This window comes from Juglans microcarpa x Juglans regia, chromosome 2D (genome assembly GCF_004785595.1).
Source record: "Juglans microcarpa x Juglans regia isolate MS1-56 chromosome 2D, Jm3101_v1.0, whole genome shotgun sequence".
In the NCBI taxonomy this organism is placed as follows: domain Eukaryota; kingdom Viridiplantae; phylum Streptophyta; class Magnoliopsida; order Fagales; family Juglandaceae; genus Juglans; species Juglans microcarpa x Juglans regia.
In genome coordinates this window covers 23771016-23843104 of record NC_054596.1, presented here as the reverse complement: position 1 = coordinate 23843104, position 72089 = coordinate 23771016, and the positions used below count along the sequence as shown (strand labels likewise).

Genomic DNA, 72089 nt, shown 5'->3' with positions numbered 1-72089 from the left:
TCTGATAAGGCAAGTTTTGATTAAGATCAACATAAAAAGAAAAGTCAAAGATGTTTTCTGAAAATTTCAATGTCTCTATTACGAGTCTTTTGAAAATAGTTAAGTGTATAAGTCATGTCTCAGTCAAGTGATATGTCAAGTATATGTCCATGCACGCATTTCATGATATACCTCTTATATGCTTGTGTTAACTATTGTATGGTCTATGTTTACTTTTTGAGATTTCTCGAAATCTCATTGTGGTAGTTTCCACTACCATTCCTCACCCGGAATGGTAGAAGTTGTGACAGGACTAGGCGATCATGGGGAAGCGCAAGAGGCCAGCTCTCTGGATAGTAGAAGAGACCCTGAAGAGCCGGTGATAGTTCAGCGGAACTGTCCTCGTTAGAAAGATTGGAAGCCTTTGGTTGGTTCATTACAGAGGTTATAAAGTTCTTTTTAGGAGCTAAGAAGGATTTTGAACCAGGATAAAGCCAAATAGAGTTGAACTTTCTGGAAAAGAAAAAGGAAAAAATGATCATGGGAATCAGAGTAAAAGAGAAAACAATATGGTTTTTGTGAAAGAATATTTTGAGAAGGTCCCGTGTTTTGGGAGACTAAAAATACTCTATACTTTTGGGATACTATATCTTTATATGATGCATGTTTATGGAAATTGACAATGTTGGGGTATTTTGTTTAGTAACGGTACTATGTGCTTTGCAATTGCTTATCACATTGCTTAGATTATCTGACTTTTATTATTATTCCGCTGCAATTTTATTGCATATTACTAGTGTACTTAGATACATTGCATATTATATGTCATGTACGAGGGGTGTGTAGCCACATGTTACATGTCCCATGTTTCAGTCATGTTCCAATCCCAAGCGAGGGTTGGGGGCCACAATGTTGGTCTGGTTGGTGGTATATGCAAAACTACTGGTCTTTTTGCCGCTATTGGGCAACTTCCTTTGAGATTGGTGCAGGAAGTCTGTCTTTCGCCTTGCAATCTAGTTGACATGTTATATGCTTGCCTGGCATCTTGGGCTTTTCATGGCCTTTCCTCGTGTTGACCCTCTGGCTTTCCTATCGGCCTGCTGCAACTAGATTTTCCTAGGGGCTGTTACGGTCCGTAGGGTGTCTTCTGCATTGGTGAAGTTATCCATGCAGTCTTTCAACTCGGAATGTCGTGGGGGGTCTTTCTTGCCAGTTCCCCCATGGATGGATTTTGTGGCTAGATGTCTCTCGGGGGGTAGCCAGGGGGATTTTCTCATCCTGGTCATTCGTTCCTTGTTAAAACGGGATAGTATGCCTTCAAACTATCGTCAATTTGTTGCTTGACGGTCAAGAGATATACACTGTTGGTCATCTCCTCTTCCTACTTGCCATAAATTGTGTCAAAAGTAGGCAGGCCAGCTCTTCGAACCCTTCAATAGATCCTAGGGTAGCGACCCGAACCACCCCTTGCTGCACCTTTTACTGTCAAGGGAAGGTTCAACATGCAGTATCACCCGAGAACCCTTGAAGGGTAATGTGGGTCTTAAATGTTTTCAAGTGCTCAGGAGGGGCGCCACCATGATCTTCATGCTGTATGGCAAGTCAGTGCTAGTGAGCAACTTGTCCACAGATGACGACACGCCCATCTTCTTGGCCATCTCTGCATACTTGTCCATGAGGTCTCGTAGCTCGTGAGGCATCTCTCTTCCCTCTTCCTTTGCGGCATCTACTTCCACAGCACTCCGCGACTCAGCATGCTCATTCTGGCTTGGTCCAACATCTCACACTAGTTAACCATTTGTTCTCCGCAAGGCTTCGTTTTCCTATCGGAGCCTTCCCACTTCCATCGTCAGCTTCTTTTTCATGTCCTCCATTTCGACAAGCCTCGCTTCTGTGTTTCTCGATGATGCTTCTTGTTCGCATGTAGTTTGTGACACATTGTTGCCAGCATACGAATGACAAGTTATTCCAGAGATCCCACAGATGGCGCCACTGTTAACGTCATGTTTCGTACCCTAGGCAACTCCGCTGCACAGCCCACTGAACCTGCAGGATTCACTAGAATTAGGGCTCAGGGTGGTGGTGGACACCTCTGATGCCTGAGTTAGTATATGAATGTGAATGGCTTGAGAAAGGAGAGTGATAATAGAAAGTGTCCCTCTCCAAAGATCCCTTACTTGAACTCAGAACGAGTTTATATACCTCGGTCAAGGTGGTCCCAAGCCCTATCAGTGCATTGTGCGGGGGCCGTGCTAGGCACACTGATAGTGGAAAGAAACCAAACTTTATCGAATATCAAAATTTAAATTTTTCTAATTTTTGTTGATGTGAACTTTTAAATTATTTTAAACTTAAATGACACAATCCATGATAATTTAATATAAAATTGGATGATGCGACTCTACAAGAGTTTTTCTTTTGCTACGAAAATTATATATGTTAGAGAATTGCAAATATAAATGTTATTTATATAAGCAATCTTCATGCATTGATTAAAATTTTATACACCACACTATCATCTCACTATATAAATTTTAGATGATTATCTAAAATTTATAATTATTAGATGATTATTTATCATCCAATAATAGTAAATATGTCATATCTTACATAATGAAATAAAAGTGATATGAGAATGTAGTATATAACATTACTCATCATTATATATGTTATAGATGATTTAAATCCCCAAACTCTAGGGGCCTAACGTGTGAGGAGAATATACATATGAAGTGGACTCCAAATATTTATAAAAGTGAATTTTTAGAAAAATATTAAATACTCAATAGATATTATGGAAGCTACTTCATATATCTATATGTTTTTCTTATTCTAGACCCTATAGTTTCATGAACAAAAACAAAAAAATCCAGAGAATCTCTATCGAGTTACAGATAAATGTATACATATATTTTAAACAAAACTAATCATTTAGTTCGATGTATTATATTTCATAAATTAATGATATAGATTATGCAATTATAATACAAATGAGAAGTAATGATGCATACATCGATCTCAAAATCGACGTGCGCACTTAGTGGCGCAATGAGCAGCTACCAATCATGTTTTTGGAAGTCTATCCTTAGATAAAATTTCTAGTTGTTTTCTGTATATTGATAATAGAAAGGATCATTCTTAAACTTTGTATCTTTTTATTATCTATAATGTGCTTGCTTAGGAAAAGAGAGAGAAAAAAGGCAAAAAAGAAAGGAGAAGTAATGACGCCGTTTTATAGCATTAACTATCTTTTATTAGTAATATAGTGAAATAGTACTTTAATTGCAGACCCTTGAGATGTGCGGGAATGGTTAAAGGTATTCAATAAAAAATAGTGATAGAAAACTCCAATTTAAGCTATATCATTTCATTCCAAGTGTAAGTAAAAAGGTTGAGAAATTATTTTCATGACTTGAAGAACCCATCTCCATTATGCACTCTGGATAGCAAAGAGGAAAAAATTCTCTCTAACCCGAGTACGCAGATAATAGAATCGAATGGAATAATTCTATTATATTTTAGGTGATAGAAGGGGCTTCCTCATATGTTAATTCTTTTGGCTCATCCTATTATGAGCCCAAGATTAATATAAGATCTATTCTACTCCGCAATAAATACAACAATCTCCTACTAGGACCGTATAAACCACAAAGAGAAAAGTAACAAGCATCTTCAAAACATAACAAAGTCCAAAATGTATTTGTGAGTAATTAGTTATACTAACCATACATCGACAATATGTATGACACTCAACAAGTACTCACAATCACGTGACTTAGATAAGTGAGATGCAAGTATGATGGGAGGAATAATATGAAATATTGGTTAACACTCGTTTTCATAATAAGCCTATCAAGACTAAATATGTATGTCTTGTGTTAAAACTATAGTAATGCCATAAACAAAATGTGCACACGATAATATATGGCAACATAATCAAAATTCAAGATATGCACATACATACAGAACTCCCACTAACTAAATACACTAGAAGATTCAAACAAACCCATATGGGTCACATGCTTTTGAAATATTTTTGGGGCCAAACCTTTTGTCAGTAGATCAGCCAACATGTGTTATGTGGAAATGTGCGAAAACATAAATATGAGACGTAGCTACTTCCTCTCTAATAAACAAATATCTAATGTTGATATGCTTGTAGCTTGAATAACTGCAACAAAATTTCGAGAGAAGGAAACTATTGCAAAATTATCATAAAATATCTTCATTAGTCACATAACGATATTCACAATATCCAACATTGAGATAAAATTCTACAACCATATAGCCTGACATATACTTATTACGATCCTTTTGTAAAAAAGTGAACCCACTATGACAAAGTGTGTAAACAATTATACTTTTTATTAGTAAAACTCACTTTTTTACAAAGGATTTGTGCGAGATTTGTCTATTTGAAACTTGCACCTAGCATTATTCAATGTTAAATCATCACTTATTTTAAAAATCTAAATTGATGTCAAAATCTAAATTTATTGTTTAAATTACATTTCAACACGTATGAACACATAGAATATTTAATAGTATACTCAATAATCATTTTGTTCTAATTTAAATTGCTTAAATTATATTCTAATACAACAATTAAGATTGAAATGCAAAATGAGGATAAGATTGGGGCTCTTAAATTTTTGAGTAATGTTAGATACACTCATGAGTTGTGTAAGTGTCACACACTCACTACAAGAAATAAGGCTATTTCCGGCGATCAAAGTCGCCGAAAAAACTAGCAAAAATCGCTGCTATTACATAATTATGGCTAAAAAAGTTTGCCAAATATTCACCCTTTTTAAAGAGCCAAGTAAAATTTGTTCCGTCGATTCTTAAAAATTGACACAAATACTAACTTTTACTAGCGATTTTCCACGCCGGAAATGCTATAGTTTCATCCCCACCAGTTTTGATTTGTGCAGCTTTATTGATCATAGGAAGTGCATTTGCAGTCACAAAATATAAACGGGTAGCATGTACTTTCAGCTCAATCATTACTACTATATATATGCGATAATTTGAATTTTTTCTATACTGAAAACACACTGATTCATTTAGTTTGATCTCTTGGCTCAGAGTTATCTCATAATTGAAATTAGGTCTGAACTACAGTTTTGTCAGCATTGTTTTCTCTGAAAATGCTATATAAGTGCACCTTAAACAAAGGAATACATGGACTCCATATGAAATGCAGTCATTTGGTTCTATGGACTCAAGGGTAAGTACTTCAAGATAAAATGCAGTCATTCGGTTCTATGAAAACGATATTATACCCAGGAAACTGAGTTAGAGAGAGAGAGAGAGAGAGAGAGAGAGAGAGAGATCGGTGGAGCCTAAAATAGTTAAAGAGAAACTCATCGGCGTCAGCGAGGCGGCAAGAAGGCAATCGGAAACCACTGTGTGAAGCCTCGAGCCAGAGAGAGAGAGAGAGAGACTCGGGGGGGAATAATTGGAAAATTAGATGTGGGCAGGTAAATTTAGGTTAATTTCACAGTGTAGGACTTATTACGAGGAGTTAGATGTTGCTGTAATAACCAAGATAAAGATAAAAATTCATCTTCTGCCACTGGAACAATTGTGGCGATCTAAATTCGCCACAATTAATAATTTGTAGCGGCGACAAATTTTTAATGGCAAGGGCTGAATTGCATCATACTTAGTTTTAGCGACATACTCTTTAGCGGCGACATAAAATCATCGGAAATAATCATCTGTTCTGGCGATTCTTTTGATGGACACAAAGAATTTACCATAACAGTAAAACAGAACATTAGCAGTGATATATATGTCGCTAGAAATAAAAATAGCCGCAAATTCTACATTTTCATGTAGTGTCCTTTTAAAAAAGAGTGAGGTCTACTGTTAAAAAATTAATTTTTTTTATATAGATCTCATATTTACTCACTTCTTTCAAAATGAGTAGGTAGCGTTTGTGGACTCTATAATTACAAATATAATTTCTTTAAATCTTTAGAGGTGTATTGCAAGTAGCGCTACAAGTTCCTCTCCATGCAGCTGGTTGGGTTGGGCTGGGATATGTGAATTTTAATAATTTAAACTTGTAAAGGCCACTCCATATTGTTGTGAAAATGCAACAAATTCAGGTACCCCTTCTTTGCTTTTTATTCCAATTTCCATTTACGTGTCAGGGACAGATTGGACCCTGGTCTGTCCACCCCTCATCAGTCCAAATGGGCCCAGATGCCATTCAAAATTGACTAAATAAAAAAAATGAAAAACAATATTATACATATACAAAATTAGAAAAAGAAACAAAATTTTTCAAAGCATAAAACATAAAATTCCAAGTTTTAACTAGTAAGTTAGTAACTTCTAAGTTGTAACTAGTAATTCTAAGTTATTACAAATTAATTTAAAACTATTACAAATTAATCTAAAAATAATAAAAGCTTCCAAATAATTAAAATGAATCAAAATGTTTAAAAAAAATAGCAAATTGTAGTAAGATGAGATCTTTTGACATTGACTTTGAGAATTAGATTTGGGGGTGGTGGGCAAGCGAGACTGTAATATTATAAAACCTAAAAAAAATAGAGAAAAAATTAGAATTACAAACAATATATAGATATGTAAAAAAGTTAAAAACTTAAAACTACAGGTACAAACCACAATGAGATCATAAGCTCCTGATTGTAGGCATTTCTATCAAAATTAGATCATTGCAAATTTGAGATTAGGATTGGGTAAGTGATACTATAAAACCTGAAAAAGAAATAAGAAAAACAATTAGATGTACAAACATTACATAGATACATAAAAAGGTTAAAATTTTAAAAGTACAACAAACCAATATGAGATCATTGGGATTAAGATTGGGCTGCGAGCATATGACAGTGAGATTATAAAACCTAAGAAAAATAAAAGAAATATGAAATATGAATTTGATTATATTTGATCCAATTCTGAGTGCAAATCAATATCACCATAGTGGTAGGAGACAATGAACTTCGGAATGAATTCAATATGTCCTCCTGGTGCTAAAGACTGACTCTGAGGCTATGGTAGTAATAGGAATAGCCAAAATACTGTGGGACATATCTACAAGGATGCAATACTCGACCGCATTGACCTTCCACAAAGACAAGATATCAAAATGCCACGTAAATTTGGTGCATCTTCTCTGCCAAGTATCTATGCAACTTCGATTGGCCGTCTGCAAGCTTCTGAATATCAGAATTAGTCTCATACCTTTCAGCCCATCTATGCCTTTTGACACCCCTGATTTCAGGAGGAGGCGATGCGGTAGGTGTAGGAGCTAGAATATTACCACCACTAAGCACAACAAACTCATCAAACAATCTACTAAGAGTTTCCTTTACCCTTGCTGCAATATGATCCAGTCATGCCTTTCCGTTAACCATAGCAACATGTAGAAAAATGTTTATCCTACTCAAATATGTCAAATACTTGTCATACTTAGTCCTCATGCTCATTACCATATCCTGCAGCCTATTTTGGTCACTCACATACATTTCATCTAATTGTTCTTTCACCTAACATACTTGTTGGTAATATTCATTTGATGTAACATACAAAGACCTGGAAATTGTGGTTGTGACCTCGTAGAAAAGACTAAGAAATTCTACAAAAACCTCCACTACATCCCAATCATCATCCATAGCCCTCCTCAATCTCCTATCATCCCCAAAGTATTTGACATATTGTATGTCCTTGTCACCCAATAATTTAAGGTGAAAATATTGTTGGGCCGTCTTCAACATCAAGAAGGTTGAGTTCCATCTTGTAGGAACATCAAGACATAACCCCTTATTGTATTCAATACCCGCATCCCTCACATCAACCTTGAATTTATCAAGCCTAATTGGTGAAGATCTCGAAACGTCACAACACTTCTAAATTAATATTTAATTTAACATATAATATAAAATTATTTTATATATAATATAAAAAATTAATGTATATATATGAACCGGTTCGGTGTTAGAAAAAGGAAAACTGAAACCGGACAGGTTTCGATCGGTTTTGAGAAAAATGAAACCGGTATCGGATTGACTTATTATCCTCTTTAAGCTTATTCTTAAGATACTCCAAAGTAGTATCATTAGAAGATGCATTGTCAATTTTTATTTTCACAATCTGTTCCAACCCCAACTCCTTTATTATGGCCTCTAAGGCATTCTCAGTGGTCTCACCCTTAAGATTTGCAATTAATCAAAACTTGAGAATCCTTTTGTTTAATAATCTACAAAGTGTGCTGTCAAAGACATATAATTCAAATTTTAGATCGATGTCCATGTATTAGTAGTGATGCAAACTCTTTGACCTCTCAATTTGTTTCTTAACAATTCTCTCTGTATATTGTATAGTTCAACAATATTCTTGCCCGCCGTATGGCAAGAATAAAGGTTAAATGTAGGTTCCAAGTACATAGAATATGTTTGGAACCCTTCATCCTCAACGAACCGAAAGGGTAGCTCATCTATTATGACTGTATGAGCTGGGTGTCTCATACACTTATCTGGATCACAGTTTGTAAATCCTTTCAATGTTCCCCCCTTCACTACTCTTATCTGCCATTTTTTAAGTCCAATTTCTAATCTAGATTAACTTTTTTCCTGTAAAGAACGTCTAATTGGACTCTTTTTTTTCATTATTCTTCTAAGGTCTGGTTTGGTTTCATAAATTTTTAAAACATTCTCATCTCATTTCATTTCATCTCATCTTATCTAACATCTAAACATCATTCAAACACAAACATTTTTCATTTCAAATTTTTAATTTTTAAAATTTTCATCTAATCATTACCGAATCATTACAACTTTTCCAAACTTCTAAACAAAACACAAAAAATAATTTAATTTTTTTAAATCCCAAAATAACTTTTCAAACCATTTCACTACTATTTACAAATTATCTCACCAAACTTCTCATCTAAACTTATCTCATATGTGTAACCAAACGAGGCCTAAGAGGACCTTCAATTGAGATGTACTATGTCTTTTGTAGTGACGTCCATATACTTTACCACATTTTTTTTCTTAGCTTAGGGGTTATTGGGGTCACCACCCTTTAACTTGGCGAAATTAGTCCACATAACTTAAGCTTGTTTCTTCTTTGGTGGGCCCATAGGTGTAGGTGTAGGGGTTGGTGGTGGGGTAGTGGTAGTGGTAGGGGTAGGGGTAAGGGAGCTAGCACTAATGCTAGTATTTGGACTTGACTCACTATCCATTCCCATTGACTCACAAATACCTGACATGATGCAAAATTCACAGAATAATTAAAATCATACAATTATGAACATCACAATTGATTGGGGTTTCAGTTTTTAAACTCCAAAATAGTTTTAGGGTTTCAAAACTAAAACCCAAAACACATTGGATTTATTGAAACCCTAGGTTAAGGTTTCAACCAGAAACCCCAACATAAATTAACCTAAATAAAATACAAATCACAATGCAATACAAAAAAAAATCACAATCCAAATCCGACACCTTAAAATCATCTAGGGGTTCAATCTGAACCCCAAAACTAATTTAAGGTTTTAGATTGGAATCCAATTAACATACACAAGATACAAATCACAATCCAATACACACAAATCACAATCCGTTCTCCATAGCACACAAAACACAATGCCATCGGCCAAATCCATTGATAAGTCTCATCCTCTACATTCTAAAAACAACGATAAAGGGGTTTTAACATTCGGGGATATATTTAGGTCGAGAACTTGAGAGAAAATCCAAAAATATCAGGAGTGCTCATAGACAGAGTAAGCTGCGGACGGTGATGGATGTCGATAGTGAGGGTGTGTGTGAGAGAGAAGGGCTAAGAGACAATTAGAGACTAAGAGACGTAGAGTCAAAGAGTTGGTCTCGAGAAGGGGGGAGTTTTGTGTTTAAACATCCATTATTAAAATGACACCATTTTGGGGATAATTTTTTAATATATGTGTGTGTGTGTGCGGGAGGTTGGGGGAAAAGATAGGCAGGCTTGGGCCCAGCCCGCCCCCATGTAAGACCCAGTGATGCGAGGCCCAGTCCCGTGAACAAGGCCCAGCCTTTCTTAGAGAACTAGATACAATGCCGTTTGGTGAGCATCTCTTCCATCAGTTTCTTTTCCGATTTTTCCTCTTGTTGGTTACTTCTTCCCTTGCTTTTCTCTCCCCGTATCCCTTTCTCTTCACACGTTGTTTCAGTTTGGACTTCATGCCTCTCTGCACTCTTAATCCGTTGTAGATAAGTGTGCCTTGTGCCTCTCTCGCTCTTGTGCCCTTCTATTGTTCAGTATTTGTGGATGCTGCAATTTTGGGTAAAACAAAATTCAGACTTGGGTTGTCGAGAGTTCTTCCAGTTGGTAAAACTTCTCTTTTCTCTTTTCCTCTCTAAGATTTCACATCTCTCTTCCTCTCACACGAAATGGCTATTGAATAAATTTTTTTGTTTTTTAAAGTGCAGTCCACGGTTTTAGTGGATTTTGCCGTGCGTATTCGTGCTTGTTGTAATGTCGTGATTTCGTCATTCTACTCGGTTTCTCATAACTGTAGAGCCTCCAACCGTAAATGATTCACATATTTGGGTAATTTTTCTCTCTTGAAGAAACAAAATTCTGACTTTCTCACTAAATCATAGGGAATTATTTCCATCTCTAGACAATGTTGCATCGCTTCTTTCTTTCACCGATCACCATTCGACGCTAGGTATAAGACCTTGTTGTAAACTTTCTTAGTCACTTGTTTACATGTGTGAGAAGAATAAAATTTGAGTTGTTAGATTTGTGCTTTAGAAATAAATAGTAGTGAGTCTTGTTGGGTGCCGATTAACATTTAGAAGTGTTGGATTTGTGGAGTTGTGAACGGAGAAAAACATTTAATGCGTAGTGCTGTTTTGGTTGAGTTGTTGGTAGTTGCTTGGAGTTATGGGCGGCTGAAATGAGATTGATTTATTGATTATTTGAGTGGACGTTGGTTTTGGTGGGTGTATAGGTCAATATTGAAGTTGGTATATGGTATTTTGGATTGAAGTGTGGGTTGTCCAGATTATTATTTGGCTGTTTGAGTTGAGTTATTTTGCTGAAATATGGTTTGAAATCATGAGTTTTAATTATTTAAATCGAAGTTGTCCCAATGGTCATTTAACACTTAGTGTATATTTGCTTTCTATCAATAGGTGACGAGATTAATAGAGGTCAAATTCAATGCATAGATAATACGTTGCAGGAGTCAGGTAAGTAGGCCTATGCTAGGCTTTGTACGAGTTATTAAGACTGAGGTTGACTTTATGAAAACTTTGCATATTTTGTGATGAAATGAGAACTTGGAAAAAACCAACCTTGATTGCTTATTTGTATTACTCATGAAATCTGTATGAAAAAGGAAAAATAATTTCTTATATGCATTGTGTAGATATAAGCTAAATTTTGTTATGTTGTCTCTGAAATATGAAAAAGTGCAGTATTGAGAATCTGAAAAATTGTGCATTGATTTAGAAAGATGCTCCGAATTTTGTTTTCAGTATGTGAGAATGTTCTGATTATGTTTTGGTACTCTCTTTTATTTTGGTATGGCATTTGAAAACCTTTGGCATGGTGTACTGATTTTGTATCTGACTCTGTCTCTGCTCCGCTCTATTATGCTCTGCTCTGCTCTGTTTGGGTTAGTACCAACTTCTTTGTCTCTGAGTGCACCCACTTTGGAAACAAAGTGGTTTTATTGTGGTCTTTCATATGTGCACACTTGGGGCTCCGAGCGTAATAAGGAAAATATTTCACCTCTATCTCTACTTGATTTGGCCATCAAGGTTAGCACAACCCTATTACGGGGGTGAAACATGGTCTCTGCTCTGTAAGATCTGTTTTGATGTGATGATGATGCTCAGGTTATGTTATGCCAAAGTACTTTGAGTTTTACTTGTCTTAAACCATAGCTCTGTTACTTTTGAAAACACGTTTTGTTCTACATGATAACTCTGGAAAATATTTTGTTATGTATACTGTACTCTGTAAATGCTCATATTTGCACGCTAGCATATGTCTTCTGTTTACTGAGTTGTTGATAACTCACCCCCTTATCTTCATAATATTTTTAGATGATGTGGAAAGTCCAACTAAGGACCTAGATTAGGAATTGTGAGGATGATTAAGCTAAAGGAGGATGTCGAGTACCCTAGGGTACTACCGTTAAAAGAAGGATTTTCTGACGTCTTTTAGATTTGATATCTTTTAGATTTAATTATGTTTTTGGTTTAGTAGGACTTATGGATTTATCAGTTTGGTATGTTATGACTACCGGGAGATTGTGGACCCCTTGGGTTATTATTATTGCAGTAATGAATTTGTGGAGTTTATAATGTGTTTATGATTGATTTTTGCTTATGAAGTCTTTGGAGATTTTTAGATGTGATGGGAGACATGTCCTCATCGGGCCTGTCTATTGTAGGTGGCACAACTCAAGTCTCACATTTTTTGTTGGGATTGGCTCTGATACCATTTGTAACGCCCCAATGGAAGGCCCAAACCACATGACCTATACTCTAAAATGACTAGTCAATTATACAATTGGAACCCCATTGGAACCTTATAAAGTATAAAAACTTCTCATTCCCAAGCAATGTGGGATCTCATACACCACCTATCCTTATCCATATCATATGGGGTATCACATCCCGTCCTCACTGGGCCAAAGATGCGGGCGGATACCGCATCGCTTGCATCTGATGGACGAGGCCTGCCCTGCCCAAGTGGCCGTTAGACGGTTGAGGGTGGGCAGACAGGGTGCAAGGCCACACCGCCCACTCCTAATTTCACGTGAAAGGAAAAAGAAACATCGACGATTTTTCCAATTAAGAATAAAAAAATTAAGAGAACAATGTTAGTGATGAAGAAATAACAATGTTCATTTTTTTTTCAATTAATAATGTTACTTCCAACTATTATTAGAGAAAAATAGAATTTCTACTATCTAATCCAGTTAATAGGTACCTATATATAGGTGACGCAAATTTTACATCCCAAACTACTATACTATTACAATTTTCATTACACCCTCCAATGACCAAATATGATATCCATATTAAATGGTATTTTCATTTAAATCTCACGTTTGAAATATGTTAAAAATAAGTGTAAATTGGTGACACAATATAATATGGACCATCGAAGCTTAACGTGGAGTGGACATTATATCTTTTTTAGTGCTCTAAGTTGTGATGTGTCAGCTTTAATAATTTATGGTGCATAGTATAGAAGTCATTTGACTATTTGAGTGTGATCAATACATATATTTCCCTTTCTAAAATGGAAAATGATATTTGCTTTTATAACTTTTACTTATATAACAATCCATGTTGACGTGTCAACTATTGATATGTTTTTTTTTAAATCAAAGCATTCTTCATTCATCAAACCAAAGATTAGTCATTAGAATGCTTTTCATGATGAATACATCTCTTACTCAAATCCAGACCCCCTTTTAACCAAACTGACTCTTCTTCACATGACAAGGCCAGCTTAGCCATTTGATGAGCAACATTATTCCATTCTCTTGGTATATACTGGATTCTCCAAATCACCACATCTGGAAATTGTTTTGGTGTCTTCAATCAACTAGCCATACCATGACCACTTCTCCTTAGACCTTTGTATATCCCTTACCACAAATAGAGCATCTCCTTCAAATATGACCTCGTTTAAACCAATTTCCCTACATAACTCCATAGCCCCCCATATGGCATTAATTTTTGCTATTACTGAGTGAGAGACAAAAAATTGAGGCATGCATAAAGTTGCAGTTAGATCTCCTTCCCAATTCCTAATAACTACTCGATCTCCCATATTCAAATTTTTTTCATCTAAAGCTGCATCCCAATTTGCTTTAAAAAAATTGTTACCTGCTTTTTGCCATCTGATAGCTCTATTTACTAAACTGGTTGTAGTTGTTTGCTGCCTTAGCATAACTTGTGCTAGTTGATACTCTTCTAAGTCATTCTTTGCGCTAGTAAAAATAGCTCTTAGACTTTTAAACTTATCTTCAAACACATATTTGTTTTTTCTGAACCAAATCCTTCTGAAAACACATAAAACTTCTTCCTCTAGTTCATTTTTCTGTAATCTTGTCACATCTCCTCCCATATACTACAAAAGTCATCCTATATATATTTCCATTTCTGAAACATGCTCAGTGAGTCTACCCATACATCAGAAGCTACACTACAACTCCAAAATGCATGACAGGTTGTCTCCTCAAACACTTCACAGGAAGGACAGAGAGATCTTTCAGTGACTTTCCTTTTATACAGCTTCCTCTTGGTTGGAAGAACCTCACTAGCTGCTTTCTAGATAAATACTTTAATTGAGTTTGGTACAGTCATATTCCAAATTTCCTACCAACCTGCTAAATCTCTTTTGTTATTCGATTGTTCTCTTCCCAACACTCTTCTTTTGTTAACCGCCAAGTGATAGGCACTTTAAAATGAGAACATGCCATTCTTGTTAGGAATCCATATCAGTTTATCTTCAGACCCCTTCTTACTCAAGGTAAGCTGCTTATTATTTCTGCCTCTTTTGCATCCACTGCTTCTTTAATAAGTTTGATGAAAAAATCTGTTTGCAGGCGTAGAAGGGGAAAGTGTTAGACCCTCACGGAAAGTTGCCTCTAGCCATGTTGCACATGCCTTAGTCATGACGGGGACATGCCCCTTGACCATCCCACAAGCATGTGTTGGCTTGTGCCGTGACAGGCACAGGACGCCCAGCATGCATGCATGCCTTGGCCCACGCATTGATATGTACGGGGCGCCTAGCATGTTCATGCCTTGGCCTGCGCGTTTAGTGACCCTGGCATGCGCACACCCATGCGCATGCCCAGGCACGCAGCACTACGTCTCTGGCCCAAGAGCGCGGCAATGCGCATGCCCCTGCGCATCCATCTACGTCTTGTGGCCCTGCGTTGCACAGCACCCATGCCCCATCCCACCTGCCGCACAGTAGCAAGGTTAGTGGCATGCCCTTACATGCATGCCATCCAGTGCACGGCTCCAGCTTGTGCCTTGCGGGCAAGGCCAGTGGCATGCCCACCAGGCATGCCATCCAGCGCATGGCTCCAGCCCATGCCTTGCAGCTTCAACGCCCAGGCCACCAGCTTGGGCCATGCAGAGCCAACGCCCAGGCCACCTATTTGGTCCATGCAGCACGCACGCATGGACCATTGCTCAGACCATCAGCAAGCCTTTCATGGCACCATGCCATGCCCACCAGTAGGCCCATGCATGGCACCACGCCATGCCCATTAGCAAGCCATGTCGTGCCACCTAGCCAAGGACCAGACTGAAGACCATCATGCACGATCCTATCCCACCCAGGGGCTCATGCATGCCACGACCAACTTGGCTCATGCCACTATGTTATTGCTTTTAATTATTTATTTAAAGGGACCTATTGTGGGTTTTCAATTTGTATTTCTTATAAATAGGACATCATTCATTTGCTTTAGGATCTTTTGGCAAATTCCCTAGAGGAGGATTATTTGTTTAGGAGATCAATAATCGGTGCCATTGTACTTGGGTTTTTTGGGTGAAATTCATGAATCCCAAAGAGAGGATTACACCTTGCAATTCATTGAATAGGAATGATTCATTTATCTTGTTCTTGCGACTTCGTGCAATTCATGAATCCAAGTTGTGTTATCTTTGTTTTATCAAGTTGTCAATATAAGAGGTTTATTTCAACTATTGTGCAATCGGTGAATCATTAGTTGAATTATTATCTTTGGTTCATTCAAGTTCGTAAGTATTGTTACTTTGTTCTTGAGTGTTCATCATTGTGTTCTTGGTGTCCTTCATTTTGTTGCTCTTCCAATCCATCCAAACCTTAAAAGTCGACCAACACTTGTGTTTGTCAACTTTCCATAAATTGTTTCCTTCGTCCAAGTTGCCCTAGCCGAAGCCCTCCTTCCATAATTGGCTCCATACATATTTGGCTACCATTTGCCTTTATTTGTTTTGCCCTAGCCGCCACTCACACTTACCATATTAGTGTTCCTACATTTTAGGAACCCTAATTCCCTCCATATCAATCCATATAGCCGGCCATATCTCTTTCCAAATTGAGACCTAAGATTTTAGGAAATCTTCCTAAAATCTCTCAATCACCCAATCAACCTTATCCAATTCCCACTGTCCAACCTTGGCCGCCCACCTTCCTAACCATCATCTAAACGCTAAAGTGGCGCCAACCCTAGTGTCCCACTTTTGCCGTGTGCCCCTTACATCCTTTGGAGTCTTTTCACTTTTCCTCCAATTCCATCATTCCATACACTAAACCAACCCTAAACACTTAACCTCATTACACCAAAATTGCCATCATTGTTTGAGAATCAAGCAAGAGAGGAACGAGCATTTGGTCATTACAAGGAGAACCAAGACGTAGAGATCATAGTGTTTAGGGACTTGACCAAGGTCCCTAATAGGAAGGCCCCGTGCACGCTAGCCACGGTGGTAAAAGGCAACGATATCATTTTGTGTTTCTTGAGTGTGTGGGACAGAAATGAAAGGGGAAGAAATGGTGCATTTCATTAATTGGTTCTACCACGAAGGTAATCTCAAAATCTTCTATTGAAAATGTGAAACAAACACATAATTTCCTTTACATGCAAATCGAAATTTCCAAATAAAAAGATGGTTCAAAGAAGAAAACAAAAGATCAAATCCACTGATATGAGATTAGCCATGGCTAAGATCAGAATGTCAAGTTGCTTGACATAGTGAAGATTGGTAGCTACTAAAAACAAGATCTACAGAAAAAGGACTTCACGAGATTACCAAATCAAAACCAGAGATTGGGGAGAGAGAGAGAGAGAGAAAGGTGTATATTCTGAGTGATGCTACTACGTTTTCTTCTTCTTTGAAGCTCGAATGAGGATTCTTCTTCCCGCTATGTGTCTTTTCTTTGTTTTTTAAATAATATAATTGCTGACATCAGCAGGGTTCAAATATGTACCTTTATCAGTACTGAAGGTTAACATTCAAGCAATTTATATGCCTCGTTTGAATAGTTAGATGAGATGAGATGATATAAAAAATTTGTGACTAGTAGTGAGATAGTTTATGAAAAGTAGTGAAATAGTTTGAGTTAAGATTTTTATTGGGTTGGGAAATGAGAGAGAAAGTTAAATAAAAATATTATAAAGTTAAAATATTATTAGAATATAATTTTTATTTTGAGATTTGAATTTTTTTATTTTTTATTTTTTTGTGTTTTATATGGACGTTTGGGAAAGTATAATGATCAATAATGATTAGATGAAAAAGTATGAAAAAGAAATTGAATAGTATTTGTATTTGAGTAGTGTTTTGATGTTGAGATGAGATAAAACCAACTGCTTATGTAAACGGGGCCTTAGTATATCTATTAATTCATTCCCTATTGATTCCTTAGTAAAAATCTTCACAGGAGATTGAACCTTAATAGAACTAGGTGTGGGCAACCATTTATCACCTCATATTTTTATATTAGTATCATTCCCTACTCACCATCTCATACTCTCTTAAATCAAATTTCTCAACCCTCATATACTCCTCCATATATGTGTAGGACCTCCACCTAGTTTGGCAATCAAAATATCACATGTTTGTAGTATTTTCCTTCATGATCTTTGCAACCGAGTTAGGATTAGTAAGCAATCTCCAAAACTGCTTTGCCAACATGGCCTAATTAAAACTTTCAATATTTTTGAAGCCCAACCCTCCTTCACTTTTTGGTATACCTATCTTACTCCATTTCTTCTATTGAATCTTCCTGTCTTGTTTCAAAGGTGCACACCAGAACCATGCCATAAGGGCTGAGATCAGTTTCTTGCATAACTTCTTTGGAATCTTGAAAACACTCATTGCATATGTTGGGATTGCTTGTATCATTGGTTTAATTATGATATCTTTACCTGCCTGAGAGAGAAAATGGTTATTCCAATTATTAATCCTCTCTCAAACTCCTTCTTTAATTGCTCTAAAAGAATTATATTTAGTTCTTCCAACCACTGTAAGCAAACTCAGATATTTCTCAAAAGGGAAATGTTATTTTGACACCTTATTTTGACACTTCCTATATTTTAATTTTTTTACTTAATAGTTAAGGAAATAACTATTAGTGTATTGGTATTTTTTTTATATTTTTTAAAAATATTTAAAAATGATAAAAAAATATGAATGAAAAAATTGAATAAAAATAAGAAGATGAATTTGTGCTAGGCGGCACGCCCAACGGTCAATACTGGGTGGCAGCCTAGAACTACTCTTCTCAAAATCCCCACTTCGCTCTTGTTTCTTTAACTATTTGGTCTCTTACTGCTGGCCCAATATTAGTAGTAAAATAGATAGAAGTCTTCTGCATATTCAACCTATGCCCAAATGCAAGTTCATATTTATCCAACATTTACTATACAGATCTCCACTCCTTCATATTGGATTTACAAAAAGTAAGCAATCATTTGAAAAAAGCAGATGATTGATACTGGTTCAACCTTTTGCTAAAGAAACCCCCTTTTATAGAACCATTTCTTTCAGAGTTGTTGACCATCTCCTTGCCTAAGACCTCTTGTAGGAATTATTTTATCACTAGGATGTCCATTCACTAATATTGAATACTGCACTGAGGACACACACTGCATTATTAGGTCTATCCACTTCTCACCAAAGCCAATCTTCTTCTTCACTATCTTCAAATACTCCTACTCTACTCTTGTTGTGAAAAACGATGACAATAATTGAAAGTAAACACGAAATGAACAATAAAACAATCACACGACACAAGATTTATATGGTTCGGCAACTTGCCTACCTCCACGGGAGCTACATAGGATTTTTATTACTTGAGGAATCATAATACAATAGTTGGGCGACTACTGTGCATAAACTGTACAACCACAATGATAGAAAAGAAACATTTAAATAGGGTAGACGGTGGAAACCCTAAAATCTCAATAAAAGCGATGTTCGCTTGAGCGGTGTGTTGAGCTCGAATCGAGGGAACTTGTTTTCTGTCAATTGCTTGAGCCATGTGTCGAGCAGCTCTCGAGCTAATCTCTGACTTGAACTCCGCTCGAGCGGTATGTCGAGCGGCTCACTGGCGAACTTTCTGTATTGCATCCTCTTGAGCTCAATGTCGATTAGGCCTTGCACAAAGTCTCTTTGAGGCCTTCGCTAGAGTGGCTGAAGACTCTGCTCGAGCGGTGTGGACTAGACTCCACAGTACTCAACAATTCTCCCACTTGGAGACTGGTACACTCACTGTATTGCCCTCTGCCTCAAAACATGATATCATTCACATCTACAACTTATTGCCCCTGTCTTCTTGCTAAAAGACCAACTAAAGTTGCATACAACTTTAGTTTCTCAAGTGTAACACCCTTTGTCAACATATCAGCAGGGTTCTTACTTCCACAAATTTCCCCACGTAACAACTATCCATCATCTAGCAATGATCAAATAAAGGGATACTTGATCTGAATGTACTTGGTCCTAGAATGAAATGTTGGATTCTTGGTAAGGAATATGACACTCTGACTGTCACTGTAGAGAGTGCCCTCTGATTCTTTTTATCCAATTCCTCCAAGAACTCTTGTAACCAAATCATCTCCTTTGAAGCATCTATCACTGCAATATACTCAGCTTTTGTAGTAGACAAAGAAACTATTTTCTGCAAATTAGAACCCCATGACACGGCAGTACCATCTAGAGTGTAAACAAAGCCTGTGGTACTCTTTCTGCTATCAGTATCTCCAACTAAATTAGCATCAACATAGCCCTGCACCTCTAAGCTCTCTCTTGAGAAACATAAGCATGTTTATGAGGAGCCTTTTAGGTACCTCAGAATCTACTTCATAGCTTCCCAATATTGTTTTCCTGGGTTACTCATGTATCTGCTCACAACTCCCACTGCATGGGCAATATTTGATCTTGTGCAAACCATAGCATACATAAGTGAACCAATAGCTGAGGCATAAGGAACCTTACTCATGTAGTCTTGTTCCTCCTCTGACTTTGGTGACTGATCCTTGTTGAGTGTGAAGTGACTACCCAAGGGTGTGCCAACTGGTTTGGCCTGGTCCATATTGAACCTACTGAGTACCTTTTTCACATACTCAGCCTGCGAGAGTCTCAACGTGCCTCTGACTCTGTCTTTGACAACTCTCATGCTAAGGATTTGTTTTGTAGCTCCCAAATCCTTCATTGCAAAGTGCTCTGACATTTGATTCTTCATATTATTGATATCATCAATATTAGCCATTGCAATAAGCATGTCATCCACATATATCAATAAAATAATGTAAGAATTGTAAAAAATGTCCAACATAGCAGCAGTGATTTGCATGACCTTTGATGTACCCTACATTGCACATAAAGCTGTCAAACTTCTTGTACCACTGTCTAGGAGCTTGGTTCAGGCCATACAAGTTTTTCTTCTGTCTGCAGACTGAATCTTCCTTTCCCTGTACTAGAAACCCTTCAGGTTGATACATGTAGATATCTTCTTCTAGGTCTCCATGAAGGAAAGTTATTTTGACATTTAACTGCTCAAGAAATAAATCTTCAGTAGTAACCATTGCTAGCACTAACCTGATGGTTGTGATCTTCACCAAATGGGAAAAGATCTCAGAGTAATCAATACCCTATTTCTGCTGAAAGCCTTTGACAACAAGTCTGGCCTTGTACCTCTTACTGCTATCCTGCTCAGTCTTCACCTGGTACACACACTTGTTGTGCAATGCCTTCTTCCCTGAAGAAAGTTCTATCAACTCTCATGTCTGATTTCCTAACAAGGAATCCATCTCATCCTTCATGGCCAACTCCCACTTACTAGAATTTTCATCTTGAAAAGTTTCCTTTTAGCTCTGCAGTTCTCCACCATCTATCGATAGAGTGTAATTCAGAGTAGGTGAGAAACGCTGTGGGGGACGAATAGTCCTAACTTACCTGTGAACTACAACTGTAGGTGTGGACCGCTCTAGATCTAATTACGGAATAATAGGAATGGGTGCACTGGGCCCACACTCTCTGTCACTCACATCCCTGCGCAGCACTGTAACCTCTGGTCTCACATACTCAGACTCTTGGGGAACTGTTTCAGCAACTGTACTGCACTTATCCTTGTACATAATCTTCTCATTGAATATCACATTCCTGTTTCTTATGATCTTCCGACCTTGATTATCCCAGAAACAATAGCCAAATGCCTCATCTCCATAGCTAATGAAATAACATTTCTTTGACCTAGCATCAAGTTTACTACGAGCATCAGAATCAACAAGAACATAAGAAAGATAACCAAAGGTCTTAAGTTGAGAAAATTTGACCTATTTCCCTCTCCAAATCTCCTCAGGCAGTCCACACTCCAACGAAATTGATGGCCTCTGTTTATCAGGTAGACGGAGTGCTGACTGCATCTGCCCAGAATGTAGGTGGTAATCCAACGTGCAGCCTCAAGCTTCTAGCATGCTCATTAATGGTTCTGTTCATACGTTCAGCAACTCCATTTTGTTGTGGTATCCCAGGAATGATCTTCTCCATTCTGATACCTTGAAATGCATAGTACTCCTTTTACCCTCCATCAATGTACTCACCATCATTGTCAGTAGTGCTGAAAATCGACCCCTTGGGTGCTGTTTTTGGGCAAAACAGAGGCCGACCGACGAAAAGTAAGGGGAACAACCGACCATAACTGGTCAATAGGGAGGTGGAAAACCGACCATATTGACTCCGGTGATTCACTGGCGATTCTCGGTCGGCGTTTGGTTCCCTTAGCTGCTTCTAAGAAAAAATATATATATAGAGAGAGAGAGAGAGAGTTGCAGAGGCTGAGATTTGAATCGGGAAGAAGGTTGGGGAAGAAGAAGACCCATCTCGAAACGACACCATTTCACTTAAGTTTAAGTGGAACGGCGTTGTTTGAGGTTCTTGACGTGACTGGTCTATTACTGTCGGTGGCGGCCGGTCCCGTCGGTATTTGTTCAGCCCTAATTGTTAGACCTTAGAATTTCAGCTTTAAGTTTGTCTCTGTTTCAACCAAGGCCTTCTAATTTTTGAACACATTAAATACATTAGATTTATGCTTAAAAAAATAAACTCATACCTTCCTGCTATGGTCGTCAATGAACGTGATGTACTATCGAGAACCTCCAAATGATGCCACTAGAGAAGGTCCCCACACGTCAGTGTGCACAAGATCTAGCTTTCCTGCTTTTAGTGTTCTGTCATTCTTCAAGAAACTGACATTTTTTCTGCTTCCCCAAAATATAACTCTTACACATACTGAGATCAACTGAGTTCAGTTCTGGTAGCTTGCCTCTAGACAGTAGTTCTTTCATGCCCTTTTCACTCATATGGTCAAACCTACCCTTTTGACTCATATGGTCAAACCTATAATGCTACAAATCTATTGTGCTCTCTGTAACGGTAGTAGCAACAGTATTATTCAAACCAGTAGTCATATAGAGAGTACCAGTTTTCTTACCCCGAGCCAGTACCAATGCCCCTTTAGTGGCCTTTCAGGTGCTATCTGAGAACACTACTGAATGACCACAATCATCGAGCTGCCCAATAGAGATGAGGTTCTTCTTCAACTTAGGAATGTGTCTGACCAGGTCCACTTGTTCTTGTTAGGGAGTACAATATCAATGTCTCTCATTCCACTACATTCAATGCCTCTCCATTAGCCAGGTATATCTTCCCAAATTTACCAGTAACATAATTTTGCATTATCTCCCGATGGGAAGATGTGTGGATGGAAGCCCTTAAATCCAGTATCCAGTCATCAATTGGACTATGAAGTGCAAGTAATAGTGCATCATGTACTTCTTCAGTTACCACATTAGCACTATCATTCTCCGTCTTCTTCGAATTATTACAGTTTTCTTTATGTGACCAGCTTTGCCCCAATTCCAGCAAGTTGCCTGCTGCCCAGGCCCTGACTTGCTCTTGCCCCTATTCTTTAATTTTGATCTGCCTCTATTTGAGTTCCTGTCTTGTGATCTCCCTCTAGAATCAACATTCAGTGTTGAACTCGAACCCGAGGCCTAGCCTGAATCCCTCCTACGCACCTCCTTAGCCAAAATCAAATCACGTATATCATCATATTTCAGTTTAGTTTTCCTAGCAAAATTACTAACAGTCATTCTCATGGCTTCCCAACTGTTTGGCAGTGAAGCCAATAGTATCAGTGCAAGTATTTCAACATCAAACTCAGTTTCAACAGACGATAATTGATTTGTGATAGTATTAAAATCATTCAAATGTTGTGCAATAGACATACCCTTTGCTATCTTCAAATTAAATACCTTTTTCATCAAGTATACCTTGTTACTTTCTGACGGCTTTTCATACATAGTTGAAAAAGCCACCATGAGATCCCCAGTCGTCTTCTCCTTGATTACATTGTGTGCAACGGATCTTGACAGGGTTAGCTAAATAACCTCCAGAACCTGTTGATCCAATTGGTTCTAATCAGCAGCTTCCATGTTGTTCGGCTTCTTCCCAACCAATGGAAGATGAAGTCTTTTCCCATAGAGGTAGTCCTTTATCTGCATCCTCTAATAACCATAATCTGAGCCATCAAACTTCTTGATCCCAGATACCTTCACTTCTTCTCCAGCCATCTTTTTTCCTTGAACCTGAATCTTGGCTCTTGATACCGATTGTTGTGAAAAACGATGATAATAATTGAAAGTAAATGTGAAAAGAGCAATCAAACAATCACACGACACAAGATTATGTGGTTCGGCAACTTGCCTACATCCATAGGAGTTACAGAGGATTTTTATTACTTGAGAAATTACAATACAATAGTTGGGTGACTACTGTGCATACACTATATAGCCACAGTGACAGAAAAGAAACATTTAGATAGGGTACACGGCGGAAACCCAAAAATACAATAAAAGTGATGTTCACTCGAGCGGCGTGTTAAGCGTGCATCAAGGGAACCTGTTTCCCATCAATTGCTCGAGCCATGTGTCAAGTGGCTCATGAGCGAATTCTCTGTATCGTATCTGCTCAAGCTCACTATCGATCAGGCCTTGTGCGAAGTCTCTGTGATGCTACCGCTCGAGCGGCTGAAGACTCCGCTTGAGCAGTGTGAACCAAACTCCATAGTACTCAACAACTCTGTTATAGGCCTTGGACATGTCCAATTTTAGGACCATACTCCCTTCTTGACTTTTTTGTCTAGTTTTCATCGTGTGTAGGACTTCATATGCTAATATGATATTGTCTGTTATGAGTCGTCTTGGGGTGAAAACACTCTACTTTTGGAAAATAACTTCTGGCAATACCTTTTTTAATTTTTAGCAAGAGTCTTGGCAATGATTTTGTACAAAACATTGTATAAATTTATTGGTTGATAATCTCCAATTGACATAAGGCTTTTAACCTTTGGAATTAAGGCAATATAAGCTTAATTAATAGCATTGTCTAATTGCCCCCCATTCAAGAAATTTAGAATTGTTGCAATGATCTCATCACCTACTCGATCCCAATATGACTGATAGAAATAGGCTCCAAACCAATCAGGACCTGGGGTTTTTAATGGGCCATCTGGTTCAATGCTTCCTCCACTTTCATCCTGGTGTAACCCTTTTGTAAGCACTCATTCATGTCATCTGTTACTCCCTCTTACAAATGAAGTAAACACCCTCTTTTGCCTCTGGTGTAGGGTTTGATTGACTGGTACACTCCTTGTAGTGATCCTGGAAAGCATTTTCGATCTCCACCTGATCTATTCTAAGAGTAGATTGAGAGTCCCTCACCTGCTTAATCTGATTTTTCTTATTTCTCTTTGTAGTACATGCATGGAAATATCTAGTGTTTCTATCCCCATATTGATACCAGTTTCTCTTAGTCCTCTACCTCTATTTAATATCTTCTTGTTCCAGTAAACTTCCAATTTCACACTGCAATCTCTTAATCAGCTCAATAATCTGTGACCCCTCATTCTCTTACAATCTTTTGATATCTTCTAACTTCTCTCTAATCCACTTTTCATTAACTTGAAGTCTCCTCTTAGACCAACTAGATAAAGCCTTACTACACTCGTTAAGTGTAGATTGAACTCTTTCCATGGGGTATAAAGATGAGAGACCCGAGCTCTATTCCTTACCAATAATTTTTCCACAATCATCATTTTTTATCCCGCTTACTTCAAATCTAAACATCCTCCTTCTCCTATGTTGCCTTATTTCCTCATTACACATTGAAAATGTTATCAGTTTATGATCGGAGCATCTAATTGCCATATTTACAACCCTGGCATCTGTATACATTTCTTTCCAAAAAAGATTGGCCACTGCTCTATCCAATCTTTTCTCGGTGAAAATTTCATCTGCATGCTTGTTACTCCACGTAAACAAATGTCCTTTACACCCTAGATCATGCAACTGATTTTCTTCTAGAGCAATCCTGAAGGAACCCAGCCATTTGGCTCTCTAGTCTGTCTTTGCCCCCTCTCTTCTTAGAGTGAACTAGAATCTCTTTAAAATCTCCAATTATGCACCATGGAATGTTTTTTGGATTAAGTCTAGACAACAAGTCCCATGACACTTTCCTTTTACTCAATTTTGGGTGACCATAAAATCCAGTCAAAAGCCATCTGAATCTCTGCCTCTCTTCAATGATCCAACCACTAATATGTTTCAAGAATATTGATATGTTGAAAATTATAAAATTTGAAATTACAGATTTAAATTTAAAAATGAAACTGATAAAATGGATTTTGTACGTAAAATTCTAAGTAAAATTATATGTACACGTAGCACTACTTTTCTAAAATTAATTATTCTATCTATTTTTCTTCTTTCTAATATATAATTATAATTGGCCGAAAGTCCAACTGTCTTTATTGATGAATTAAGACCGCTGTATGAACCATTTGAAGGGGTTAAGGGTGTAGTTTGAGTAGAGAGCTGTCTAATGAGAAAAGGAAAATATTTGGAGCATTTTGCACAAAAAGTCTCCTCCTTTGACTTGGCTAACAAAACTGAACATATTTATTTTCAAGTCATTTTAAAGGTTTTCTTAGTAGACGCCCCTAGTTTTACGCTACTAGCTAATTACTCCTTGTAGGTAAATTGTTAGAGACTTTGTTTTTTTTTTTTCTTGGAATTATTAGAGACTTTGAATATATTGTAAATTAAATTATTTTGATGGGTTTATAAGCTAGAAATATGAAATTAAGGAAATATATTTATTATATCCCCTTCCAAGGAGACGAAAACATAATATATTGGTTTTAGAATATTTGATTGAGAAGTGTTAAGCGGCACATCCAAAATAAAAAAAAAAAAATCCAGAAACTGATATGTTCATACGATACATTAGATTTACTTTATAATAAAAGTGTCACATCTTATTTAATGAGATAAAAATATGATCTATAACATTACTCATAATTTATACGTTTTTAGAAGAGGGATACTGATCCTCTTTAGGTTTTTTTTCGGTCTAAATAATTAGATAATCCAATTCAAAAAGAGTTAAACACGATATGTACTGAGTTTTAGAATACTAATTAATATTGTCTTTCCAGATCATATAATCTCACATAAACATAATATATTTTTTTCTCTCATCAAGTCTGTTGACGAAAAGATGGAGAAAATCTCAATTTGGGAAAGGTAATATAAATAAAAGAAAAAAACACCAAAATTTTGTTGAAACGTCATTTCTTTTGAGTTTACTCAGTTAAAACCAATTGCTTATGGAAGAGAACAAAGAGACCAAGAAACAAAGGAAATAGAAGGGGGATGATCAGGTACTGGTAAAATGAAAATCAATAGGATTTGTGTGAAAGCCTTTCTGACAAAGTCATTCAAGATAGCTTGTTGCTTCCTAAGATGAGTCAACGTTTATATGATTCGATCGATATATACGAAAACGTACGTACAAGACATTATTTGATTTAGATTTAATATGGGTTCGTAATAATTGGTTAATATATATGTCACTAATTTTTTTTAGAGTAATGTTGTATACAGTCGTAGAGTGCGCAAGTATCATACGATCGCTTTGAAAATAAATGGAGTTTACTATTAAAAAATTATTATTTTTTCATGTGAATCTCGTATTTATTTACTTTTTTCAAAATGATTAAACGTAGCTTATTTACTCACGACTAAAGTTTTGAATACCGTACCGAACATCATACCGGTGAAGGCACTGGAACGAAATATTTCGATACCGGTATCGTTTCGTGTACCATTTCGAGATAGTCGATATATGAATAAATTATATTCTAAAATAATAGTCTATATATAAATAAATTATATATAAATACATATATATAAATTATAAATAGCCTAATTTGAATTAAGGGTCAAAAAATAAGTTTTTAGTTTGAAAAAATAAAAATAAAATAAAATAAAGGTCGAAATATCGGCCGGTATGGTCGGTACTGGCCAGTATTTAGGTCGATACAAAATATATGTAATACTTATACTGGACCAGTGGCTGGTATGACATATACTAGCCGTACCGGCTGACACGGTTCGATATTTAAAACAATACTTAGGATTATAACTATTATTTATCTTTTTTTTTTTTTTTTAATTTTGTGAAAAGAATTGGACTTACTAATAGATGGGGACCTCCTTATTTTAGAACTTTCTTCAATCTTCATAACCTCTTGATCCTTATCCCATATCTATAATGTCTAAGGATAATTATAGTTACGACTATCTTTATACAAATCTTATTATTTAAATAATAAGTTGTTGGTGTTCTCTGAATTAAAAATAGAATAACTCAATTATGATTTGCGCGCGTTACATCATGAAAAGATACATAATGCATGGATTATGATTTTCTAAATTTGTAAAGTTATTTTGAAATTGTTTGAGATCTTTGCTGTAATTTTCAAATTAAACCGTGCATCTTAATATAATTTTCAACATTCAAGAATTTTCCATATTTATCACATGATTCACTCATCACGAATACTGCATACGTTATAGCATTTACACGTACAATATATTTTTTTAAGAGCAATAAATACTGAGTTGCTGCCATCCAAAATTGAAATCTTTAGATCATTTAAAACTCAGATAGATATCAATCCGTAGAGGTATTATTCTTCAAAATTAAGGAATTTAACGTACGTACGTATTAATTGAATTCTGATCCTAAACTTGGGATATTTTTGTTTTTTTTGGTAATTGAGAGAAGTCCAGTGAATTAATTAAAGAGCAAAATACAGGAAATGGAAAGTCAACATTCAGCAGTCAACCAACCACTTTGAAAAGATGGTGTGTCTCTACTTAATTACTCCATTTTCTTTTGTTATTTTCCTGAGAAACCCAGTCCTCCACGCTGCATTTAGCAAGACGTCTTCACCTGATCTACACACAAATTAAAGCCCACAACCTATGTACACAGCTTCTCTCACAAACAGCATATTAATTTGCTAATTTCATCTCATCTTTCCAAATCCTCCGTTATCGCAAACCCGGCCACCATGTCTTCCCCCTCCTCCTCCTCTAGGCGATTTCTTGACGACGGTGATGACGAGTTTTTCCCATATCATAGAAAAGTGAGTAGCGATTTAAATAGCAAGATCATGCTCGTGGCCATCGTTTCATTATCGGTGGTGATCTTGTTGGTTATTGCCTTGCACATATATGCGAGGTGTGTGCTACGCCGCCAGGCACGTCGCCGAGCAGCCATCCGTCAACTGGGGTTAACCGTGGCTCATGCCCGCTCCAGCCAGCAACCCAAGACCGGACTCGATCCAACTGTCATCGCTTCGTTGCCCGTGTTTGTTTTCAAGCAAAGGGATGACGGAGATGATCATCATCATAGCGAGGATGATGCGTCGTCGACGTCGGCGACGGAGTGCGCGGTGTGTCTAAGCATGTTAGAGAATGAGGAAATGGCTAGGTTGTTACCAAACTGCAAGCACATTTTCCATGCGGAATGCATAGATAAGTGGTTGGGTTCACACTCGACGTGTCCTATTTGTCGAACCGAGGCCAAGCCCCTGGTTCAGCCCGTGAACCGCGAGGGTCCGGCTGGTCTAGCCGGAGGCATTACCATACCCACGGATCCACCTTTGGGAACTAGTCTGCAGATTAATCCTGGAGTTTCATACATGGCAGCAGGAACATCTGATGGTTGTAGCCAATCGACAGAAAAGGCTAGCGGTTCAACCTCACGATTAAACTCATTCAAAAGGATTCTTAGTAGGGAAAGATCGTCCAGAAGAATTCATTCTTGCAGCGGTGAAGACGACGCCATAGAAGATTTAGAGAGACAGTAAGTAATTAATTTTCAGGTAATAATTAAGACGGTGGTTTTACTTCTTTTTTTCCTTGGAAAAATACATGATTTTACATTTCAATTACATATGAGTGAGTATATGCTATACATGATCAGAGAGATACAACTGGCTCTAACCGAATATATAGATCTGGAGCCAATGATACATATATCTTCAACAAAACTACTGTACGTTGTCAGACTTTTTTGAATCTCTATGTACTTCTGCAGAAATTGAGAGAAAAAGAAAAAGATTCAGAGACATGTTATTATATATATACAGGATTTTTTATGAAATATTGTTGCTTTGGTCTAAAAAAGACGTGATGGATGTTTGGTAACCTACGTACAAGGTGAATAATAAAGATAATTATAACTGGCAATATAAAATATGGGCATATAATAATTATTAGGTGCTCCCCATGTGATAAAGAAGTGCTCGTAATTAATTATGCTATAAAAATAAATGAGTCATGTTACTATAATCGTGGAGTGCGCAAGCATGCAGTTATCTTGAAAAAGAGTGAGATCTACTATTAAAAATTAATTTTCTTTTCATGTATATTGTTTATTTTTTCATTTTTTTTCAAAATGATTGCGTGAGACTTAGACATTTACAACTACAAATATTATCATTTCTCAAAATAAAATCGACCAGTTGATGATTTTAATTTTAATTTTTTTTTTTATTTGTTGAGACATAAGTTATATTGTTGACCTTTGGGATATATACATATTGATTTGCTCAACTAATAATGAAAAGAATCAATCGGTAATAGAATTTATATATATATATATATATATAGATGATGATCTGTTCTTTGATTCTGCCTGGTGTAGTATATGACACGTCTTCGATCTTCAGAGATTAATCCTGATTTAACTACAACATATATAATATATATATATATATATATATATATATATATATATATATAAAGAGAGGGTTTTGTTGCTATTAATTCTTCTTATTTTTGAAATTTCTATTTTTTTTTCTTTTGAAAATGAGGGACTCATGTATAAACTATCAAGAACAGATCGAGGAATAAAGGAAACGCGTTTTCACACAATATATCTTATTAGATATAGAGGAAATGGTTTTTGAAACGGCATAATTAATTTCTTAATGAGTACTACGTACTTGCTAATTGGTACGTACGTAGTAATTCATGTTTGCTCAATGTGATCATACACATGATTTGTTGGAATTTGAAACCCAGCAAATTAATTTGACTCAAATTGTCGTAACGTACACACTACACATGCGCAGTAGTTGCAATATTAGATTAATTTTGCGGGCGGAGTTGAAGGCAATTGCGTTTTTATTTGAGGGCCCACTTCATTTCGGAAATCCCATGCACTTTGGTACAAGGAACCTTTTGTGGGCTAATATTCTAATACTTTGACCCTAACTTGTCAGCTGTAAATGCTGAGGGCGACTAAAAGACCGGAAAATCAATGGCACAAGGCCGGAATTCCCGTTTTGAGCAAGAGAAAGTTATAAAATACGTAAATGTCGCATATTTTTTTAAAAAAAGAAAATTTTAATAAATATAATATTTATATAAAAAAAATAAATTTTTAATAATATAACTTATTATTTATTAAAATAAATACGTGACGCTTGCACAATCTGATGATTATATTTTACATTACTCTTTATGCAAATTAGAGAGTCCAACCATGACTATAATATGTTAATTCTAGGGTGCAACTTGCACATGACGTCTTCATTGAACTGCTACAGGTTCTTACATGGCAATAGAGTTTCCATAACAATTAGAGCAGGTTGAGGACCAAATTAAATTACCATCCTTTCGAGAATATTAAATTCAACAGAGACAATGTCAATATGCCCCCCTAAATTATTTGATTATGATAGATAACAATCTCAAAATAGATGGAGAAACAAGTTATGTGGAGGGACCAATAAAGGGTTGAGTTTGTCTTGTGCTTGCTTTATTCGAGTTCATCGCTCGTCCTGAATTTAAATGATCTTTTAGAGTTATTGCTCGAACCAAAGAAATAGAGTTGAAGAGAAATAGACACATAAAATATATCATACAATGTTTATTGAGTATTAATGCTGCCACTTTAAATATTATCACGCCTTATCCTATTTTATCTCAAAATGAACCCAGAAATTAATTGAGAGATAATCACATAATAAGCCTTGAAACCAATTGAGAAGGGGCAATCCCAAATAGGCCTCGACCTCAAAAATATATACTACCTACAAAAAACTTGGCAAGTGATTAATTAGGAAGATTGCGGCCTCATCCTAAAATAGAGATATATAGAGGGGGGGAGGAAAGAAACATATTTGTGAATACAACTTGAATTTAAAATGTTTTCTATAGTTTGATGGCTATGCAATATTTGAGATTAAAAAATTCTATACATTATACTACCATCTTATTTTCATTCTACTATATAAGATATGACATATTTATCGTCATTGAATGATCCTTTATTGGATGATTTTTTTATCATCTAATAGTGATAAATATGCAACATCTTATATAATAAGATGAAAGTAAGATAAGAGTGTGGTATATAGTATTACTAATCATTCGAGATTATTAGTCCAGTATTCAAGTTATTAAATGAGTGAAATGATAACTTAAAAGGCTTCAAGGCCAACATATATACAACAAGTTTATATGCCTATTTTCTTTATCAATGAAATAATTTATTACTTATAAAAAGAAATATATATATATATATATATACAAGAAGTTTATAGGCTACATGGGAAATCTTTCCAAATTACCATCAATCAATCTCCTTCCAAGTTTAGTAATTTGGTCAATTAATGTTAGACTACTCTCAAATTTGTTCTTCAGTTCAGTTTTCAGTCTTTTTAGTTGATGAATAATGCCCCTTTTATTGAATATAAAAGAAGTCTTTATATTTAAGAAAAAAAATTAATTTTATGTCATAAGCAAAAAATTACCGTATCACAGAGAGAGAGAGAGAGAGAGAGAGAGAGAGAGAGAGAGAGAGAGAGAGAGAGAGAGAGAGAGAGGAACAATGAAGCATATAGCCTTCCAATTATAAGATACCACACATTTTACAAACCAACCCCTAAAAGAATAAATCAACATCGTTGCATTAGAGTGTAGATATATAATCCACCTCCCAAATAACTAACCTCAAGCTTGTGGTTTCTTGCCAAGTCAATATTTTCCCACGTAGTTAAGAAAGAGACTTGATGAACAAAAACAAAAACCCAATTCTGACTTCTGAACTTCAACTATGGTGTGAAAATATTGACAAACCATGCATAAGTTTACATCACATTCTTTTTCCATGCACCCTTTCAGCCAAATCTTCAATAATTTTAGAATTATTCTATTCTCAAGCCGGTGCGTAGATCACACTATTCACATTACTTAAATAGTAAGATTTAATTTATAAGACTCAGATTTTAAAATTTATCTTCTCAACCAATGCACTTTATTAGATGGTGGCTGTGACAATATGTGCAGGCAGACGTTAGCAAGAGAGGTGAAAAGAACTAGAGCATGGAAACAACGGTCCTTTCAGTTAGGGAGAGATTCTGATCCCGTTTGGATATAGAAACGGTTTTATCTCATCTCATCTCATCATTACAACTTTATCAAATTCTCACACAAAATATAATAAATAATTCAACTTTTTCAAATCTCAAAACAATAATAATATTAAAAAAAATAATATTCTAACAATATTTTATTCAATTTTTAAATTTTATTTGAAACCATCTCATCCTATTTCATTATCCAAACGGGGCCACATGACTACATCCGATTTAAAGATAATCTCAATGAACTGATACAACATCAAACGGGAACTACGTATAGACTAACCCAAAATAGTCCCACCCTCCCTCCCTAAAGACCACCACGCCTCCGCTGCTTGCTCGTGGGGTTTATAGGTAATTCGAATGTGCATTCAATGTGGTAATGACTTTTATGTTAAAAGAAGAGGCATCTTGTGAGGATTCCAATGATCTCTAGTTTAGTTCTCTCTGTGATCTATCCCTTTCTCCCTCGTGCGTTTTTTTCTTAATAAATTATTTGTCTTGCTAAATTCTTGCCTCTTTCCCTTTAATATTTTTCTTTCTGCTCATTCTTCCCCAAATATGAGAAGGGGGTCTTAGTCACTTATTTTGAAACGAAACAAAAGCAAACCAGCTCTGGATGATGGCTCCACGAAAAGTTGTCATATTTGTTTCAACAGCGCATTCATGGGTTAGCGAAAGAAATTGGTGCCTGAGCTGGAGCTTCTTTATACAACAAGTGGGTCACCAAAAAGAAGGCTCACTGCTCCACCTATTTTTGTTGTGTTTCTTTACCAAAATGGCGAGGTATGACACCACTGAGTTACAAATCTTCCAACACGAATACAAGCAACTAATCAAAGAAGAATGGAGAAGCAAACATTTACAAATTTTGATAAACCCAATAATAGAATGAGCTAGGCCTACAACCCGGTCTGTTACAGTTGGGTTTGCGCCCAACCCGACTAGACCAGCTCCATTTTGACAAGAAAGCGACCCGGCCCAACCCGAACAAAAGCAAATCGGTTTGAACCCATTTGACCCGACCATTAAAATCAACATCGTTTTACTTTTCCTTTTGATGCTTCCAAAAACGTAAAATGATGAGTTGCCCCTGGATCTCTTCAACAACAACACGACCGGTGAGTTGCCCCGGGCCATAATGAGCATTGTAAGATTGATTCCCCCCTTAATTACAAGAGGAGAAAAAAAAAAAAAAACATTCTCACAAGGATTATGTGATGAAAACATTCAAACAATTAATCAATATACCCTTCATCTTCCTACCTTGATTCTCAACATCAATGAATTGAAACATTTTTCTTCTTGAAATGTGTTTCACAACTCATTCCCCAATTTTCCGCACATGAAGATGAATTTCTTAAAAAAGAAATTCCCCCTTTGTTCTTTTCTTTGCTGCAATAAACCTATGTTGCTCGGCTTGGTACGTTGATGTTCTCAAATTCGCCATTGTCACAAAATAACTTCTGATCCTCGCAAACCAGAGCTTGGCAACATGATGAGCCTGAAATCCATGGACTTGTCGAATAACTTGTTTATGAGCGAGATTCCATCGTCATTTGTCGAGCTAAAGAACTTGACATTGTTGGAGGTGTTGAAGACTTGCCAGAGCTAAGTTTAGAAATAAGTTTCACGGCCAAAGGTGGAGGTGTTGCAGTTGTGGGAGAACAACTTTACTGAGCACATTCCTCAGGGGTGGCTACTGGCTAGGATATGAGAACAAAGTATGCTTTTATGCTCAAAAAGTTCGGACGGGTTGACACGCAAAATATGAACTCGCTATTTGTCGGGTTGGAGACCTGCTCAAATAATAGCTCAAAAATAGTCGGTTCGAGTTGGGTGAGTCTCATCGGATCACACAGGTGATTGGGTCACATGCACAGCCCTAGAATGAGCCGATGAGGTAAATCAAAGATTGTTTCAAGACAATGACACTTCAAAGATTTCCAGACACTTCAAAGAGTGGATGGAAAAATATAATTTTTTTTTTAATCGGTGAAGAGTGGATGGAAATATTATTCGAAGGGATATTTGGAGCCTCATCGGAATAAACCCATGTGTTGGAGGGCATACGTCTAAAGCTTCAAGAATCGGGGCTAGTCTGCAAGCCCAGGGATTGAACCTACGAACACGTGTTGGATAGTATCATCACCTTCATACTCTTATAAATAATACCTAAAGGTAACGTATTTGACATTCATTCGTATATTTGTATTGAGATACTTCTCTCTGACTTGGGTATCGGAGCTTCACTAGGCACCCTGTGCCACTTTCACATCCATTGCAGCTCATCTGTGCAGTTAGTGGTGTGAAATACGTCCTTAACAATTATAGAGCTGTATTGCTGAAACAGAAAATGATGAAAAGGTCATTCAAAATTATTCTGCAGACCTCTCCACCTCAAATAAATCTTTTGAACCACTCCATCTTTAAGCAATTGAAAATGTCCCCAACTGGCCGCTACAAACATGGCTACCATATTTATGTTGTAGACATATATTTGTACACTGCCACCAATATATATTCTAGTATATAGCAACAATCATAATTCAAACAAGGCATAGAATAAATTTCCAATGTGCAATGGGATGCATAACTGTAGTCATATCGGTTCTGAGATTGCTAAAAACCTACAAAAGCAAGCACAGGATCATTCTAGGAACGAGTATCTAAGCCATCCATAGGGTTCATTTGGAACCCACAATCACCCCCCCCCCCCCCGGCGGCGGCGAATAACCCATAAAATCCCATTTGGCTGCAGGCACAATAATTTAAATCAACAACTTGATTTAGGTAACATGTTACAAATCTCAAAAAGCTAAAACATAACAGTAAAGGACGAACAATACTCCTTTAGCATTAACGTAATATAATATATATTGCGGATTTAAACTTGAATGCTAAATGTCCTAGCATGTATCTCATCTACAAAAAAGTCCTTTGCCTTGCGATTCACTGACAGCTTAATTTAAGGGAAAAAAGGGCAAAGTAGTTCTCTACCATTGTGAAACAACCCGTGTAAATGATCATATGACAGGTAATAAGAGGCCAAAACCATTGTTGAGCAATCTGAGTGCAGCCGCTCATATCTTCACTTGGCCCCATTCCAACTGCTGTTGTGGGACTGGAAAAGCTTCCATTGTTCACCGACAAGCTGCATAAAAAAAATACGCATATATTCACAATCAAGAAAACCAAAAGACCCTATTATGATATTGCAGTAAATCTTGGAAATACGACCATTATCAATAACATATGAGGAAAGGGTATGTTTCATCGTGCGTTCGATAAATTTACTTGGGCTGTGACCTCAGGGTACAATGTAACTGAAAAACATGGCATGGTTCCCAATTAGAAGCCCAATAGTACTGTGCCATCCAAATCTTTAGGGGCATGTTCTGATATCAATTTCAAAGACACAACATTTACACATTAGCTGGGTTTTGGAATAATTTAGCTTGTAAGAATAAAAGTAGCCTCTGCCTTCAGTACACGGATCCAGCATGGGTAAGCATGCCCTGGACTTCCTAACTTCCTAGTATATTAATCGTAAACTTCATCAAGTTCCACAGAAAAAGTGTGAATACCCAAAACAGAATCTAGAATTTTTCCCTTAGAAAAAAATCCAAAATATGTGCATTTCTAATGCAGTTCCCTGAATTGACAGAAACTTCGCGAATTACGTCTTACCATTCGAAGCATTGATTTTTCCCAAAAAACAATCTTCCGACATACAGAACCAAATAGATGAAACTAAACTCAGAAAAATTACCTGGACGGGAATTTGCATTTATCATGACCTGCAATCAAAACATTGAAAATAAGTTCTGATAAAAAAAACCCTTCAACATTTAAGAATAAAGTTTTCCAATCCCAAAGCCCTACAGTCCCAGAAATTTTTCTAACTTGGTCTGAATGGATTTAAACTAAACAAAGTTGATGAAAATATAAATGGGGCTACTAAATCAGCTCGAGTAGCCCTCTAAACATATCCAATCAAACTAGGACTGAAAAATACCAAGAGCAAACACTAAAAGCTAAGAATAAAAAATATATGGGAAGCAAAAAACTGATTGGCACTCACTAGGGTTCAAAGAAGTGAGGGCGGCATTGTTATCAAAGAAGCAACTGTCGTCGGTCAAGCCGTGCCTCAAGTAGTAGTCATTGAAGGCAAAAGAAGCCGTAGCCTGGATGTCATTCGGGTCGTAGCAGGAACCGCCTTGCTGGATAGGACCGGAGTCGGCGGCGCCGGGCCCGCACGCCCAGTCCAGGGATGCCTGCAAAGCAGCGTCCTCTGCGTTGTTCTTCGCCACGCACCACAGCTCGGTGCCCACAACCCCTTTCTGGGCCCTTGAAACGGTTCTCCTCTGCGGGATCGACGCGCGAGAGAGGGGAACGTCGAGGAGGGTCAGGAAAAGCAGGAGAGAAGAAAAGCGAAGGGTTTTTGCCATTTTTCGAGAGGGAGGGTGAAGGATTTGGGGGTACGTAGAGAAAAAGGGAAGTGCAGCCGATCGGGGATTGGGGGGCTAACGGTGGAGATGGAAATGTGACCGTTACTGTGACTTAGGTGAAGCGGCATTGACGAAGCAGAGACAAAAAGTAAAGAGAAGAGGCATGGCCGACTCCCATGGCATTTCGACTGAAATCCCCGCTTTTAACACCCGCACACGGCACATCTTCCGTGGCTTTTTGCCTGCGACAGAGTGGGGCTACTCTGCCGCCCCATTGGTATGCCCAGCGTTTTTTTTTTTTTTTTTTTTTTCATATTTTATTAATATATTTAAATATTTTAAAACAATAAAAAAATATATTAATATACTTAAAATTACTTCTTTAATTAATAAGTGAAAAAAAAATTCACCAACGGTCAAATAGAGCGAGAAAAGTGAAGAAATAAAATAACTTTTTTTCTATAATTATTACTGCGTTTAATTAGGATTGTCTAGTTATGTTACAATTATTTTTATGTATTTTTTAATGTTAATGTAATTGATTAAAATAATTATTTTATATTTAAAAAGATAATGCAATTAATTACATTAATAAAATATATAAAAAATACACAAAAATAACTACAAATTTTTATATCTTGATACCTTGTTATGTTTTGAAATTTCTGATCTTCAAATTGAATTTATCTTAAAACCGGATGTTGTGTCGTGACACATCATTAATCCATGATAACTACCATGAGTTGACTCACACGTTACACTCTCTAGCCTTCCACAGTCCGTTCCAACTTCATCCCTTGCTCTCTTCGACTTCACTCTGTCTTCCTCAGTCCGTTCCAACTTCATCCCTTCCTCCCTCAAGCCCTAGATTTCCTCACCGTATCTCGCCCTGTTCTAATTATAGAAGGAAAGAAAGGAAATTACAGTAAGAAAATGCCCACCCTCCTTCCATGAAGTCAACTGAATACTTCAATCCAAGCCACCTCAACACAAATATCTTTTCCACCATTATCAGTAATCGCATGAAACACAAAGCCACATTTTCAGCTTTCTAGGAATAAACGTGTACTTGTTATGATTTAGAAGCATTAGGAATCGGATATGTGTCTAAGGGGCAATTGTAATTGATTATACTTGTAATTTCTTATTCTATTTCTTTTTATCTCACAAGACTTGGTCATGGGTCACATTTAGAAAGGTGGGTTTATGTGTTAGTGGGTCAATATGTGTTAGTAGGTTAGTTAAGTCTTTTAAGTCGTCAGTTATTTTCTTAGTCCAGTGAGTATGGGTTAAATGAGTTCAATGTTAGTTATTGTTACCATTTATAAATATTACACTTGATAATTAATGAAAGACATCAGATTTCATTTAAAATATTATTGAGTGTTTGGAAGTCAAGCCCCTCGAAATGCCTAACTATATTTACTTAATTACATATTACAATTACGCACATAACAAGTGGTATTAGAGCCAGGTTCTTGTGCAATGGCAGAAAGTACTCGTGACACTCAACTTGCTAATGCAGTATTTATTCTGAAAGGAGAGACAACTCAATTGAGAGAGGAACAGGAGCGGCAATGATAGTTGCTGGAGACGGTGGTGCTGAAGCATATTAGTAATTTGGCAGCCAACTATGATCAATTGGCTGTTACAACAAGGACTAATAATTCAAGTAAAGGCTCCTTTGGAACGGTGATGAAATTTAGTGACAATTCTCTGTTTGATGGAAATAAAGGGTTTCAAGCGCGGACACTGGGGCTGGATTTTCCAAGGTTTGATGGCTCAGAGGAATGGATTCTCAAGGCCCAACAATTTTACGCTTATTGTAATACTCCGGAAGAGCACAAACTGCAAATTGCTTCATTCCATATGAAAGTTAAGGCTTTCTCATGGTTATTATTGGTTGATGGATTCTAGCACAGTTCATTCCTGGGAGGAATTTTTGGTGGCTCTCAAGGTCCGTTTTGGGCCTTCGGCTTATGAGGATCTAGTTGGGGCTTTCATAAAGCTCCACCAAACAGACTCAGTGGAGGAATACCAAACCCAATTTAAGATACTATCCAATACAATCAGTGGACTTACTGAGAAGTTCTGCATCAGTACTTTTTTAAGTGGGGTACGAGATGACTTGAAGACAGTGGTAACCATGTTTAAGCCTACAATGCTATCGGCTGCTTTTGGACTTGCAAGGTTACAGGAAGAAGAGATGTGGCATAGGTTCAAACACTAAAAGCCACCCAACCTACCCCAACCCAATATCTCTAGACTACCTGCACCTGCACCCATACTAAAGTTACCCCACCACCTCTACCACGTTCTGAAGCAAGAAATTTTCAGCCTACCAACCCACCACCTATCCCCAACATAAGACCCACCATAGCTATTAAGAGAATCTCCCCAACCCAAATGCAAGAAAGGTGAGAAAAAAGGACTATGCTATTGCTATCGAGCACCTAAATTATTTTTGTTGGAATAACTAGAACCAAAAGGAGAATATGAAGTATTTGAGGGTATTCCCAAATAGTTGATGGGAACCATCAAAGAGCCCACTGAAAAGGAGAGTTGCTAGGAATTTCCCTTCATACTTTTTCAGGCACATCATTCCCGCAGACTACACGATTATGGGGTGCAGTAGGAGACCAATTAGTGGTTCTCCTAATTGATACATGAAGCACACATAACTTCATTGATCTGATAGTGGCAAGGAGGGCAAACTTTAGGATGTTGTGAGGTACCAAGTTTGGGATGTTGTGAGGTAGTCCCTTTTCAACTACAAATCCTTTTTTACACATTTATACTCACTGCCCTTGGCAAGATTTGATCTTGTATTATGCATGAATTGGCTCTATTAGTTGGAACCAATTCTATGGAATTTCACTAAACTTATTATGAAATTTATGTGGTACGAAAAATCAGTTCAGTTCAAGTCCATCGAATTTCACAAGGGAAGATTATATTTGAGAAGAATTGGGTGAGCATCGGAGGAAACTTCCAGACCTTGTGGGCAAGGTCATTTGAAGAGGGGGAGTATGCTATGATTCTAGAAGCATTAGGAATCAGGTTTATGTCTAAGGGGCAATTGTAATTAATCCAGGGTTATGCTTGTAATTTCTTATTCTATTTCTTTTTATCTGATAGGACTTGGTCATTGGCCACGCTTAGAAAGGTGGGTTTATGTGTTAGTGGGTCAGTATGTGTTAGTGGTTTAGTTAAGTCCTTTAAGTCGTCAGTTATTTCCTTAGTCCAATAAGTATGAGTTGAATGAGTCCAATGTCGGTTATTATTACCGTTTATAAATATTACACTTAATCATTAATGAAAGACATCAGATTTCATCCGAAATATTGTTGAGTGTTTGGAGGTCAAGCCCCTCAAAGTGCCTACCTATATTTACTTAATTACGTATTATAATTACGCACATAACAGTACTCTGCATAAACCTATTAAACCATCCACACCAACTACATAAAGTCACATTTTTGGCTTTCATGGAATAAATGTGTATACCAAATAGGGCAATGATTGGTTTTATGTTCTACTCACAAATGGAAGGAGAGGTGAGTTGGGTTTGATATCATCAAGCAAGTTCAAGTCACAGTTGAACCCAAGTAAAGAGGCATATGAAATTTGTAAATCTTGTCTCTTATAGCAAAATTGAATGCCAATTTGAAACTGAGAAGAATGTCAAATTCAGAGAGATATCTCAGATTTGTTGCCAATGGGGAGAAAGAGAGAGCGATTAGGGGATCTCCAAATTTGGCTTGAGGAGAGAGATAAAAGAAACAGAGATTTTTTGGTTAACGGCAAGCCCATGACACTGTTGATAGAGAGGAGATGGCAGAACAATAGAGTTTCTGGACAAAGGCAAGTAGACCACACCGTCGATTGAGATTGGGGATTTGGAAGGACGATGATGGGTGTGTCGACAAAGTGAAGATTGGGTTTTTTCTTTTTTTTTTTTTGGGGGGGGGGGGGGGGGACGATAGATACACTGGATGCATATCTATTTTTCATTTTGCTAAACTTTCTATATGTCTTCATATTATTAGTAGGTGTAAAATAAAGCTTTACAACCATCCAGTTGGTAGCCACACACCTTAAAATTAACTTATTTAAGTCTTTCAATTGACTCTATTTTTTAATATTTTAAGTTTGGCTAATATCTTGGGTTTGTAAAGTTTCCTTATTACCTATGAGATATCTTGGTCTTCCTTTGGGTGCTCCTTATAAATCTTTGATGATTTGGAATGCTGTGAATTAGAAAATTGAGAAAAGGTCGATTGGTTGAATTAAAAAAATTTGTCTAAAGGGAGAATAATTATTTTGATAAGGAGTATGTTGTTTAATCTTTTTACATATTTACTTTTTCTTTTTCCTTTACCTTCAGTGGTGACTAATTGAATTGAGATGATTTTTTAAAAAATTTTTGTGGGGAGGAAGGAAAGTTTCACTTGGTTAGCTGGAATAAGATTTGCTCACCAGTTTCTTGTGGACTTCCATTTGATGTCTTGGCGTCTAAATCAATCTTCTAATTTGAAAAGTGCAAACAAAAAAGATAAGATGGATTTTAAAAGTTGTAGCATACAATATTTGAAAGACCATACCAAAATAATAAACAAAGTTCCTCTTCTAAGCGGTTGGGCTGTTATTAGAACGAAAGCAGCCCTCCTTTCATCTGCTGCCACATCAGAAATCATACAATAATCTCAATAGTATCACTCATACTGAATAACTTCATTTGCAGAAAACCTCCACTAGGAAAAGCTCGCTACCATTCAACTTTGCTCTATAAACTCTCTCTCTCTCTCTCTCTCTCTCTCTCTCGCTTCTGAGATTCCTTCGTTTCACTCTCCAATCTCCACGCCATGGTCCTCAAGGTAATAGCCCCCTGATTTGGTTTTTTCTGTTCTTTTTCCCAAAAACCCTAATTTCAACATCAATCCCTAAAGTTCCCCTGTTGACGTAATAAAAAGGAGAAGATATTGTTCTTACCATTCACCATGAAGCAGAAATCATTGTGGTTGAAACTGGAACCTCTAGGAGTTGGATTTGTTGATGATCATGGAGTTTCCCATCTTCACCAACTTCAACATGTGTTTCAAGTGTTCTTTTCAATAATTGAAAGGTTTATTTGTTTTGATTGTTCTTTATAGGCAATGATGATCTGCATCGACAACTCCGAGTGGATACAAAATGGCAATTACTCTCCGTCGAGATTTCAAGCTCAAGCTAATGCTGTCAATCTCATTTACGGAAACAGTGGGGGCAGATGAAAGGGACTTTGCTTTTAAGCTGAGAGCATTTTTGTAAAGGGAGAAACGAATTCGATGAACATTATAAGTGGGGGTTACGATGCATTCTATGATAGTTGTAGTGGGAAGCCTACGTGTCAATTAATTATTGGTGAGCTATTAATTGGGTAAAATTGGATGGACCAGTTCTAAGGTTCTCAAGGGCTTAATGTTGCAAAAGGAAGAAATGCTTACAATTAAATACAATCTTCAACCTACGAATGGGGTGAAATATTCATAAAAAAATTGATCTTTTCCTTTTACAATTGTACACTTTGTAATGATATATTTTTTAATAAATAATATTTATTAATAATGTTTTCTTTTACCGTTGCCTTATACTTTTGAATCTTTTTTCTCTCTTGATTTTATCCCTTAACTTCTTACTGGCTCATGTGTTTATTGTTCAAGCTCCTGGAAGCATATTTAATTGAATTTTTCTATTATATTTATTGTCCATTGATTGCTATGTTAAAAAGTGCATACGGTGGGAGAAATATGAAGCCCCAACGTCTCTATCTCGGCTTATTTTAATACTGCAATTATTTTGGATTTCAAGGGGTATAACAGAAAAAAAGAAATCTCTTTAAGTTCAGTTTTTTAAAAAAAAGTTCTTTATGAGGTGTTATACCATAGGGAAGCTTTATGTTAGTTAGAAAAAATTGCCTCAACAACTGAACTAAAGTTTTTTAGCTTTGTCGAATTTTCTTACGTACAAGAAGAGGAGTTTTATAAAAAGAAAAGGGTGTACATAGGTATTTTTTAGATTTTTTCAAATATAAGAGAGATATTCTTTTAGTGGAGTTTTGGGCTCAACCTCTTGTGCATAATAGTTTTGCGCTATACAAAGATCAGTTGGGTTATTATATTCTGAAGTAGACAAGTCAAGAGAATGTCTGCTGCTCTGGTTAAATTGAAACTTTGTATACTGTAGAGGGCTTGAATCTCCTTAAATAGAGCAAAATTTTCATGCCTTAGTCCAAATCGGTTTCGTCTCAATTTTAATTTTATTTTTGTGTATTTTACCAACACTTTGCTTCCTTCTCATATTTCAATATTAATGGTATGCAACTTTCAGGGGTATCTACAATATTTATACCATCATTGTTAAGACAACTCAAAAATTCAAGATCACTTCAATTTTAATACTCATGTTTCTAGCGTAATTATTTAAAAACTTTTGATTGGCAATGCAAGTTGCAACTCCTTATCAACCACCTTTTCAATCTTATATTGTACTTATCATGAGGCCTTTGTTTTTTTTAACTCTCACTTCAAAATACATGATGACTGAAAGAATTATATCTCAAAACTATAAACCCTAGCCTTGATATTGTTTATTGTTTTTATCAATAACTAAAACTAACCAAAACAAAACTGCTGTCAGAAAAAATAGCAAAAAAGAAATCAAAATGTGAAGAAAAATAAAAAGTTATAGTTACATCAAGCGGTTAATCTACCATAAACAAAACAATCAAAATATATGAAACAATTGTATTTTTCATGATGAACTTGCCATGGTGTTGATCAAGATAAGTTTTATGCATGACGACACAATTATATATGATTTTGTCCCATTATGTAATTGTCACTGTCTCGATCCATTTGCTTTTTGTGGGATACTTCATAGAAAACGTAATTACATTCCTTTGCATTGTATGCAGGAGTTCTAAGAATCTCCATAAACCTATTCCTAATCTGAGAATCGCTATAACTACCGGACTTTCATTGGATGTCTTGCCTTCTAAATCAATCTTTTCATCTAAAAAGTGCACACAATCAAGACAAGACAGATTTTAAAAGTTGTAGCATACAACATTTGAAAGACCAAACCAGAAAAGTAAACAACAGGGCTCAACGTTACAGAAGGAAGAAATACATACAACTTTAATCTGATTTTGAATATACGAACGGGATGAAATATCCATCAGAAAATAGATCTTTGTCTATTACAATTGTTTCTGAATCATCTAAACAATCCGCATCCTCCTCATATTTCAATGGAATGCCACTTTCAAGGGTTTATACAATATTTCCACCATCATTTTTAAGACAACTCAGAAATTTCTGGACTCTTCAATTTTAACACTCATGTTTGTAGTTTTCTTCACATAATTGCTAGAGAACTGTTTATTGGCATGCAATGCACCCACTTTCCAACCATATTTCCAATCTAATATCGTATGCATCATTAGTCTCTTTCTTTATAACTCTCACATCAAAATCCATGACGACTGAAGGAATTCTATGTTAGAATTACAAACCCTAACCTTGATATTGTTCATCATTTTTATCGGTAACTAAAACTAACCATAAAAAAATTACTTTTAGAAAATACCAACCGGAAAGAAATTATCAAAATGTGAAGAAGAATGAAAAGTCATAGTTACACCATGCGGTTAATTTACCATAAAAAGAACAATCAAAATATGTGTAAAAGAATGAAAAGCCATAGTTATATCATGCGGTTAATCTACTATAAATAGTAAAATCAAAATATATAAAACCATAGTATTTGTCATCATGATGAAATTACCATGGTGTTGATCGACATAAAATATATATATATATATGTATATGAATTTGTCTGATTACACAATTCTCGATCACGTTCTATTTGCCTTCTCCAAGATATTTTGTGGAAAAGTTATTTACATTCCTTCGCATTGTAGGGACTTCTAGAATCTCCATAAGTTTTTCCTAAACTGAAAATTGCTATAACTACCGGAATTCCATTGTATTTTTTGTTGTTTAGATCGATTTTTTCATTTAAAAAGTGCACACAACGAAAACAAGACGGCTTTCAAAAGTTGTAGAATACAACATTTGAAAAACTATACCAGAAAAATAAAGAAAACAATTCAAAGTTGCAGAAGTAAGAAATACATACAATTGAATCTAATCTTCAATATAAGAATGAAGGAAATATATATCTATAGGAAAATGGATCTTTGTCTCTTACAACTTTTTATGAATCATTTGAACACTCTACGTCCTCCTCATAGTTCAATGGAATGCCACTATCAGGAGTATATACAATATTTCCACATCATTCTTAAGAGTCTAAGAAAACTTAGAAATTCATAGTCTCTTCAATGTTAATACTCATGTTTCTAGTTTTCTTCACGTAATTGTTAAAGAACTATTTATTGGCAATGCACCTCTCTTTGAACCATGTTTCTAATCTAATATCGTACTCATCATTAGTCTCTTTCTTTAAAACTCACACATCAAAATTCATGACAACCGAAGAAATACTACCACAAAATTACAAGCCCTAGCCTTGATATTGTTCCTCCTTTTTATCGATAACTAAAACTAACCAAAACAAAACTACTTTCAGAAAACACCGGCCAAAAAGAAATCAAAATTTGTAAAAGAATAAAATTCAAAGGTACATCATGCAGTTAATCTACCATAAACAGAACAATCAAAATATGTAAAGAAGAATGAAAAATCATAGTTACATCATGGGGTTAATATACCAGAAACAAGAACAATCAAAATATATGAAACCAAAGTATTTGTTATGATGAACTTACTATGGTGCTGATCAAGATAAGTTTTGCAACAAACTCCAATATATAGGATTTTGTCCCATTACGCAATTCTCAATCACGTTCCATTTCTCGGTCATGTTGCATTTGCCTTTTGTGAAATACTTCATGAAGAATCTCTATTCAGACTCATTTGCATCGAAGGAACATTTAAGAATTTCTATAAGCCTCTTCCTAAACTCAAAATCGCTATAACTACAGGACTTCGATTAGATTCTTGACACCAAGATCGATATTTTCATTTGAAAAATGCACACAACCAAGACCAGACGTATTTCAAAAGTTGTAGATTACAACATTTGAAGTAACACACTAGAAAAATAAATATAGAAAAATAAAGAAAATGGCTAAAAGTTGCAGAAGAAGGAAATACATACAATTGAACCCACTCTTGAAAATACAAATAGGGTGAAATATCCATAAGAAACTGGATCTTCATCTTTTACAACTATTTTTTAATAATCTGAACAGTCCAAGTCCTCCTATATTTCAATGGTATATGCCACTTTCAGGGTATATACAATATTTCAACCATCATTCTCAAGACAACTAAGAAATTCCTGTTCTCTTTAATTTTAACACTCATGTTTATAGTTTTCTTGACGTAATTGCTAGAGAACTGTTTATTGCACCTCATTTTCAATGTAACTCTAATATCAAAATCCATAATGGTTGAAGGAATTCTATCCCAAAACTACAAATCAAAATGCGAAGAAGAATGAAAAGTCATAATCACATCATATGGTTAATCTACTATAAACAGAACAATCAAAATATGCGAAGAAGAATGGAAAGTCATAGTTACATCATTCCATTAATCTACCATAAACAGAATAATCAAAATATATTGAATCCTAGTATTTTTCATGATGAACTTACCATGGTGTTGATCAAGATAAGATTTAGCGACAAACTCCAATGTATATGATTTGGTCTCATTACGTAGTTTTCGGTCACGTTCCATTTGCCTTCTGCAAGATACTTTATTGACAAGGTATTCATACTCTTTTGCATTGTAGAGACTTTTAAGAATCACTATAAGCCTTTTCCTAAACTAAGAATCGCTATAACTACTGGACTTCCATTGGATTCTTGGTGTCTCGATCGATCTTTTCATTTGAAAAGTGTACACAACCATGACTAGACAAGTTTCAAAAGTTGTAGCATACAACATTTGAAACAACATACCAAAAAATAAATACAGAAAATAAACAAAAGGGTTCAAAGTTGCAGAAGAAGGAAATACATTCGATTGAATCCAGCGAATGGGGTGAAATATCCATTAGAAAATGGATATTTTTCTTTTATAACTATTTTTGAAGAGTTTTGTTATGTACAAGCAAGTTTGCGTACCAATCTGCGTACTAATGTTGTTGCCTTTATATTATAAATTCAAATTAGTACTGTTTTCAATAAAATATACTTTATGACCAATCATATTGAATGAGTGCACATATTAGTGCGTAGAATCGTTTACAATTAGATTTTTCCATTTTTGAATCATCTGAACACTCCTTGTCCTCCTCATATTTCAATGGTATGCCACTTTCAAAGGTATATACAATATTTCAACTATCATTCTTATATAAAACAACTAAAAAATTCCTAGTCTCTTTAATTTTAACACTCATGTTTATAGTTTTCTTGACGTAATTGCTAGAGAACTGTTTATCGGCAGTGCACCTCATTTTTAACAACATTTCCATAATTCTAACATCAAAATCCATTACAGTTGAAGGAATTCTATCCCAAAACTACAAACCCTAGGTTTGATATTGTTCCTCTTTGAGTCTATTTTATCGGTAACTAAAACTAACCAAAACAAAACTACTTTAAGAAAACACCGGCTAAAAACAAATCAAAATGCGAGGAAAAATGAAAAGTCATAGTTATATCATGCTGTTTAATCTATTATATATAAATAGAACAATCAAAATATGCGAAGAATAATGAAAAGTCATAGTTTCATCATACGATTAATCTACCATAAACAATACAATAAAAATACATTGAATCGTAATATTTGTCATGATGAACTTACCATGGCGTTGATCAAAGTACAGAATCCAATTATATGATTTGGTCTAATTACGCAATTCTCGATCATGATCCATTTGCCTTCTGCTAGATACTTCATGAAGAAGGTATTCATACTCCTTTGCATTGTAGAGACTTCTAAGAATCTCCATAAGCCTCTTCCTAAACTAAGAATTGCTATAACTACCAAACTTCCATTGGATGTCTTGGCGTTTAGATCGCTCCTTTGCATTGTAGAGACTTCTAAGAAATCTCCGATGCTTAAATCAGCAAATCTCGTTCGTAGCTCGTGCTAGAATGCGAGAACTTAGAGAGAGTTCTTTGTACCTGAGGGTTGACCTTTATACTAGTTTTTTGGGGGGGGACATTTTGTACCTTGCCTTAGGGGCTCATGTTACTTCGACTGTTGTTTAGTCGAAACCCTTTAATGCGACATGACACTTGGGGTGACATCATTAATGCGGCGTAAAGTTTGGGGAGTGGTGTCATTGGTACGCCATAGCTTCCTGAATAGACTTTAGTCTATAGGTGATCATCGCTAAGTCTCTCCATACCTTATGTCAGGAGATTGAGGGTCCTCCACATCTCTCGCCATCCTATCTGTACACGTTCTCGAGTGCTAGGTGTCGTTGGGGGTTGGCAGGGTGGTGAGTCCTATATGTCCTTTCAATTTGTCTTTTCCACGTGGGGCTTCATGGGCTAGTTTAGCTTACAGGCTGAGTACTCCGTAGGAACCTAGTTTAGAGAAGGGTTGTTGTGTTGGGTTAGGCCTCTTGAGGTCCCTGACGGGCTTGTCACATGGGCCTTGAGAAAGAGAGGGAAACTCTCCTTACACATACGATTGAATCCAATCTTCAAGATACGAATGAAGTGAAATATCTATCAGAAAATAAATCTGTCTATTACAACTATTTCTAAATCATCTGAATGCTCTGTGTTCTCCTCATATTTCAATGGTATGCCACTTTTTAAAGGGTATATACAACATTTTCACCATATTACGAATCAACTCTCAAGCAGTGAGGTTTGAGAAAAAGTGTCGTTTCAAGCAAAAGCAAATTGGTGGGTATACTGGATTTTACAGTTCTTGTTATTGGGTTTTTTTTTTTGTAACCCGAAATAATGACCTATATTAAATTCAGATTATTGATTTTATCTGAATCCAATAGAAATCGACCCTTCGAAATAAATTTTATTATATTTATTAAATATTTGATGATTAGAATAAATTCATTCAATAATCATAAATACTAAGGACTCTTTATGTTTTCCTTACTTTAGCTTTTAAATTTGGATAAAAAGAGTACTGCTTGGGGCACAATGCCCTCTCTGCGTGTGTTTTATTACCTTCATTATGATGAGGTTGGACTAAACGTAGTAATCAAAATAGCAAAATCGCCGGGCAGGGTTGGGATTGGGATGAGACACAAAATTCTCGTATCTTTTCATCTCATCATTATACATTTTTCAAATTTCTATATAAAATATAATAAATAAATCAACTTTTTCAAATCACAATTTAATTTTTTCAAATTCTAAAATAATAATAATATTAAAATATAATATTTTAAACTTTCAAACAAAATATAAAATTTTCATCCCACCTCAAACATGTTAGACTGCGTGCGTTGAAATACAGATTTGCAATTACATTTTAAAGAAATAGTAATTATAAAAAAAGTAAATTTGGGAAAACCATAGTCGCTGGGTACCGAGGATGGCTCCTGAGTAGGGGTGGCAATATGTGACACGACCCGTTAACCCAACACGATAAAAGCGGGTTAAGGTTTAGCCTTAACAGGTTCGATCAAAATGGGTTGACCTGTTAAGACACGATAGGTTAACGGGTTGATAACGGGTCAACCTGTTATAACCTGTTATGACCCGTTAAGAAAGTTAAAGTTACAATTATACCCTTATACCTAAAAAATAAAATTTTTGGGATTTTAATTTCGATATTTTTATTATTTGGATTGTAATTTTAGACTTGTAGTTAGTTTTATATTTTTTTATAAATATTGTGATTTTAACATTTATATAAAATTATGCTAAACTTAACTAGATCAATGGGTTAATTTTGAGTCTGTTCAATCCATTTATATAAACCGGTCAAAACGGGTTGACACAACACGACCCGTTATGTTAATGGGTCGTGTTAGGGTTTGAGATATTGACACGATAAGCTTAACGGGTCGGGTTAGGGTTGACCTATATAGTATAATATACATGTCTTGACACGACACGACCACGACCCGTTAACACGATTTGACATCCCTACTCCTGAGTCCTGACTGAGGTGGCAGGCTTTTCTTTTAATAAAAAAAAAAATTTGAAAAAAGAGAGAAAATTAGACAAACAATGAAAATGACCCCGATGAAAAAAAAAATCCTAGTTATTATTTTTATCGTTTTATTTAAACTATATATCAATATTTATATATCTAAATAAAAGGGTTAAATTAAATAGTCTGCGGTACAGGAGACGATAAGTAAAATTTTTTCGATGAAAAAGAGAAATGCTACTTATCATCTCCACACCACACATAATGTAGTTTTTTTATTTTTACTATTTTATTTAAACTAAGATATTTATACAATAATATGTGTATTCAAATAAAAGAATAAAAATGACAAATCATCAATGAATGATTTGAGAAATACAGTCGTATTCCATTTCAGAACTTTTTTTTTTTTTAATTAATTAACGGTCACCACATGCCATGTCAGTCGGGAGGATACCGGAATCTTCGGTGACCGTAGAACTACCCTTTTTGTGCGCACACACTTTGAAGGGTGTTGTGACCTCAACTCTCTGTGTCTGTCTCCCTTTGCCATGGCAAGAGGAAGCCAAACCAGGAGGACAAAATCCCATTCCAGTGCATCAGGCAAGAAGAGAAATGCAACCAACAAGAAGGAGCACTGGTTGACCGTCCAAAGCTCTATCTCACTGCTTCCCCTGATGATTCTCACAGACATTCTCTTTAGACTGCCTTTCAAAACCATATTCAGTTGAAATTTCATATGCAAAACATGGCTCAGTGTTCTCTTAGACCCTGACTTGCCCAATTGTATCAAGCAAAAGAGCCAGCATCGTCCTCCAACGTCAAAATGACTTCTTTAAACAATACTTTTACGCGGTCGATCTCGAAGCATCGGATAGTAGTAATCATGCTGTTAGTATCAATCACCATAGCGCTGGTGTGAAGTTTGACACTCAAACTCAATTGTCTCCCCAAAGCAAACTAGTCTGGTGGATTCTTGCAATGGTTTGATTTTTCTGTGTGAGTCGTTCCGCATGAACCTATTGGTGGAGCGGTTATATATATGTAATCCGATAATGGGCGAGTTCGTGATTGTTAGACCCATTGGGACCAACCTGTCGCATTGGGTGTCTCCTCGGCTTTGGTTCTGTCTCAAGATTCGGAAGTTCAAGGTGGTTCTGTTTCTGAACTAGGAGAATGGAGCTCATGAAAAAATGCCCACTGATGTGTACATGCTTGGTAGGGAGGGAGGTTGGAGGAATATTCTAACAAGTTATGATGTATATTCCTGTCTTACAAAATTATTGATGGAAGACCAGTTAAGCTAGTTATTTTGTAAGTCATATATTGTAATTTTGTATTCTGTAATGTAATGTATAAATAATAAAATAATATAATATCTAGTGGATTGTATACATTTTAGCTTTTCATTTTTATATATTTTTATTATTCTAGACAATGTTAGTATTATACTTTTTAACATGACTTCTTAGAAAAAAATTATATAAAATATAGGCTTTTATAAAAAAAAAAAAAAAATTATGGTTTTCAACATTTTTTTAATTTTTTTGTAATAAATATAGGCTTTTACATAAAGAGAATTATGTTTTTCAACATGTATTTTTCTTGAAAAATCTTTCATATAATATAGGCTTTTACTAAAAAATTTATGATTTTAAATCTTAAGGAAATTTGGACTTAAAAAAAAAAAAAAAAACTGCGAACGAGTTTTGAAACCCGGAATTAACCTGGGTACTGGCCTAGGTCATAACTCGGATTAAGCTGGTTTAGGTTCTGGCCCAAATTTGAAACCCGTATTTTGGGCCGGGTATACTCGGATACCCGATCCAAAACCTGAGTGAATAGTCCTATTAGTAGAGGCCTTTGTGTTGTATAACTCTCTTAGATATGTTCCTACATCATTGATTTTGAACTATTTCAAAGAGGTAGAATAAAGAAACTTTTAACTCTGTGAGACAACTTCATTGGTATTTTTATAAAATTTATGTAGGGTAAGCTTACAAAAGAAAACCTTTAAGATGAGGTTGTTCACAGTCAAATATTTCTTTTTATTTAGGTATATTCATTCAGGCCGGATTTTTTTTCAACCCGGTCCAAAACCCAGGCTAGTATAGAATAGAAAAATCCGGGTACACCCGATTTGGATACCTAGTTTTAAACCAAAAATCCAAATTTAAAATCCGGTCACCAGATATTTTTTTAAAACAGCCCCTAGTCTCTGATCTTCGAGTGTCGTAGGGATTTAAGGAGTCGTATGCTTTCAGCTTCTTATTCGACTATTGTATATGGGTTTGATTCAGATCTTTGTAATAGATTGCGAAAAGATGGATAATTTGAGCAATTGAGTGATCATGGCCTTCTTTCAGAATTTGATCTTTGATCTTGATCATGAAAAGTCGTTGAACGGTCTATTTCATGTCCTGGTGCAGGGATTGAAGTTCGAGGTCGTGAATACCAAGGTAAACAAACCTTGAGGAAGGCAGCTACAAGAAGACATTATCTTTTGTCATTGTTGGTAGACATCACTGAGGATCAGGTGTAGCTTTTAAACTTTTATCATACTTTTATGTTTCCTGAGCTATATCTACGATATTTTGGTTTGTGGTACACGGATCAAGTTAGAAACTTTATTTATTTATTTATTTTTATCGTATTTCATTTATTTATAAGTTAAATTTTAAAAAATCAAGTACATCCCGAAACTCAGATTTTCAGATTTTAAACATTTGGATTCATCCAGCTTCCAATCTGGATCATAATCAGGGTAACCCAAGCCCTATTCCGGCCCAAATTTGAAATTCAAATCTTGAACCAAGTATATCTGAATATCCGGTCTGAAACATGGGTGAACAGTGCCACTGAAGTTTTAGCAGTCAATTGGTGTTTGGATTGGAGGGAAAAATCAAGATTTAATTTTTTAAAATATCATATATTATTGCTTTTGGGAAAAACTTGATTTTTTAAAATGAGGTATCATATATTATTGCTTTTGGGAAAAATCAAAATTTTTTAAAATGAGGTTGAGTTTACACGGCCCCTGGGTCATGACTTATGGGTGGGACCTTGCATGGTCAATTTCAATTATTCACATAAAGTATGCAATTTGTTCAAGAAACTTAGATCATAGTTTATTGTTACCATTCAAATTGCAGAGATTTTTGTAACAAATAAGCATACCAAATTTAAATTAATTGAATAGAAAAGAGCTTGAGAATTTACCTGAGTCTGGCATTGAACAGTACCTCTTCTCCACTTTTTTTTTTTTTTTCAAAAGAGGTTGAGGTCACTTGTTCACTAGTAATCCCCTCCCAAATTTATTAATCAAACCCTCACTTGCAGGAGAGGAATACCTTCGTTGCATATCACGCATAAAAAGAATAAGAGTACTGCTATACATCGACCCCTATATCATTGCACTATATGTCCCTTTGTTTTAAAAACCCAAAACGTGTGTTGTAGCTTTTGTCTGTTTGTATTTCCCCGATTCGAATTTGCCCCGCGTTCTTGCCTCTCGATCTCAGCCCGCATCGAAACTCCTCCCTTGCCTGCGTCGATTATGCTCTGCCCACCGCTACTGACGAGGCTATCTCTTTCCAGCGACACCGAGGCCGTCTGCACAGCGCAGCCACACCCTCCGTCGCCCAGCTCTCCTCTCTCCCCATCACCAGCCCATCTCCTTTTCTTCCTCTCCCCACCCCCACCACTCGCATCGCCCATCCTCTCCCCCACCCCCACCACCGCGTTGCCCATCCTCTCCCCCACCCCCACCCCTTGCCCATTCAGCCTTCTTCTGATGTTTGCTTCCCTTTATGTTTCCTTGAAAAGAACATGAACTAAAAAGTTTAACTCAACTAGAAGATGCAATGTTGTTGTTTTAGTCGTACCCAGATCATAAAACAGTTAATAGTTTTCGATTCATGATGGGGTTTTTCCTTTTCTGAGATTTTCACGGCAGTCCAATATAAGATAGTTGTTGTGCCTTCACTTATTTGTTTAAAAAAAGATACTCCTTTTTTTTTTTCTTTTTTTTTTATGTCTTCTTAATCTAGCTCGATTTGTGAATGTGCCCTTTGTCATCGCTGATGCAACAACTTTGACACAGGTATGCCTGTTCTCATTGATATATCTATTGAAATTATTAAAAAATTTGCAAGCATGGAATGTCAGCCTACTGAACGTGGAAAAACCAGCATCACTTTAGTGAATTTTTAGCTCGATTGGTATCTATTACTACTTACTCGATTGCAAGCGAACTTCATTTTGGAAAGGTAAAAGTCGGCTTGCTCTGATATTACTTTAATGATTTTGTTTGGCTACATTCTTCTGGGTTGTATTTGTTTATTTGTGGTCATTGCATTCAAGTGAAGGAGGCAAATAATGCTTTAATTGCCTTTTGTTTTAACATTGCAGACAGGTTATGTTGGAGTAAATCTTGAATCAATCTTGTACAAATTACTTGCGGTATGCTTCATGTTTTGCATCTTTAGATTACAAACTGAAATTTATTTGATCAATCATGGAAGCATATTGCTACCATAACCTATTCTTGGAGTTCTGAAAGTATCTCATGATCTTTGCAATGGTTTGATTGCTCTTCTTTCATTGTATTTTTTTGTATGACCTTTCTTTTGCATGCTTTTATTTATGTAGGATGATCGATTTTTGTAAGAAGATACTTGCCCATTTAATTTATCAAGAAGGGAGTTACTTGTAAAAAAAATTATCAAGAAGAGGGGTTATTGAGGAGATATTGCCTCCTTTACTTGAGATGAAAATTTTACCACGGTACAGAGTGTGTATCCAATTTATATGACCCACTGAACTGAATGTTTGATCCAAAAAACTCCACTGTGCATTTTTTTGGGTCATGCTCAGTGGAGTTTTGTTTGTATAGGAAGAACAGAAAATTGTAAGCAGCCTGGTTGAGTACTCAAAGAAAATTTTAAACAGAAAATTGACAAAGCTGGGATGACAATGAGATATACTATATCAATTCTCTAAATTTTAAGTTATTTATTTGATTGCATTTGGTTTTACTGAAAAGTCGCAACTTCACAAGTAAGGAACTCGTTTTGAACCGTTTAATAATTTATATCTATAAATCTCTTGCCTCTTATGATCTTATTTGCCTTTGCTATTTTAGGTGCATCACTTTTCCAACTGTGGGGTAAGATGGTGCTTTTAATTTCTGGGACAAAGACAGTAAACAGAGACGCAAGGTGTGTACAGATCTCATATAAAAGTTCAAATAATATTTCAACCATTTTTATTGCTTTTACTGCATTTCAATGAAGTATAGGTTCTATTCTTCAGTAACTAATTTGATATAGACTTGTTTTGTTGATGCATGTTTCAACAATTAAATGTCATAGTTTGGAACAGATGCACCTACGCATTCTTGCGTACCTATAATATAATCCTCTTGTATCTATCGTGCAATTTCAGGCCAAAAAAAGGAAATCTAATGCGCGGGATATCTTTTCTATAGTTGCTTTTGAATGACTTTGTTTGGTGCCTTATTTTTCTTTTTTTTGGTTTACTTCTTTATTCATCTTCAATTCGGGTTCTCTATCTTTATATGCGGATGCTTTTTCAATTTGATTTTTGTCTCAAGTGGTTCAGATTTTTGCAAATTATTGTACATGATGGGTGATTTGCTTCCGGGTTCTCTCAAAACGTGAGTTTTTATTTTCAAATTAGAGAAATCTAAGATGATTAGCTTACCTTTTAGGTAGTTTAAGATTCATGTGGAATATGGATGCAAAGCAAATGAAATGCATTTCAATCACATAATACTAACTTTTTTTTTCCTTCTCTCTGCCTCTTTTGGTTAAAAGCCATACAACTTCAATTAGTAAATCATACTTGAATGAAACCAGCTCCTTTATGGCTTGTTTAAAGAACAATTATTTAGTTAATGGTGTTGTTTGCAACAATAGAAAATTTTGGTTCCTGCAAGTAGATTCTGGAAATATTTGAGTTGTTTAAAAAAATGCATGGCTGCCTAACCATATTCACATTAGTGAATTTTCTGCTTGCTATATATATATATATATATATATATATATATATATATATATATAGGCAGTTGAAATAAAATATTGGACATGAAATCTGCACTTCTCCCTTCTTATTTATTCTGAAACTATTTCTTTAAATTTTGTGGTTAATAAAAGTACCATATTTGCTGGTCTGGAAGTCATGAAATGCAATGTGGCTACCAGAAATTTGAAATTATTGGGACATTTGGGTTAGTGAGGGTGCTAACACTTGTGGGCTTTATTTGTGGGGCATGACAAACATTTTTATACAGAACTAATTCAAAAGCTTGAGTTAGTGGAGTTAGACCTTATAATATCATATCAAAAACCGAGTGATTGTGAGAATTTTGATAACTATAAAGCATATAGGTATTTTTTTTTCTTTAAAAAAACTTTATTAGAAGCTACATATGATCTCTTGGGTCTGATTAAGTTTTCTTTAGCTAATTTGAGTTGATTTTACATATTCTAGTCTTGAGCTAGCTGGCTCATGGATATGTCATGGGTTTGTCTCATGACACCTTCCCTGATCCTCACTTTGATTGGATTGTGTAGTTGTGTCAAGAAGCGTTGCTGCAAGATGGGTATAGGAAAGATTGAGATCAAGATGATCGAGAACGTACACTACCAATCGTCAAGTCACTTTCTGCAAGCGGAGAAATGAACTCTTGAAGAAAGCTTGTGCTGTTGCTTGCTTGGTATGCACCAAGGCTTGTGCTGTTACTTGTGCTATTAGCTTGTGCTGTTACTTGCTTGCTTGGTATGACACCAAGGCTTCTGAAGTGTAACTGTTAGTAGCATTCTCTTTCAATAATCGTGAGCCATGACTGGATACAAAACAGAGGTGGCTGTGATTGGCCTTTTATAGTTTAAGATTATGTTTATAGTTTACATGTTTTGTTTAGCCCGTTATTTTCTCTAAAATTCTTTCAAACAAAATTCAGTATACTTCATAATTAGTTCTGGATTTATTTTGGCCAAATAGTTATGCTTGGTTGAGCTGATCTTTTCTCCAATAGTTCAGCTTCATCTGTTTATAGTCCAACAACAGTAAGTTGGCTTTCATTTTGTAACTTGGTGTCTTCGATCTCTAACAGGCTGTATAAAGTGCCCTTAATATATATATATATATATATATATATATATATATATATAATATTGGAATGCATTGTTTCACTTGAAATGGATTGAAGCACAATGTTTTACCTTTTAAAACTTTAGGCATACTTCTTTTCTTTTTTTTTTTGATAAGTAAAACTTTAGGCATACTTAAATGTTCTGATATTTTTTTTGGGTGCTTGTTTTTGTATAATGGTTCTTTCACCTAATTGTGAACAAAATTTTCTGATATTTTTTTGGGTTCTTGTTTTTGTACAATAATTTGGAAATTGTTGTTGAAACTGTTTTGGAAATTTTGTGTTTGGTTTGAGAAGCAAAGGAATGCCAAACAGAACCTTAAGTACCCTTTCTATGAACTAAAATGCTACGTCTTCTTAGTGTTCACATAGATCTGTCGTTGTTTACATAATCTTCATTGTTATGATCATCCATGACGGCGTTTGCACCATCACATCGACTGAGATATGCCACCTTCTCAACATTGTCATTGTGACTAATACCACCTTCAATTGCATGGTTCTGTTGGCAACACTATTGGTGTATGTTGCATTTTATTTTTTATGGAATTCCTATTACTTGTACCTGACATGTATTGGAGCTTATTTCCTATTATTTTTTATGGAATTCCTATTTCAACTCCATCATCAAATTTTAAGTAATGTAATTCCCGTTTCATTATTTTTTTCAAAAGGACCCACATAAAGTAAGTAATGTTTGTGGTTTGTATTAAATTCTAACATGACTTGTCAGTCGGATTGAGTTTGAAGGAAACCAATCTGTAATATTTCTTGCTTTATGCCAAGTTAATAATCCTTACACTAAATGTAATATTTTCTGAATTTTAAGGTTTATTTACATTGTCTTGTTATATTTTCAGGTGGTTTTGATTGTTATAGGGTGATTTTTGTGGTAGGGCGATTTTTTGTCCTCTGCTAGGGTTTTTTCCTGGGGCTCACGAAGGTTTTTTTTTGGGGGGTTTTGAAAACCCTCCGGTGCTCTGTGCTGGCGGGATGGTAGAGGGAGTGCAGGCTAATGCGGGTGGAGGGGTTTCTAAGGCTGGGATTGAGAAGAAGAAGGTGGGGTTAGATCTGACTGTGGGAGATCGACAATCCTTTGCAAAGGCTTTACAGAGGCCTTTCCAACAACCAAAGTTTCGTTTGCCTTTGAGGAAGCCTGAAAAAATTAATGGGGAGCTTGGTTTTGTTTTCTCTGATTTGGAGATGGACAGAGTGGCTGAAGATCTAAAGTTTGCCCTGGTCCTTAAATTCTCTTCGACATGACCTTCCATTGATGTTCTGTGGTTGAATATTATTAAAGCTTGGGGATTCAGCGAGGTGCCGATGGTAAACTTTATAGATGATTATCATGTGCTTTTACATTCAGCAAATGGTAAAGATTATGTTCATGGTTGGACTAGGGAAGGACGAGTTGTGGCTGGGTGTCAATTTAGGCTTTTTAATTGGACTATTGATTTTGATGTCAAGAAAGAGCCTTCAATTGTCCCGCAATGGATTTTCCTTCCGGGTTTACCTTTGCATCTTTATCGGTTGGATTGCCTTCAGAGTTTTGCAACAAGATTTGGGAAATTTCTTGGGACGGATATGCCACTTTGTATCGTACACGTGCTGTAGGGGCTAGAATCTGTGTAGAAGTGGACCTTCGAGATGCGATGGTGGATGGTTTTCCGATCGTTGTTGGACAAAAGCATCAGATTTGGTAGGAAGTAGTTTACGAGAAGAGAGGGTTCTACTGTACAAAGTGTTTTAGACAGGGGCACACCTCTGTGGTCTGCAGGGTGGGGATGAAGCCTAAACAAAAATCAATAAGAAGAATGAAAAGCATGTTTGGAAGGTAGTGGGCCGAAAAAATAAATCTGCAGAAGAAGGAGGGTTTGAGGCAGTGGGGGATGAGAGTGGTGTAAGTAAGGAGGATGAACAGGCGGTAGAGGTGTTGATTGATAAAGGCAAACAAGTGATTAATGATGAAAGTCTACTAGATACTGAGATCCTTAGAGACGAGCCTGATGATAATTTAAAGCTTGATGCAGTCTTGCTGTTTCAAAATGTTAGAGATGATACTGCAATGGCTAATGATGTTGAAGTAGTGAACGTGACAACTGTTATTGCAGAGGGTGTAGAGCATATAGTAGGAGAGGAGCTTGATGTACATCCTGAGGAAGTAGTTCGATGTCAAAATAGTTTTGAAGTGCTATTTGAAGAAGAAACGACAATAGTGGTAGAGTGTGAGAAGGATTATTGTTCGGACTCGGTAGGTAGTCATATGAATTCTATGAGTAGGGATGCAAAAGATGTAGCTGTAAGGAAATCGAGACGGACGAAGGTCCAACCTAATAAACTGACATTATGATTGGAAATTTGCTGGTGTGGAATGTTTGTGGGTTGGGCACTTCTAAGCATAGATTGGGGAAATTGATTCGTAAGCATAACATTTCGATTCTTGTGATTTTGGAACCTTTTTTATCTATCGAAAAAGTTGAAAGATGGGCTCTGAGAATTGGCTTTACTAATTGTAGTTCAAATATTGAAGATGGTGGGAAGATATGGATTGGTTGGAAGAATGAATTAAATATGGATTTGGTTAGTGTTACCAATCAATCTCTTACAGGATTATTCTCGAAAAATGGGTGTATGGTTTTGGCTACTTTCGTGTATGCTAAATGTCTAATGGTGGATTGAGGACAACTGTGGGATCATTTATGCAGTTTTTCTTATGATGGTATTCCGTGGATAGTTAATGGTGATTTTAACATTATCCGTTCGGATGATGAACGTGCTGGTGAACTACCAAGGCCAAGGAATGCCATGATGGAATTTAATTCATGCATTAATTCTTGTGGTTTGCTTGATTGGAAAATTGAAGGAAGACAATTATCATGGTGTAATGGGCAGCAAGGGATGGCGAGGAATTGGGCTAAGCTTGACCGTATGCTTGTTAACAATAAGTTTGCAGTGAAGTTTGGGGAGGTTTCAGCTCAATTTTTTAGTAGAAGAACATCTGATCATGCGCCTATTTTGGTGCGGTTTGAGAAGAAATTCAACAGGTATGGTCTGACGCCTTTTCGATTTCAGAACATGTGGGTTTCACATGATGATTTTCTAAAAGTAGTGGAGAGATCTTGGAAAGAACCTTTTAGTTCCAGAACTGGTCTCTTAACATTGGCTTGAAAATTGAAGAGATTAAAGGTGGCGTTACGTACTTGGAATAAAGATGTATTTGAGAGAGTGGAGGAGAATATTAGAGCACTAAAGGAAAGAGTTGAAGTGCTTGATGTGGAGCTTCAAAATAAGTATTCAAGGGAGATTGAGGTTGATTTTTTGGAAGCTAGAAATGAGCTGGATCAGTGGGTTAACAAAGAAGATGTTCGGTTAAGGCAACAAGCTAAACAGAAATGGATGGATGAGGGAGACCAGAATACCAAGTATTTTCAAGCGATTATTGCACAAAGGAGACGTAATGATAAGGTGGAAAATATGAGGCTTTTTGATGGTAGGTTCCTTGCGTCGCCTGAGGAAATACATGACGAAGCTGCGAGATACTTTGAAGGGTTTTTGACGGAAGAGGAGAATCTGGAGCTGCCAGATTTATCCCACCTAATTACTTCAGTGGTGGGAAATAATGAGGAAATATGCTTGAGGGTGCCTCCAACTGATAAGGAGATTCACGAGGTATTGCTCTCTATCCCGAAGGATCCAAGTCCGGGGCCAGATGGTTTCAATTCTCTATTTTATTTGTCATGTTGGGAGATAGTGCGCATGGATGTTAGAAATGCAGTAGCTGATTTTTTTCAAGGTATGGAGTTGCTGAGATTTTGTACTTCATCATTTATTGTTCTGATTCCCAAAGTGAAGGACCCTACAAGTTTTGATAAATTTCGCCCCATTAGATTGTGCAATGTGATCTTAAAGTTTTTGCTAAGCTCATTGTGAACAGATTAGCACAAGTGCTGGACAGTATGATTTCATCAGAGCAGGGAGCGTTCGTTAAGGGTCGAAGCATTTTTAAGAACATTTCTCTCACTTAGGAAATGCTGGAATTATTACATCGAAATGGTCGAGGTGGTAATGTGTTTATGAAAATTGATATGTCTAAGGCATATGATAGGGTCAATTGGAGTTTTTTGTTACACGTTTTGTGCTCTGATTAAAAATTGTGTTACAATGCCATTGTTTTCAATAATGTTGAATGAAACTTTTAAATGTTTTTTCAAGTCTAAGAGAGGGCTTCGGCAAGGTGATCCGCTCTCTTCGTATCTATTTATTATTATAGATGAGGTCCTTTCTAAGATGATAAAAGAAAAGGTGGCTGAAAAGAAAATCCATTTGTTCTCCCATCCGGTACATTCCCCTGTGGTATCTCATTTGTTATATGCTAATGATATCGTTTTGTTTGCGAATGCTTCGAAAGGAACAATTAGATGTTTGATGAATGTTCTAAAACAGTATGAGGGATGGACGGGTTAGAAAGTTAATTATGAGAAGTCGGCGATTTATTTTTCTAACAAGTTGTCTCAGCAGCGAATTAGTGACATTCGGAGGGTGACTGGTTTTGTGCAAGGTGAGTTTCCTTGTAAATACTTGGGTGCACCAATTGTGGATGGTAGATTATCTGCCAGGCATTTTGATTATTTAGTAGAGAAAGTTGAAAATAAATTGGAGGGATGGAAGAGCCGTTTATTGTCTCAAGGTGGAAGGCTCATTCTATTGCGACATGTCCTTTCGAGTATGCCAATTCATCTTATGTCAGTAGTTCAAGTGCCGAAATCAGTAATCAAGAGGTTAGAGAGTTTATTCTCAGCTTTTTTCTGGGGAGAAAAAAATGGAAGAGGTAAAAGAAGGTGGAAGGCGTGGAAGACAATGACTGTTCCAATGGAGGAAGGAGGGATTTGCATTAGGAAATTGGGGGAATTTCAACGCTCTTTATTTCACAAATTTGAGTGGCAGCTGTTGACGCAAAATAGTTTATGGTCGAATTTTTTCCGAGCTAAGTATGTAAAGAATAAGCAGCTGAGTCTGTGTTTGGGGAGTTTTTCAGGTTCCAGTTTTTGGCAGAAAGTTGTGGAGGGGATTCCTTTTATCCTAGAAAATTCTAAGTGGAAGGTGAATGAGGGTGACTTATCTTTCTGGTATGAGAAATTCTTAGATGAGGGTCCATTATATGACCTTGTGCATCAGATAGAGTTGCCTGAGATCAGAATTAAAGAGTTGCTGATTAGTGATGTCTGGGATATTGAAAAGTTGCAAGAGATGGTCGGTCCTCAATTGGTGACAAGGATTATGGAAACTACTAGGAACTTGAATAATAAGAAGGATGTGTTAATTTGGCTTCCAGATAAGAGGGGTTCTTTCTCTACAAAGTCGGCATGGGATATCCTTCGAGTTAAATCTCCTAAGAATGATTGGTTTTGATGGGTTTGGAATAATCTACTTCCTAAAAAAATGTCTTTGTGCATGTGGAAGGCAATGTTCGGGTGTCTTAGTGTGGATGAAAAAATTCAAAAGGTTGGAGTAGTGCTAGCTTCATGTTGCAACTGTTGTAACAGGGGTCAAGTTGAAGAGTTAGACCATGTTCTGGGTAGCGGCCAGTTTGCAAGATCTGTGTGGTGCAAGGTCTCGACTGAAGTAAATATTCCTTTTGACCCGCAGCAACTGTGGCGTGATAGGGTGCATGCTTGGTTTAATAGAGCATCACGACAATCTCGGGTAGGTACTTTAATGGGTCTTATTCCTGTAATTCCTGTAATTGTGGAAAAGGAGATGTATTGCTCAGATGGAGGGGAAACATGAGAATTTGGGAGTGGTTTGGAGGTCAATTAAATTCTGGGCTCGGAATGTAGCTGAGAAAATAGAAAAGGTGAAAAAGCTCTCTAAGGGGGATATGGATGTTTTGAACAGGATGGATATTAAAATTGTGGAAAAGTATAGAAGAAGGCCACGTATTGTTCTCCGGTCTGTGCGTAGTCCGGGAAGATTTAAATTGAATGTTGATGGCTGTAGCATTGTTAATCCTGGAGAAAGTGGTGGTGGGGGGGCCTTGAGGGATGATACTGGTGAATTGGTTTTTGCTTTTTCAAAATATTTTGGGTTTAGTTCTAACAATGTAGCTGAGCTCAGAGTAGTGTTAGAAGGATTGAGATTATGCAAACAGCTGGGTTTTAGTAAAATTGATATTGAATGTGATTCTTTGGTGGTTGTAACTGGATTGCCGATAAGAAGTGTAATGTTTGGTACCTTTGGGATTTTTGGGATAAATTAGTGACTCTGTTAGAGGAATTTGATTTCTCTATTAGTCATTGTTTTAGAGAAGCTAATAGTGTTGCTGATCTCCTGGCAAAATCTGAGTCTCGAAGAGTGAATAATGTCGTCCGGTGTGTTGGTCATTTGGATATAGAAATTAGGGGCTTGTACAGATTGGATAAGGTGGGTATGGCTTATATACGGGTTTAGTCTGGTTTAGTAGGAGGCGTGGTGGTTGTTTTGATTTATTTATTGGTTGAAATAAGTTGGTTCTATTTTTTGGATACTTGGGTTTTGGTTTTTTATTATAGTAACCCCCAAGTTTATAAGTTGTAGTCATGGTTTTCCACCGCCATAGGTGAGGAGATCTTAATAAACTTGGGACAGAGCCACTATGTGTGGGGCTATTGGCTCTTTATATATATATATAAAAAAAAAAAGTACTCCCAATTCCTAAGGAATCACAAGCTATACATCTCCTATACATCTCCACAATACACACTCTCCACAACGATTATACACACAAAATCCATCCACAACTGAACACAAAACCATTTACACTGCTATCAAATAATCATCCTTAGATTAAGTCATCTAGTAAAATATTGAGTCATAATATTCATTCCAATTGGATACAACATTACAAGGCAGCTTATTATGACCTAAGTAGTCTCATAGTATTCATTACAACATCCAATATTCCAAAATCCAAGATTCTAATCTAAATAGTGTCATTTTCTTGTTTCCTCTAGTGTGCATACTTTTAGCACCAATCTAACTTAATCCTTCCACAAAAATCGCCCTATAACAATCAATTGTTATATTTTTAAGAGTACATGTTGTTAAGCTTACCAACATTGATTAGTTCAATTGGTTAATTTATGTGCATGCGTGAGTTTGGAAAAAAATCTATACAACTTGTGCAGATTTTTGTTCACTTCTCATCCTGTGCAGATTTCCACTGATGTATGCCGTCAGAGGCAACATCGGAACATCTATAGCCCCGCACCATTAGTTTCTACCAAATACATATGCCCAAACCCTAGAATCACAGATTATTTATCCTCTCGCAGATCTGAGGGCTTCGCGTCGGTGGACTAAGGGTGGCTTCGCGTTGGTGGACTGAGGGACTGAGGGCTTCGCGTCGAATGACTTAGGGATCGAGGGGTGCTTGCGGACTGATCTGCTTGTGAGGGCTCACGTCGTGGTGGGGAGGGCTCTGATTTGTGGTTTGTTGCTTGGCTTGATTGCGCTGAGATCGAAGACAACGAAGGAGGTATGAAATGAGAAGAATCTTGAACAAGAATTAGGGCTGAGGGGAGAGATGATTTCATCTACGTGTGAGGGCTGAGAGCCTACGAGCGTGCGAGTAAGTGAACCTGGTTCAGTGCGTTTAGTGATTCGGTCCACACGTTAGGTGTGTTGCGGCTGTAGCCAATAGTAGGCTGATGTAAAGATTTGTCCAAAGAATAATCAACACTCAACATGCTGAAAAAGAACAACCGCACAAAACTAACTTCAAAAAAGGAAAAAAAAATCTCAATAACCTCTCAGATAAGGTAAGGACAATTTTTCTGTGCAAATCAAACCTTTAAGGAGTTTAGACACATGTGATTGAGCTGAATTATTGCATATTTTACACATTTAGAACCAATATATTTTATTTATCTTATTACATTATTATTGGTTTTAGATGAAAAAATGGTTAAGATGAATAAATCCGAGTTGTGTTTTAAATTGGTTAATAGCATGATTTATGCTCAATTTTATAACTTGTTATTTAATTGGACAATGTTCATTCACAACAACATATTTTTGATATTCTATTATTATTTTTATTTCTATGTTTTATTGTTTTTATAGGTCAAGAAAAAAAAAAAGCAAGAAAAGACAAAAAATAAAAAGCACCAAAAGGCAACTGGGCAGCACACGAAAGGAAAAAAAAAAAAAAACTAAGGACGCTGGGGTCCTTTTTCACTTGGCTTTTGCATAAGAGGCCAAGGGTTTTTATTATTGGAGGACTTTTGTTTTTGGAAGACGCAAAGGAGTTTCTTTTTCGTAAGGAGACGGACGCAACACACAAGAAAAATATAAAAATGAACTTTTCGGTTGGGAGAAAAAAAAACATATTTTTTTGGGGAAGCGCCGCATGCACTTGAAGAAATCCTTTGGGGTCCAATTGTCGCTCCAGCCTTCTCCTCCATTGCTTACTACTTCCATCTCCATTCATTTGACTTGCTCTTTTTACTCTCTACTATTTATTTAATTTTAGTTTAAAGTTTGTAACGTATTTTTGAGATATTTGGCTTAGACTTTTGAGCATTTTATTTGCTGTTTATTTACTTCGTGTTATTTATTTTTCTCGCTTCTTAAAACTTTCATTTAACAATGATTACAATTTCTATGGATTGATTTTGAGAATTTGTGATTTGAATACAAGGATGATCTCTAGAATCTTTATTTTGGGGCTTTTCAATTCTCAATTCATACTTTGTCAATTACTTTCTAATCTAGTTTAATTCTTACCTTAGTTTTATTAATCTCTTAATTCCATTGATATTCGATTGATTAAAGCTTAATTAGGACTTAAATAATTTCAGTTTTATTATTTAATTTTCAGATTAATTAAGATTGTTTAGTTTAGTTGATTCTTTGATTGTTAATTTCAATTTGTTAGTCTTTTACATTTCATTTCAACACTCAAAAATCTAAAAATATGAATCTAGTCCATGACTAGTCACATTTTCATTCCGGTTGCACTCTTCCATTCATTGCACATACTACCATTTTTATTTTCTCTTTGTAAATATTTTCACCATTTTAAATGAGTTTGATTTTAAGTAACTTTTCCTGAGGAGATGATCTAGGAATTTATTCTTAATTATTACGTGACATCCTCCTGCACTTGGGATAGCTTTTGTGCTGCTCATTTTTGAGTGAGTCAAGTTTTTGGCGGTGTTACCGGGAAAAGTTGCTTGACGTAAATTTAGATTGTTATTTATTTATTTATTTTATTTCATCTCAAATATTTCTTTCACTATCTGATCTCTGATTACACATTTCACTTGTCACCTAATACTTAGTCACTTGAATCTTACTTATGCTATTTGGATTAATGTTTAATGTCATGGGTGAGAGACAATTCAAATAGGTTGGTTAGACTTATATTGAGCATTGAGAGTAGTGTACACAACTCAGAGATAGATAGCTCTTCTGTTTTTTCTACAGACAAGGACATTGAAATTGAACAAACCATAGTTGCACCTGCACCACACGCACTCTTAGGGATTATTTGCGGCCCACTCGCACCACTACACCATCATACATTATTGTACCTGATGATACATCTAATTTTTCTATTAAGCATGGCATGATGTCAGTGATACCTCAGTTCGACGGGATGGATTCTGAGAGTTCTTATCAACACTTGACAGATTTTGAGTTGGCCTGCACTACTTTTATCAATAGAGCCACTACTGATGAATTTATTAGACTTTGTTTCTTTCTCTTTAAAGGATAAAGCGAAGATTTGGTTTAATTCTTTGAGGCCTAATTCTATCTCTAGTTGGTCTGATATGCAGTGTGAGTTCTTACAAATTTTTTTCCTTTTCAGAGAACTCATTATTTACAAGAACAGATAAGCCAGTTCAATCAGAAATCAAATGAGACTTTCTAGGCTAGCTGTGAAAGGTTTAAGGATTTGGTGAACATTTGTCCACATCACGGTTTTGAATCTTGGAGGTTGGTGAATTACTTTTACACTGGTCTCACTCTAGAATGCAAGCAGTTTGTTTAGACTATGTGCAATGAAGAATTCTTTAGCAAGGAACCTGATGCCATTTTTTGACTATCTTGCTGAGAGCGCACAACAATGGAACACTTAGACTGATCGAGTCTCATTGACAGCACAACCACTGAGGGCTATTGCTGGTGGGGATAGATATGAACTTAAGGAGGACACTGACATTCAAGCTCAAATAGCTGCATTGACTAGAAGATTAGAGGTCATGTTGATGGAAAAGGTGAAGGCTGAGAAAACAGTAGAGGCATGCTCTACATGTGCTGATTCGAACCACAAGACCCAAGATTGCCCAATTATGCTAGTATTTCAGGAGAGTGGTTCTAAGCAGATGCAATCAGCAAACTGGGTTAACAGAGCACAAAATCAGCATTTCTCCAATACATATAATTCGGGGTGGAGAAATTACCTAAATTTCTCATGGAGGAATGATCAGCCTAGCCGGTCTCCGCCATCTTCTCAGCAGCCATTTCATCAGGCTGCTCCACAGCACCAATATCAGCCATATCAGAGTTCTCAAAGCTATCCTTTTGTAGCACCTCCAGGATTTCAGCCTCATGTAGCTGCACAGAGTTCTCAGCCTCAATCATCTACGAAGAAGTCTCTAGATGACAGTATGACACAGATGACCAATACACTTCAGCAATTCATACAGATTCAGGTCACCACAAACAATCAGAACACTCAGGCCATAAATGACTTGCATCAATAAAATAAACACAACATTGAGCACTCAAGAGAAAGGGGAATTTCCAGTACAGCCTCAGCCTAATCCTTAAGTATACTGGCAATAACAATAACAAGTGCATAATATCTCAGGGGAGGTTTTTGAGACAACGAAGGTCTTTCTTACTTTGAGAAGTGGAAAGGAAGTTCCCCAACCAAAGATGACTATGGACACACAAGTAGTTGCTCCTACACCTGTAGATGCAACATAGATTGATGAAGCTGAAAAAAGAACCAGAAGTAGTGAGACCAAAGTCGAAGAAGCCTGTGTGGGAAGATATTGAAACTAATAGGGGGTACCAACCTGTGGTTCCCTATCCTTAGAGATTGGCAGCTAGCCAAAAGAATAAATACGGTACTGAGATTCAGGAGACCTTCAAGCAAGTAAAGATTAATATTCCACTCTTGGATGCCATACAACAAGTTCATTCATATGCAAAATTTCTAAAGGACTTGTGCACATTGAAGAGGAAGCTGAATGTAAAGAAGAAAGCTTTCCTAACAGAGCAAGTCAGCGCATTGATATTGAGCGAGACTCCTCAGAAGTTTGGAGATCTCAGCTCTCCCCACATTTCCATTATGATTGGTGTGAGTCACGCATTGGGAGAGCTCTACTTAATTTGGGGAGTAGTGTGAACTTGCTACCGTTCTCAGTGTATGAGCAGTTGGGATTAGGTGAGCTAAAAAAAACTTCAATCAAGCTATAGTTAACTGACAGATCAATCAAGGTGTTGAGGGGTATTGTTGAGAATGTGCTGGTCCAGGTGGATAAATTTTACTATCTAGTAGATTTTATAGTTCTTGATATGTAGCAGCGAGCCACTACTATTTACCAGGCTCCTGTCATCCTTGGGCACCCATTCCTTGCTACCTCCAATGCACTGATAAATTGTCAAAGTGGAGTATTGAAACTCACATTCGGGAATATGACATTGGAAATGAATGTGTTCAATACTTGCAAGATGCCTGGTGATTGCGACGAGTCAGAGGTGCATGCTGTTGATATGATTTCAGAGCTTGATGAAATAAAAAAAGAGGTCTACGAAAATTCCCACTTGGCAAAGGAGCGAATGAAGGCCTTTCATGACAAGAAGATCCATGACAAACATCTTGTCCCTGATCAGAAAGTGCTCCTCTACAATTCAAGACTGCATCTTTTTCCTAGGAAGCCGAAATCTCAATGGAAGGGGCTGTACATTGTAAAGAAGGTTCATCCTCACGGCATGGTAAACATTGTCAATCCAAAGAATGGCAATAGCTTCACTGTTAACGAACAACGTCTAAAGCCATTTCTGAAAGTGTTTGACCTACACGAAGAGATCTTGCTTGTGCAAGATTCTAGGGAAGTGTTTTGATCTTTTCCCCCTTTACAACTTTCTTTACTTGCATTTTATTTTTTTATTTGTTGTTTTGCTTTGATTTTATATATCATGTTGATTTTTTTTTTTTTGCTTGCATATTTCTGTGCACTTTGTTTTCTATTGTTCGATTCATTGAGGACCATGCCTCTCACTAGTTGGGGGTAGCGTGTGTGCACAGATTTTATTTTATTTTTATTTTTTAAAAATTGCATTAATATGATTTGCGTTGATACATATATGATTGACACACTCTGTTTCTAGTATTTTGTGAAATTTGAGCATCTTGGTGGAGTAGTTGAGCGGAATCATTTTGTGAAGATTTATTTTTAAGCTTAAGCATAGAGCATGATTTTTTATGCATCATATTTTGTTGATGTATGGCTTGAAACACAGGGATGCTATACTCATTGAGATGAGACTTGGTGAGATTTTTGTAGAACGAAGGGCAAATTTTGAAGAACATTTTGCATATGCTTACACTTGTAGTGTTCCTTATTTACTGTTCACTGATTTAACACAGGAGAAGTAAACTGCAGGACTACCGAGCCATGCTTCAAAAAAAAAAAAAAAAAAAAAAAAAAAAAGAAAAGTAAAGTAAAGAAAGAAAATGGAAAAAAAAAAAAGAGATTTGAAAAGAATAGAAAAAAAAGGATAAAGGCGACTTAGTGAGCTTTCCTAAGTAAAGGGCTAGAAACAGTTACCCAAGACTTTGGGGGTTGAGTGTTCAACCTTTAAAAACAGAGCTGGCATGAAAACTGCTAGACCCATGGGCTTTGAGGTAGTTAGAATCAACAATGATTAATCCTAAGGTTGAAAAATCCTATGACAAATCATGGTTAGTAATGAGGAACACACAACCAGTTTAGCTCCACACACACATTTGAGTTCTGATACATTTGCCTCAATTCTATGTGAAAGATTGTTGGGATAGTCTTGATGAATATTGCCCCTGGGGGTTGTGTAGTAACGTGCCACTTTTGTAAGAATTCAGAATTGTGTTTGATTGTTTCTGTTTGGATTTTGAGCTCCTCCTAGGCAAAAGCGAACTTTGTAAATTTAGGCAAATTCATTTGTAGTTTCCTTAGCCATGCACACATAGACCTCCAAAGCTCCTCCATCGAGATACATTTGCCTTCCATCCTTGCTTTACACCTGCATTGCTGCAACTTCCAAATAATAATAGAAGGAAGAAGACCCATAACCTCGAGCCCTTTTTGGGGTCTAATAAAGAAACATGTTTATCCCCAATATATTTAACATGAAAAAATTGTGACCAAAGATCAGTCTTAGTCATAACCTTCCATGCAAATTTCATATGAAGAGGAGTCGAACTTCATCAAAATCACGAAGGCCAATTCCCCCCTCATCAGTTGGCTTGCACATCAACTTTCCATGCAACCCATTTCTTTTTTTTTCCTTTTCATCTTTTTCACCCCAAAAAAATGAGCTAAAAATGCTGTTTAGATTTTTCAAAGTCCCTTTGGGCAATTGAAGGATAGACATAATATGAATAGGCATACTAGCTAGCACATGCTTCAACAAAATCAACTTGCCACCAGCCAAAAGACACTTTAACTTCCACCCCCCAAGTTTCTTTCTCACCTGATTGAAAATAGGTTCTAAATGTAAATTTGTAAGCCTCCCATTTACAATAGGTGCACCAAGATAAGTAAAAGGAAAGGGTACATTCAATAAAACCAGTGATATTGATAAGCTCCTTTTCCACCCTGTTGAAAATTGTGTAGAAATATATATGGCCGTTTTCTCCTTAAGTCACTTGCTGCCTAGACCAAGACTCATAAGTCCCAATAACCTTCATCAACTCTCTCATCGACTTCTTCCCACCATTAGAGAAAATAACTACATCATCCGCATAAAGAAGGTGAGAAACATGAGGCTCACCTCTTGGATTAGAGAAATTTTTTATATTGCCACATAAAAAATTCTTATTAAGTAAGCAAGAAAGCACTTCTTCCATAATAATAAAAAGATATGGCGATAACGGATCACCCTGCCACAAACCCTGACCTCATTGAATAAAACCCTGAGACGTGCCATTCATCATTATTAAGTACCAAGGCGAGACAATACAATTCCCGATCAATGCATCGATAGGAGGAAAAAATCAAAAGCTGCCAACACATGGAAAAGAAACTCCCACTCCACCCTATCATATGCCTTAGCCATATCAAGTTTTAAAATAATATTCCCACCCATAGCCTTCTTATTAAGAGAATGAACCATTTCCTGCGTAGGACTAATATTATCAAAAACACTCCAACCTGGAATAAATACACACTGCTCGGAGGAGATCAAAGAGGACAATACAGGCACAAGCCTCGCCAC

General features: G+C 36.3%; 2 protein-coding genes and 1 long non-coding RNA gene across 3 annotated transcripts; 2 read left to right on the top strand and 1 right to left on the bottom strand.

The window, feature by feature from the left end:
• Positions 1-28311: 28311 nt before the first annotated feature.
• LOC121248707 (E3 ubiquitin-protein ligase ATL41-like) lies at positions 28312-29533 on the top strand. Its single transcript, XM_041147244.1, has one exon. The coding sequence runs from the start codon at positions 28462-28464 to the stop codon at positions 29260-29262; it is 801 nt and encodes a 266-aa protein (XP_041003178.1). The 5' UTR covers positions 28312-28461; the 3' UTR covers positions 29263-29533.
• A 6153-nt stretch (positions 29534-35686) lies between these two features.
• On the bottom strand, positions 35687-37471 carry LOC121250464 (PLASMODESMATA CALLOSE-BINDING PROTEIN 5-like). Its single transcript, XM_041149592.1, has 3 exons — positions 36911-37471; positions 36599-36626; positions 35687-35980 (listed from the first exon to the last, which is right to left on the bottom strand). Exons 1-3 carry the CDS (start codon positions 37275-37277, stop codon positions 35779-35781), a joined length of 597 nt encoding a protein of 198 aa, XP_041005526.1. The 5' UTR covers positions 37278-37471; the 3' UTR covers positions 35687-35778.
• Positions 37472-54488: 17017 nt separating this feature from the next.
• Positions 54489-57572, top strand: LOC121248467. Its single transcript, XR_005937464.1, has 3 exons — positions 54489-54545; positions 55587-55662; positions 57040-57572. It is a non-coding gene; the product is annotated as an uncharacterized LOC121248467 (long non-coding RNA).
• The last annotated feature ends 14517 nt before the right edge of the window (positions 57573-72089 follow it).

Coding starts and splice junctions, on each gene's coding strand:
- LOC121250464 (XM_041149592.1), bottom strand. CDS start 37,277: ATGGCAAAAACCCTTCGCTTTTCTTCTCTCCTGCTTTTCCTGACCCTC. Junction 36,627..36,910: donor CCTCACTTCTTTGAACCCTA/GTGAGTGCCAAT, acceptor TTTTGATTGCAG/GTCATGATAAATGCAAATTC. Junction 35,981..36,598: donor AAATGCAAATTCCCGTCCAG/GTAATTTTTCTG, acceptor TTTTTTATGCAG/CTTGTCGGTGAACAATGGAA.
- LOC121248707 (XM_041147244.1), top strand. CDS start 28,462: ATGTCTTCCCCCTCCTCCTCCTCTAGGCGATTTCTTGACGACGGTGAT.